Here is a 72089-nt window from a genome sequence, read left to right on the forward strand (position 1 = left end):
ACAGATGTTGAAGAAGATTCTATTAGCAATGAGGAATATACAAATTCCGACATCGAAATAGATGCAACTTCAACGCTTAAGTCCAATGATGAGTTCGATAATACAGACGATTTTCCTCCGTGTGATAAATCGGTTGAAATCTCTCCTCTCGTAAACGGTACGGTTGTAGCGTCAAAACTTATCCGAAACGAGCTAGACCCGTTAGTTGATCGTAGATTAGAGATGTCCGAAATTGAAAACTGGCGCAATTTAGGCGAAGAAAAGACAAAGCGAAAGCGTAAATCGTATCTCGAGCCGAATTCTGAATGGCTTCACGTCGATCTCTCTCAAGTTAAACCCGTTGTTCCAATTGGAATTTTGAAAATTGGCCACGACCGTACTCTGCAGCCAGTTATGCGGGGCGGGAAGAAAACTCTGTTATCAAATACATGTTCATTCGATTCATCCACACAGATCTTTTGTACCGCGTATTGTGACAGTGATCCGTACAAAAAATACGTCGATAGCGCAACGAACTATGCCATTGGAAAACTTGCTGCTGATATCGTACAAAAAGGTATATCTGCTACTACGTACAAGCTTCGAGCGGAAATACTATTCCCGCTTTGTCGTTCCGTTAGGCTACCAAGTGGACTGATGCAAATGAAGTGCGATATGCCAGTGTCAAAATTGTTGTCACATGTAATGAAAGGTCATTCTAGCGCCAAGGAAACAAACCAGTGCTCTGACACAGAATGTCCCAATGCGGTTAGAGTGTACGAAAGACCTATCATCACAGTCTCTGCCAAGGATGGATCCATCGATGAACTTCAGAGATTAATATCGGAACAGATCGCTGATAGATGTACCAGCTGCGGTTTGAGGGGCACCGAAAATAGGTCAGTCTGTGATGGTTTCCGAACAAGTAAAACTGTCATTAACGGCAAACATTTGTTTGTAGAGATTTTAACGTCCGATCCAAAGAAAAAACATCTACTTGTAGAAGGCGTGCTGCAATTGTCTAGCATACCGCATCACATAGAAATTCAAAGCACGTTATTCTTTTTGAGAGGTGTAATACAGTTTCTACCAGGCCATCAAAACGAAGATGAGGCTTCTATGCCTCTCGGGGCTGTCGGGCATTACATCGCCCTTTGCAGACGTCATGACGGTACTTGGGAAAGATACAACGACCTGGAGACTAAAAAATCTTCTTGTAATCAAAATGCAGACGTCCTTTGTCATGCAATCGTCTACACCATATCAGGAGCTAAAATCTACACTGAGCTGTTATATCAAAAGCGAAACGAGACAGTGAAAAAAAAATGGAGATTTAAATTCAACACTGAAGGAATGCCTAAAGTGATTGAACTACAAATCTGATGAATACGAGTGTGAGGACACATCCAAGACACGTAAAATCTTCACACCACACGAGGCCTTGAACAATGTTTATGAGTCAATAAATATGTTATGCACAATACAACGTACCGAAATAAATGCGACAACGTACAAACAATAACATGAAAAATGCACACAGACCCGATGGTGAGCATAAAGTAATAGATGTAAGAGTTCGAGAGAAATCGAACTGCAAGAAACTCAACACCATAAAAGGTAACAGATTCACTGTATTTTAATATAATTATTATTTCAACTATAGCAATATTATCAGTATTCGACCTCGTATTCAACATTATACATACATATACATGTACCGACTGAATTGATCAGGTAAAGTACGTATCATCTTCCACATTATATTACACATAGAATACTAAAAAAATATTTTCTAAAGGACACAAACTGAAAGTACATTTTTGTTGCAAGAAAAAAAAATATCTTAAAAAAATTACGATACCGTAAAAAAAAAATGAATATAATTTTGGGAAAATTCGGAACTTAAAAAAAAAAATTATAATTAAAATAAATAAGAAAAAAGATTGAAAAACAGATTAGAAAAAAAACAATAATAAAAAATGATCAGAGAAAATAATAATAAAAAAATGATGAAAAACAAATTGAAAAAATACATAAAAAAAATAAAGAAAAATTTTAAATTGCAAAAAAAAACAAAAAAAAACAAAAAAAAATTAAGTAAAAACAAAAAAAAAACCTCTACGATAACCATTACCTTGCCGTCGGTGTAGAGGCCCAAACTCAGATTTATTGAGTGAACAAAATATGGTTGGCAACATTCATCATTATACTGTTAACATCAACAGACATTGTCATGATCAATCTGCGGTATTCATTGGTCGGTTTCATTTGATGGTGGATATATTTATGGCAGTTTTGAAGAAACGAGGTCTTTCTGAGTTGTGACAGTTCGATTCTGGGGGTTGACATCTCGCCTCTTTTCGTCTTTTTCCGCCTTTTTTAGCACAAAGCTTGATCTTTGCGACACATACCCGAAGAAAAATGAAACAATTCATACAGGTCTGCGGGCTCCGTTTATGCATTGGCGTGAAGTAATTACATCATATGTCTCGCTAATGACGAGGATACAAAGCGTTATTTGGGTGGCACAAAGTAGAACAAAACGAATGCCTCAAGTTCCGTACCACCCGAACTCGTTGGGCCGTTTGCATACCTCGTCGGAGGCATATATCTCGGTAATGACGAGGGTACAAAACGTTATTTGGGAGGCACAAAGTAGCACAAAACAAATGCCTCAAGTTCCGTACCACCCGAACTCGTTGGGCCGTTTGCATACCTCGTCGGAGGCATATATCTCGTTAATGACGAGGGTACAAAACGTCATTTGGGTGGCACAAAATAGCACAAAACGAATGCTTCAAGTTCCGTACCACCCGAACTCGTTGGGCCGTTTGCATACCTCGTCGGAGGCATATATCTCGGTAATGACGAGGGTACAAAACGTTATTTGGGTGGCACAAAATAGCACGAAACAAGTACATAATGTTGAGTGTCTTCCAACCTTGCGGGTTCTAACTTAACATTAAGTTGGAACCCGCTCCTAATTTCTTGCATATTTTGAGAATACTAATAGTACAAAACTTTTTATTTGCGGTACAAAACAGCACAAAATGAGCACAATATGTTGAGCAAATTTTGATCTCATTTGGTCATCGGCGGGTTCCAAGTTAATAGAGCAGTTGCTAACGCCAATCCTCACTGGCTATCCGTCCTCGTCAAGCCTTTACTAATGATCTCGAGATTCTCTCGCAAGAAGGTTAACAGCGCTTACCGCTCCACATCCAATGCACGAATTCACCCACACCCTCGTGACGGTTCCCAGCCATCGTCCTCGCAACGAAACAATCCTTCACCGGCGCAAAACTAACTCAAACTCGACCTCGAAACAACTCAGCTACCTTGCTCAATCGCCAGAACTAGAGTGATCTCGGATGGTCGCAACGCCGATCTCGTCACGCTAATTGTTCGTGACGTCATCAACCCAAGAATGCGCAACAATCGATCGGTCATCGATTTTGGGGATTGCGCAACTTGCCGCGCACCTTTCGTCTCTACGCGGCGCAGAACTTAAGGCTAGATCGCGATGTCGTCTCCCGCGCAGCTCTACGTAATCCTGGGGTTGGGCGGGGTGGTGCTCCCTCGTCGCGAGCTGGTCTCTCGCGGTTGTCTCGGTTGGTCGTTGGCGGGGTGAGCGGGGAGGCTGCGTCGCGCCGGCCGCCAGCGGGAATCGCGTCCGCCTTGGATTCCCGCGCTGCAGGGATCTGCGTTGCCTCCCCCTCCGCAGCCTCGGTGTCCTTCCCGCGAGATCTCCGTGGTTTCGCCTTGCCTCGAAAGATGTTCAGCGTCGGAGTTAGTCGCTGGAGGGTAGCCGGTGCACTCAAAAAAAAAATAAGAAAAACAAAAGCCTGAAATATCTTGATCGCAATGCGCTATTTCGTCCCTGTCGAAGCTCGGGTGCGTGACTCCAGTTCTGACGCTCTCTAGGATTATTACGCGACTCGATTTTCTAGACCCTGATTTCGGGATCTCGCCCAGGGTTCAGGGAGTCTCTTGTAACGGGCAGGCCTAACCGAACTGCCACGTTACAGCATATAGTAAATATAACGTTATTGTCCCCAATGTTTTATCACCAAGAGTGTAACGCTCATGAAATTCTCACGAACATTCACTTGCGGTTCCATTCGCAAACGAGTTTTCCACATGATTGATGACAACCGTTACACTGTACAATACACAATTTTTGAATGCGTGGATGTTTCACGTCAACTGACAATAAGCAGCTGACAATGCTAGTTGAAATTTGTGATTGAACATGTTTTCGATCTCAAAGGACGTGTTGTTTTTGATCAAATTTATTTCTACCAATTTTTCGATTGCACTCAAAGCAGGATCTGTTGTCACTTCGCTAGAAACACGGTAACAAATCGATTTCACGATCAAAATGGTTTGTTCGTTGTACCAAAAACGGAGTTTCTCTTCAAAACATCAATCATCATCTTCCGAACAGTTTTTTTTTTTTTTTTTTTTTGTCAAATCAGTACAATGATATTTCTAATTGAATCGACTAGAAAATAAGACAAATCATGTCATGCCTCATTGGCGATGAGTTGACGAAGTTCTCTCCGCGTGTGTGAATTCTGAACTTTGGTTTCACCTTGTCTTCTCACCTATTCTTACTTACAATCGTAGCGGCGAATGAAGATTTCAAAATTCATCTTCGAGCTAAGAAGGGCCAATGTGGCAGCCTTCTCAATTTTGAATTCCACAATTCTGACAGTTTGACGCAGTGCGATCTGGATGACGCTAATGCGGCGACCTGATCGGCGGCAGTAGTGGAGATCAGCGTAACGTCGGGCATCGTGGAACCTTCGAATCGAAAGAAATGTGAAACGGAGCTTCGAAAGGCCCGCTTAAGTTTGATCGAATTTAATTTCACCCAAAGAATAATCTCGCAACGTATGGCACATGTTTTCAAACCTACTATCGACATTTTTTTTTTCATCAAAATAGTTAAATTATTCATGTTATTACAGTCAAATTAACACCGCTTCTCGGATGAGAAGAGAGATTATCTATCGAATCGGTCACTCGCGTACAGAGTTTGAGCGGATTATATTTATTCTGATTCCGATTTTTGAACTGCTTAGACGTTTCCGTATTCCGATAAGAAAATCTGTCTGCATTCGTGAGTGTCATGTGTTCTATTTATTAAGCTCATCAATATTCATTTTGTTTTCATTGCCAGCCAATTTCTAACGAATTACAGCATGATTCTTCATTCATAGACAAATTTTTTGCAACATTTTGGGATGCCATATGAATTTTATTTCAAATTGAAATTCACGATTTAAAAATTTTCTTGTGGAATAGCTTGACACTGTTTCAACTAAATTTAACTTGAGGATAGCTTCAGTTAAACGTTTTAAATCTTTTTCCGATTACGTTTTCGTTTGAATGCTTTCCATCCGATATATCAGATATAAATTCTCAAAAACTTGCAGTTTTTTTTTTTTTTTTTTTTTCCCTACATATTCCAGCATCAAGGCAGACTATGATCGTTGAATCGTACCATACGTGTTCTCCATGATTGTGTCGTTTCAGCTTTGAGCTAATTGCTAATTATAAAACGGTAAATACAAAACACATTCGTCTGCACCGAGTTAAAATATTATTAAACAGGTTTAATTTCTTTTATAAGTATCCATTTATAACGCAATAATTCTGGAACCTGATTCAAAATTATGCACACTCACAACTCTTTCCTGCGGGAGGTGAAATAATAAATCGCGCATGCAGCGATCGCCATAGAATATTGTTCGGAATTTTCCTGTAAATAAAATTGGCTTTTTTTTTAGAAAGTTGAGCGATCTGTCAGAGTTAGTGTTGCATACTTTTCCACGTTTTATAATTCTCCTCGATTTTCCACCTCCCTCATTTCACCCACGCAGCAGCATCCGTCAATTCTCATTTACTCGTGATAATTAATCTTGATGAAGATCTCGTATGTATAAATACGGCACTGTGAAAAATTTCATTTCTTACGTGAGCTAATATAAGAGCAAAAGATGCACTCCGCGTCATTACGCCATTCTTCCAAATGGATTGGCTTATCTTACAATTAAATCCAACCGCTCTCCGATTACACGGCATTATCTTCATTCAGCCAGGCGTTACGGATTTTTTTTTTGCCTTATTTTTTTCTTATCTTTGATCTAGTCGAGTTGAGGGAAGACTCTGTCGGTAGTCAAGCGACGTACTTTAGTCAGGCTCTCCTGCTGCCTCTCGTTGCCTGGTAAGACTATTAGGCAAATTTTGTGACGTCACTGAACTAGCCCGAGTTTTAATTTAAATCATCACAGCGGGTCACGTCTGATGGATGAATCAAGATTTTAGTTTGTGCCAGGAAATTAATTCATGCAGCAATAATTACACAGTCGAGCATTGTGTTGAAAAGAGCGAACACTAAATCGACAAGTAGGTTTTTTTTTTTTCACAGAATACAATTTCAAGGCGAATTGCATACTTCATGTACGTCAGTCCCCCAGCATTCTACGAGAACAGGGTGAGGCAATTGAATTCCACTTATTTTCAGTTGGAAGCCTTTCAAGTTTCTATCGTGGTAATACCCTCCGGGTGGAAAGAGGGCAGTGCGATTTATTCGCTATGGATGCTCGTTACTAGATCATGTTTTTCTTCCTCCGTTCAGTTCAAAGAAACCGTAACGCTGATAGGAATTACAAAAATAATTTTAATAGCAAGAATGGGATCCTTCGTTACGTTAACACGTTTGGAATAAGTTGACTTTTGAAGCCTTGAAGCTTTGAATAACAGTAAAATTCATTTCCAAGCCCCATTACAATGGAACGTAAATTCACGTTTATTGAAAATGAAGCCCAAGCTCTCAACAACCGGATTTCCATATCGACTCTGCGGTATTTTTATCGGTACAGAATATTGATACAATTATACAAGGGTGAATTCAATTGAAAAGAGAGATATTTCTCGAATCATTATTCTCCTCGTAATTTTTCGTGCGAAAAAAGTACTCATTTGCATTTGGGTGACGAGAATCAAACTCGCGATTCTTACGCTCACAACCTCATACGCACGGCACTGTTTTGAGAAACTGAGAAAAACGACCAGATTACCCGAAATTGACGTTTTAAGAATCACGCTGTGACTAAAATCTTCAGAGTCTGTATGGTTGAAGTTTGGAAGGTTCTTCGAAAGAATTTTTTTCCATAAATTCTTTCTCCAATTCGAGTGATCGCAGACAAAATGAACGTGTATCAGAATGACAAGAAAACAAATTTGTTTTTTGAAGTCAGTAATCGCTATTAAAAATTGTGAATAACGGTAGAAACGGTTTTGTGATTCCATATTTGGATCGAGAAATTTGATTTCCAGTCACGTTCGACGTTTCTGGAAATATAACGAAATTTTTCAAATAACGGAGGCGAAGAATTGATGAATGATAATCGATGACAACTAATTAAAATTATCAATATCAAAACAACAGATTAATTCATTCACTTTTGAATTTCAGTTCGGTATTTCTATGGCTAATTCACCGTATAGGACAGAAGATAGAATTTTCATGGCAACATTAGCAGTTATCATGCCTGCAGCGTATCAGCTTCAACTAAATTCTATTATCGGGTAAAAATTCCCGTCTTTAAATTTGAAATACCAGCAACTGCTTATCTTGCCCTCTGATTTGTTACGTTGACAATTGCGTTTCGTAATAAGTCTTGATTGACATATGAGTAGAAATCGATGATATCCCAGGGTGATATTACCTTAAAGAATTTTGTGATATAGTCAGTTCTCAGTTTGTCGAAACGTAAAGTAAGGTATTTCCAATCAAAGAGACCCGCGTCAAACGACGATCACTGGTTCAATCAGCCATAATATGCCGGCTAGCAAACCAATTTCAACACACTTTGGGCTTTAGAACCGAATTTCGGAGATTCCTAACTCTTGCTCAATGAGTGGCATCTGTTTAATTAATTTCTTGGTAAATCCATCGCAATGTAATCACGGTAGGCATAATGTGGCGAATTTCGCACTCGAACGGATACACGCGTCGCTTTTTCTCCGTCCCAAACATCGAAAGGGAAGCAAGATTTAGTAATTAATTTTTCGCTACTTTTGTCTCTTCAATTATTCCGAAAATGAAGGCGCTGTTCCATGCTCAATTTATCGGCTTGCAATTCGGTATCAGCTGGCCAACGATACCAGCGTTTTTTCCACATCACGCTAAACTTTTTTACGATCTATCCACGTCGACTGCATCTCACGATCAATCACCATTAGCCTCGCATTAGAAAGAAGGGGGAAAAAAATCTATCGTGGTAATAAAATTGATGCGTCGTAGCGATGGAAAGTTTCAATTTGTCGATTTTGGTCTTTTTTAACAAGCACGGGTTTGTTCGCTACTGAAAATTGATGCGAATAGTTGCGAAATCGACGGTTTCCCCGTGGGCTGATTGGGAATCAGGGGTGGAGAAAGATATAAGCTACTGCTGTAGCTAAAAATGAAAAACTCCGGTAAAACAAGCTTGTTCCCGGACCGAGAATAGTATATAAAATAAGAGATAAGAAAAAATGAATTCTGCGCTTCTCCCAACTACGTTGTGACTGTTTCATTCTACTCGCTCGTTCGCAGTCAGGTTATACCAACGTCTTTCACCTTTGTCTCGTGAAATGTCTGAGAATGAAGTCTTTCGCATCGTCGGTTTCTTCTTTTCACCTCGAGTATAATCATTTATTTTTTGAGAAAGTAGATATCGACACAAAACGGCAGTCTGCGTTTCCAGGTGTAGAAGAATTCGTAAAATTTCGGATCTTGCGAAGTGCGACAAAGGATTCATGGTTTACTACCGTCGGAGCTACAACTGAAGAAATAACGTGTCAATTATACGCAACGGGTCGCCTCAGTAAAGTATAACGAACGTGGAAAACACAAAATGACGTAGTTGTAAATATTTATTGCCTACATGCACTCATTCCTCACATTGTACTGCAATAAAATTGCAAGTGACGCATCGATGGACTTTCGAACTTCGAGGCATTTTTCGAACGTGTGAATCCTCTGCAAGTTTGAACGAGACCTGAAATCAACTTCAATATTCCCGTCGAATCTATTTTTACTGAAAATTGACAGGCTCTTTAGTTTTTTATAACAATTATACAAATATTTCTACGATAATGGATAAACTGAAACGAGTTGGAATTATTCTGAATCTTCATAATCCGTGTACCTAATAAATTCGAAAAACAATATAGAAAAGGGAATCGCAGCAAGACGGAATTTTATATCATAGATACAGAATGGAAAGTCCAAAAATTAATTTGGCAACGTTTTTTCATTTTTATGATTAAACAAGTATTGGAGCTAATACGACGCTGCTTAAAAACTGGAACGACACAGCGTCGCCCATGTTAAAGTATTCCAATACGTGTTACAAAATCAGCAAAGATCAATTCCTCCTTACAACATTCGAAATGATTTTTCTTTTTGGCGACACAGGAAAAAACAACACGACTCGATTATTCCGTGTTTTTGGAACGAAGTTCCTTATCGCTCGTTCACCGTAGGGGCTAGGCGGAAAAAAACGACACCAAAAAACCGACACTTTTTGGCTATAGTGCTCGTTTGCTATAGTGCGCGCGATCTCCCTCTCTCTCTCTCTCTCTATTCCAGCGTGTGCGCGCGCTCTCTCTCTCTGTCTCAGCGCTTGGGGTGGGAGACGGCAGCAGCGGTCTCTCTCACTCACAGCGCACGACTATACTTCGCCCCTCTTTCTCTCTCCTACAGCGTACAACTATACTTTGGGCCGCAGCGCGCTCTCTCACAGCGTACGTCTATACTTTGCCTCTCTTTCTTTTTATATCTTTCAAAAACACATTCGTACGATTTTATTACCATTCCTTCATATATTTGATTTTTCATTTAATTATTCTTCAATTAAACGTTCTTAATTTATTCAATGAGCAGTAATATAGCGTAAGGAACTTCGTTCGTACCGGCTGTCCCATGACAGCTCTCAGCCTGGTTAAATATCACCTCAGGCTTTGAAGGCGAGAGACTAATTTCATTTGACTTTACTCCTAGTAGTAATTAGACTAGTCTCAAAGAACTTGGTAACGCTGCGAGACCTCTCGGACGTTTCGGTTTATGGTATCGGATTTGTGTAATTAGATTTCTGGAACGACCGTTAATTTACCTGGTCTGGTAAGAAAGGGTCTTTTCGCAGTATTCCGTCTGCATTAATCAACCGGTCAACCACATGAAATTATATCCCAGTCTTCGCAGGCCTCGAGTTCCATCGTATTCGATTTGGCCAATTTGTCGCCAGCGATGGCTTACGTGACAAATTCCACGTGCCCTATGGAGGCAGCTGCGGCGAGGCATCGATTCGGGAAAGGTTTAATTTTTAATATCTGATTTATCAAGCCGCCTCGAATGATTAGCACACGTATTATTCTATCTTATGATCTCTTAAAATATTTTTGCAATCAACTTGAAGATTCATTTGAGGCAAATTAATTATTAGGTTCACAGATATTTCCGGTACTTTTAAAACAATTCTCCCCAGTTGTGGAGTAATCAGATATTCAAATTCACGGTGTGCCGAACTGCTCGATCAATGTCGATGTGTGGTTTAATTAAGGATTCATTCACCGGTCGGCTGGTAGAAAAATAATGATAATTGGACGGATTGGATTAAATTTTTTTTTTTAACAACGGTGACCAAACTTCCGATTGAGACTAAACACTCGGCACGTGGCGAATTTTTTAGATAAAAATAAAGCTTGGCACGATTCGGAACCTGTTGATTGGTTTCCAACTACGTGCTTCGAAACTTTAAGAACTCTCACGTTTTTCTCCCCCAATCTATTTCGACGATAAGAAAATCGAGCAGCGTGCATCCTCTCAGGTTTGTCGACGCGTCCTAAAATCGTATAAAAAAGTTGTAACAATTATTTGGTTATTTTTCAGCCAACAATTCTACTTCGATTAAAGCTTAATGAAAAACGTGTAAAACATCTAACAACATTTCCACCGTCAACAACGCGTCGAATATTATTTTTTCTCCGTCATTTATTCCCAGTTCTTTCTCTTCTTGATATAAATTGTAACGGTTTCGGTATAAATCAAAAGGTGTTTCGATCGCCGTACCTACGATTCTCCATAATGGACACCAAGCGTTACAGCTCGTTCCGAAACGAACCTGGCTAGAAAAAGGTAAAGTAGTGGGAAATCCGCCCTTTTCTAAAAGCGAAACGCCCACGTGGAACGGTGAAATTCTATTGGCCGGCGTCCAAGACTTGCCAAATTTTGAGTACCGACCCCCCCCCCCCCCCCCACTCCCCCTGCAAGTCCTGACTATTAAATGCACCTGCAATTGCTAACCTGGATCACTTGCCGAAGTGAACTCCATCGAGTAAGACGTGTTTGAGCGAACCGAATCCGAGCGCTGATTTAAAGTGTTAAATTACTCGCGAAAAGTTCAAAGTAAAATAAAGCTGAAAGCAAAATAAAGTTTGAATTTTTTCGAACCTATTGCAAACCTAGTTTTTACTCTCGAATTACTCCCGCGTTTAAATCAGAAAATGATGTCTTTTCTTCATCACGTGAAAAGTAGGGGCTCCGACAAAGTGAGTAAACTTGTATCTCATTTCGCAAATTCTAAATTCACAATCAAATTAAAAGTATTCTGTGGCAAGGAATTTATAATTATTGCTTCTGGTTTTTTTTTTTACATTTATTAACGCATCGCTAATCACGGTGACGCTGGATCTCAACTCTCCTGTTCCTCGTTTCAAGTTGTTCCTGTCTTAATTCGAAATTTCACTGTTTCGCAGGTTCGGCAGAACACAAATACCAGCGATAATGATGGGAAGCCGACGATACTCGAGACCGGACCTGATGGATCTTCGGATCCCCCGAAGAAAGAAGATCAAGCTGGACGATATTCGTCGAGCACGTCGTTGTTCGCTAAGGCGATGAAGCACCATCGTCATCGTGAGCCGGAAGCGAACGTGGATCTTGCCAAGGCGTCGACGAGTCGGGAGGTCGAGGACGGGGTGAAAGAAGTTGGCCAGAATGGCAAATCGTCAACAAAATCGCCGGTGAAGAAGTCGATGAGCTTTGTGAAGCGGCTCGTTCTTGCATTTGACCGAATTCAGAGCTTGAACTGCGATGAACCCAACGAATCGTCCAGCGTGTACGAGGATGGACCGGTCATGGCCTACGATAGTACCGGAACAATCCGGAAGCGAAAGACCAGCAAAACCCCGGAGGACGATCCCTCCGACGGATCGCTCGCGGAGAAACCGACTCAGTCCGCGGTGGTGTTAAAAACGGAGCCGAAGATCGTAGGGGCTTTCTTAAAAAAACCAATTAAGATCGACGAGACGCCGGTAGACTGGATACCGATAACAGGCAAGACGCTTCCTCGTAAAAAATCGTTCAAGAAACTTTTGGCCATGCTGACCGGAAGAAGCCCCGAGGAACGGACCACCGCAAAAACGGTCGTCTTCGCGTCTCAAGACAACCTCGTCGAGGAGATTCAGACTCCGGAACACGAGGACGAGGAGTCCAGCTCGACGTTATCGGAGGCTTCGACCCTTGTTCACTTTACCGAGACGATGACGAAGCAGGACACCGAGGTTTTTGAATCGGCCCACTTTGACTGCTCGTTCTCGACATTCGCCAAGACTTCCCCGGTGAAAATCGAAAAGCCCGGCGAGTCCTCGCGGCCGAAGCTGCGGTTCGTCGACGCGGAACCGATCGTCTCTGAAAGATTTCGCTTCGACTCGGGCTACGTATCGAGCTATTCGATCAGCGACGAATCCAACCAGGAGAAGGGCCTTGTCGCCAGAAGGGTTCGCCGGATCGGTAAACAATTCGCCAAGATTCCGAAGCACCCTCTCGCTCGATCCGACCCGTGGCTTCACAAGGAATACCGTCACTGCGATCGGTTCAGTGGCGGAACCGTCGAGATGAGGAACCGGCAGGAGGAGCCGATCTACGACGTCCCAATGGCCAGACCGCAGTCTGAGCCCACCGTCTCTGACGAGTCGGTTTCGATCGACGGGAAGCACGCTGCTCCTCCTGTACGAGGGGCATTTTCCGGTTTTTACGGTTCTCTCGTCGAGGAGGTGCCTCATTACGCGACGACCAAGCCGAGGTGTGCCAGCCCTCGTTCCAGCATGGAGAAACTTCCAGGGAATCCATCTGAGATTACGACACAAGAGGAAATCGAGGAGAAATATGTTAGCTGCAGCTCCAACGATGCGGCCGCTCGTTCGTCATTCGTTATCTCGATGTACATCTAGTTGCGAAGCAGGTAGTATTTCATTTATAAACTGTCGTAGAGCCTTGTTAACGTATAAGAATACAAGATGCCGGGGTTATAAGTAAATGATTAAATTACGATGCTTCGTTTAAGATCGATTCAAAATAGAGCTGCTGAAAATTTAATGGATTCGTTTGATTTCACTCAAGTGTACGAGTATGATTTTCACTAGAAGCATAGGCAGCTGAGCTTTTTCTTATAATTACGGTATTCTTTCATTTTCATTTATTTGTTTTTTAACTTCGCGAATATAATAATTTTATAAGTACTATGAAGGATTATTTTACGACAAACTTAGAGTATAGCATTTTTGCATAGTAAAATTTTTGAGACTGAATTACACAAGTCCTAAATCATATAATCGATCTATAATACGGAATTCGAATAAGCAATCAACATAATTGGTTTTATTCGTTAAAAGTCCGATAAGCGCATCCCAGACGATTTAGACAGATTCTTCCTTGCGTAAATTTATCGAAATTACTTTAAGTTGGTCACGAATTGCTTGTATTTGCTGGTGATTTTGCAGATTCTCTTCAATTGAGTGAAAAATCATGTATCAAATAAGTTTAGAAAATACCGATAAATTGCTTTTAATAATTTTTGAATGCAATCCAGTGGTTTTTGGCTTGGGTAAAATATTTATTCGAGGATAATGTGTGTACGAGTACTTACTTAGCGGTCGGATACTATACGTATTTTTCCAAGAAATCGTACGCTTGTTTAAAACAAGTGTTGACATCCGACTCGTTTTTCTTGCTAATCATTACTTCCAATTATATTATGTGTAGAATATTATTTCGAGAGTGAGATTTTCAATCTTATACAATTATGTGTGTTCTATTATGTGTTTTGAATTGTACATCGTTTCACTCGAATAAGCATTTCCACTCACGCTTTGAGCCCTAAAGAACCGATAGCACTGATCCGGCTAATTATTACAAGCAATAGGAAATAAGTGTCAAAGTTTAGTCGAACTGCTCGTTTTCGTCAATTTGTGTGACTTTAATCGAGACAAACGACGGCGAATAATCGAACGGCCGAATATTTATTCAAAAACTTTTGCTCGAAATTAGTTTTTAGTTTGCGAAAACAATTTTCGATGCAAAATTTCCTCGAATAAATTTAATACGCATAATAACTGTACGATAATTTGTTTCATGTATTATTATTTCATCTTACGTATCATTCGTCATATGTGTATCTCCTAACTATAGGATTTGTTTGACAATCAAATTTACCTTCTATTTGATGTATACTTCCATGAATAAATTTATACTGTACTTGCAATTTTTGTACCTTTTTTTGTGTGATATTTCAGGAATTCCACCTTTCCCAACTGAATTAAATTTCAGATCGGTTGGTACGATTAATATCGAATTTATTGCTGTCGAATCGTAAATAGTTCTGCAGCTAATTCGCGTTGCTCAGAGCCTACAAAAGAGGATAAAATGAGAATATTCATAATCCATTATCCTTTTACGAGACGAACGCTCTCGGAAAAGGAGCGTTTTCGCAATCAGATCACCCTTGGCGTTGAGAAAATTTCGACGTCAAGTCGAGATGTTAATAATATGAAATTCAGCATTACATTTATATGCTGCAGCTTGGTCGTATATTTATATGCTTAAAACCGAGTAACAATTCAATAATATTTGCGGGATAAAATAAAATGTTTAATTAATATTGAAGATCGCTGGGAGACGAGAGCTCCCCGTATATGATAATCCATGGATATTGATGCCATCGTTGAGCATTAATCGCTAGCCTGTGGTTACTAATTAGCTTTTTTTTTTTAGGAAAGAAGTTCGTGACCAGGAGGTAGATTGAAGATGAAGTTTGTCGAAATTCCGGTCAGGAAGAAGAAAGTTTAATACTTTGAAAGACGTGAGAATAAAAATCGACGTTTCGGCCGGGCCCTGCCGACCATCCTCAGGAATAATTTCTATAATAATTAACAAACAGGATGCTTCAAAACAACAGTTCTGAATTGAGAGCATGGAAATATGTTCAAACGAATATTTGTTGTTGTACAAAATCCGTGAAAAATTAAACAGTTGCAAGAAACTTGTCTGAGTGACAGTTTTAGGTTAAGTGTCAAATTTTAAAGAATGGTTAAAAAGAGGAAAAATTGGTTGATGAGAAATGAAATATGTCAGAAAAAATGCTTAATAATAATGTGGAAATTGGAATTGGGGAAAAGATCAGTTAAATTTGAAAAGATTACTCACAAAAAATGACGACCAGTACATGCTTAGGTGTTGTTAGTAGTACAGCATTTCGGACGGAAGTGAAGGTTAGCGGGAATCGATCCGTAAATCTATGTTGATCACGTGTGATCTTGATCTATGTTCGAAAGTCATGGAATTCAAAGGCAGGTGACCAATCGGAGTAAGGGGCGCCAAGATTTGAAAACAAGATTATGTAAACTAGAGAATGTTGGAGTATAAGTGGCTAAGACGTTCAATATCTGTACGTTTGTTAACAGAGTTCCTTTTGTTCTTAAAGATATGAATCATTTCTTTGATGATACGTTTATACCAGTTCGGTTCTGTAGCTAGGGTTATAGAGTTGTTGAAATCGAAATTGTGCCCCAGGCTTAAGGAGTGATCTGCTAAAGCGCATCTGTCAGTGACATGGCATTTGATATTAGAACGATGGCCAGAAATTCTATTTTTTAGATGTTGTGACGTTTGTCCAATATAACTCATGCTACAGTCTCGACATGGTATTTTGTATACACAGTTAATTTTCTCTAAATTAGGAGTTACAGATTTTAGATGAGAAAACAGAGACAGTTTGGTAGTATTAGATATTCTAAAAGTAATTTCAATTCCCTCGTCATTCAGAATTTTTTTGATTTGGCTAGATAGATTTTCAATATACGGTATAGAGATAGAGTTTTTAAATTTATCCTTAACATTAGTTGGATTGTTGGAGTCTACATTCCAATCAATCGAGTTGTACATTTTATCTACTCTATACTTTTTGATATCATTAATGAATTTTATAGGGTAGCCATTGGAAATGAGAGTTGTTTCTACAAGTTTTAAATTCTTTTTAAGGAATTGAGGGTTTGAGATTCTAAGGCAGCGATCGAATAAGGATATGGCGACAGATTTTTTATGTTTAATGGGATGATGTGAGTTAAAGTGAATGTATCTCCCAGACCAGGTTGGTTTGTGGTGCCAATCTAAAATTGTAGTGTCATTGTGGTTAATCACCATAGTGTCTAGAAAACTGATTTTACCAACTTTATCCAACTCAAAGGTGAATTGAATACGTGGGTGAAAGTTGTTAAACTTAGTCAGAAGGAGTTGTAGGTTTTCATTCTTGACACACGTTATAATATCGTCTACGTATCGATAGTAAAAAGGTGGGCTGAAAGGAAGATTTGAAATGATTTTTTTTTTCAAAATGTTCGAGTACTAGATTCGCTACTACTGGGCTAATTGGTGAGCCCATTGCTACGCCAAAAATTTGTTGGTAGAATTTATCTTTGTAAGCGAAATAGCATGAATCTAAACGAAGTTTGGTGGCCGCTAGGAATTCTTTTTTATTAATGTTGGTGTGAGATTTCAAATTGGGCCAGTTTTTACTGATAATCGTTTTGCTGAATTGGTTCTTCCTCCTGACCGGAATTTCGACAAACTTCATCTTCAATCTACCTCCTGGTCACGAACTTCTTTCCTAAATACAATGCATCGAAACGGCTTCGTGGACGTCTAGTACCACCGTGATCCTACTTCATACCGCACTTCTAACCTGAGATCACCTTCCTCTACAAATCACTCACAAACCAAGAAGATCTGGAACTACCGGAAAGAACTAGCACGTATCAAAAACCGTAAAGTGTTCCTTCTTAAATGCCGTCAATTTGGTATTATTCCAAACTTTCTAAAATTTAAAATCAAAAACCTACAACATTTAACAAAGGAAAAAACCTTCATCAAAGCATTACGCTTTTTACAACACAAGTGTCTATCGCTCGAAATTAAAACATGTTATCGACAGGAAAGGCTGTTAATCCAAAAACTTAATCATAATATTAACTTTTTCTTTTCGAACCATTTCACTAACTTAGATTATAAAAATTTTAACTTGGATATAGAGAAGGCCAATCGTTTATTCAATGCCATTAAGACAGATAATATTATAAAATTTAACAAACTTAAGTCTATACATACTCCTAAAGAGTTTCACACTAACAATTGGTTAGTTAACTTATCTAAGACAGAGTTACCTTCTGAAATTAAGGATACCTTATCACTCGGTCCTAATCATGGTTTACCATATAATAATATTAAGTTACCTATTGATGATATTGTAAGCAGCGTAGAATTAGCTCTCATTAACAAAAGTGGAATCACCAAAGATAAAGTAAGATCAAATATTAGCCAACTCATTGGCAACAGACTTGGCAAACATCCTTCCACATCTCACGTTCAAATAACTTCCAAAGTTAAACAAACCAAAGAATTTTTAAAACAAAATAAGCACCTAGTAGTCACCGATGCTGACAAAGGTAACATCACAGTCGTCATGGAAAAGATGGAGTTTGAACAAAAATGCCAAGATATTCTTAATGACTCTACTACCTATACTCTTATCTCTCGTGATCCCACCTTAAAAATACAAAAACAAGTCAACGATATGATAAGTCTATGGCAACAGAAAAAATTTATAGATTCCAACTCTGCTTAACACCTCAAAACTTACAACTCTCTTCCTCCCAAAATATATTTTCTACCTAAAATTCATAAAGAAAATGTTCCTCTCAGACCGATTGTTTGTAACATCAATTCTCCCACCTACAAAATTTCGAGATTTTGTTCTTGTGTCCTATCAAACATAACAGGTACATCCGACTATCACATCAAGGACACTTGGTCTTTTGTAAACAAAATCAGGGGAAAAACAATCCCTCCTGATCACCTGTTAGTATCCCTAGATGTCAAATCACTGTTTACCAACATTCCAACCAATTTAGCAATATCGATTATCAGTAAAAACTGGCCCAATTTGAAATCTCACACCAACATTAATAAAAAAGAATTCCTAGCGGCCACCAAACTTCGTTTAGATTCATGCTATCTCGCTTACAAAGATAAATTCTACCAACAAATTTTTGGCGTAGCAATGGGCTCACCAATTAGCCCAGTAGTAGCGAATCTAGTACTCGAACATTTTGAAAAAAAAAATCATTTCAAATCTTCCTTTCAGCCCACCTTTTTACTATCGATACGTAGACGATATTATAACGTGTGTCAAGAATGAAAACCTACAACTCCTTCTGACTAAGTTTAACAACTTTCACCCACGTATTCAATTCACCTTTGAGTTGGATAAAGTTGGTAAAATCAGTTTTCTAGACACTATGGTGATTAACCACAATGACACTACAATTTTAGATTGGCACCACAAACCAACCTGGTCTGGGAGATACATTCACTTTAACTCACATCATCCCATTAAACATAAAAAATCTGTCGCCATATCCTTATTCGATCGCTGCCTTAGAATCTCAAACCCTCAATTCCTTAAAAAGAATTTAAAACTTGTAGAAACAACTCTCATTTCCAATGGCTACCCTATAAAATTCATTAATGATATCAAAAAGTATAGAGTAGATAAAATGTACAACTCGATTGATTGGAATGTAGACTCCAACAATCCAACTAATGTTAAGGATAAATTTAAAAACTCTATCTCTATACCGTATATTGAAAATCTATCTAGCCAAATCAAAAAAATTCTGAATGACGAGGGAATTGAAATTACTTTTAGAATATCTAATACTACCAAACTGTCTCTGTTTTCTCATCTAAAATCTGTAACTCCTAATTTAGAGAAAATTAACTGTGTATACAAAATACCATGTCGAGACTGTAGCATGAGTTATATTGGACAAACGTCACAACATCTAAAAAATAGAATTTCTGGCCATCGTTCTAATATCAAATGCCATGTCACTGACAGATGCGCTTTAGCAGATCACTCCTTAAGCCTGGGGCACAATTTCGATTTCAACAACTCTATAACCCTAGCTACAGAACCGAACTGGTATAAACGTATCATCAAAGAAATGATTCATATCTTTAAGAACAAAAGGAACTCTGTTAACAAACGTACAGATATTGAACGTCTTAGCCACTTATACTCCAACATTCTCTAGTTTACATAATCTTGTTTTCAAATCTTGGCGCCCCTTACTCCGATTGGTCACCTGCCTTTGAATTCCATGACTTTCGAACATAGATCAAGATCACACGTGATCAACATAGATTTACGGATCGATTCCCGCTAACCTTCACTTCCGTCCGAAATGCTGTACTACTAACAACACCTAAGCATGTACTGGTCGTCATTTTTTGTGAGTAATCTTTTCAAATTTAACTGATCTTTTCCCCAATTCCAATTTCCACATTATTATTAAGCATTTTTTCTGACATATTTCATTTCTCATCAACCAATTTTTCCTCTTTTTAACCATTCTTTAAAATTTGACACTTAACCTAAAACTGTCACTCAGACAAGTTTCTTGCAACTGTTTAATTTTTCACGGATTTTGTACAACAACAAATATTCGTTTGAACATATTTCCATGCTCTCAATTCAGAACTGTTGTTTTGAAGCATCCTGTTTGTTAATTATTATAGAAATTATTCCTGAGGATGGTCGGCAGGGCCCGGCCGAAACGTCGATTTTTATTCTCACGTCTTTCAAAGTATTAAACTTTCTTCTTCCTGACCGGAATTTCGACAAACTTCATCTTCAGTTACTAATTAGCATTTAATTAATTAAATCGGGTTCCGTTCGATCAAAATAACGAACAAAGTTTAACGAGCATTTCTTGCGGTGATAAGTCTAAGACCCGGCCGTGTCAGGATTCATTTTTATACGTAAACTTCACCGCTCGATGAATAAATCAATCGTCATTCTCACCGATCAGTGATACAACAATTGCGATTTTACACTTTCCATCTTTTGATTTATAGATGTTAAAAATACAACATGCTGTAATCATAATAATTTCTAGTTTTTCTCTGATTCAGAGTTCTATTCTAATATGCGCGAAGAGAAACTATCCGAGTAAAAATAAAATAAATTGACCCTGAACTTGTTTTGCAATCCGGATTGTTTGAAAAGTAATTACTTCGGTAATAATACGCCGCAAAAGCGTGACGGAAGTAGTAATTAACTCCGGCGTGACGTTTCATCGTAAATTAATGTTGCGGGCTGCATATATTCGTTATATTTGCGCAGCAACACAAAATCAAACTACGGCCAGGAATTTTGCATTTACAGGGACTTTGGCCTGGCGCCGTCAATTTATATTTTACGCATCCACAAAGGTAGCGTTACACGAATTGTGTTTGATACACAAAGTTATACACGCAGTGATGCATTGATTACTGTCATCAAGGGGCGAGAAGCTCCGCTAATTAACCACCAGTGGCAGCGGAGAATTGCTGTGTTGATTCTGAGTTAATTCAAATAACTACAGCCTATGTAATTGAGGAAATTGTACACTTGGGGACCAACAATTTTTTTCTAATTTTTTTACAGGTTGGTTCTATCCGTCGAATGATTATTAAATTAGTAAATTGATAAATACCGCGGTGCTTACCTGACAAATCCAAAGAAAATGGATTAAAATCGTAAACAGGAGCTTTTCACTTTAAACCTGCAACTAAATTTACAGATACTTGAGTCGAATTTATAAACTCGAAGGTGAAGCGAAGCATTGTATTTTTTCTGGCTGGTGAATTATTTTCAAAATTGATTGCCCCTGCGGGTGGATTCGGTGAAAAAAAGTTTCACGTACAACCGAATGATCATAAATATATTATAAATGGACGAACCGCCGAGTAAAGGCCAACGCGCATTGCACCGCGGCGAACGGCGGCGAATTTTCATTCTCCACATGGTTTTTTATGCAAATGCGCGCATTGCACAGCGATAACCGGCAGCGAACCGCGCCGAACCGCTGCGACAATTTGTGCGCGTACTAAGGTAAAAGTCCCCATTATGAGACACTTTTCGAGGTAGGTCGAACATTCTCGGTAATATAAAATATATTTGAATGAAAAACACAATTATTATTGTGTTATCTGTTAATTTTATGATTATTTAGCCAATATTCCTTGTTAATAATAAATTTTAAGTTCAAAATTAATAAAAATAAGCTTTTTTAGGAGGCAACCTCTATGACCCTATTTATGAGACAGTTTAAAGACACATGTCCCCAGTGTCTCATGACACAGGTCCCTATTTTTGAGACACTTAAGAAATAAAAAAGATCGAATATATTTTATGTATTTATTAATTTGAGATCATTATAATTATAAAATAAGAAATTATTTCAGATTTTAAACAACAAATAATAGATTTTTCAGAAATTAAACGACTAATCAACACAAATTATATAAATAAATTTATTTTTCTTCTTTGATTTTTTTTTGTAATTCTTTAACTTGAGCCATTAGTTTTTTTTTTTCTTCTTGCAATTTTTTTTTATGTTTTTGTTTTTCTTCTTTCATTTTTTTCATTTTTTCCTTTTCCAATTGTTGCTGGTACCATTCATCGGAGGTTCCCACAGATGGTAGCTTTGACTTGCCTGATTTTTCAAGTTTAATTCTTTTTTTTTTTGGTAAATAATCCACCGGTAAAGTAAATATTTCCTTAAATGGTCTCTTCGGTGACTTATCTAAAAATAAGAGTTTCTCTTAATTTTGTCAATTATTTTCAAAAATAGTTCATAAGTAATTATTCTATGTTACCTTTATCAATAGCTGTTGATGTAGTCTCATCAATAGAATGATGTACGCCAGTTTTTTGAGAAACACCATTTAAATTTTCCTTCTCGAGTTCTAAGAAAACAATTACATTAATAATATAAATTTATTAAACATAAAAATAATAAGTATGATATTCACGTACCGACTTGATGATTTTCATTAATTACCGGATCTTTGAGATGAGTAATCGTGAGTTCTGTTGTAATCTCTCCATGCTGTACAGGTACAATCGAGTTGTCATAAACAACAGGAATTGCTAATTCAATAAAGTTGTGTTCATTTAAGTTTGAAAGAGTAGATTGTATTACATTGTCGTTATCAGTTGGTTGTTCTTCATTATTAACTTGACCAGATTTTAATATAAACTCTAAAATTTTTCCATCATCAGTAGTACTAGTTTCTTCAAAGTTAATCACACTAGAATCATTGTCGTTAATAATGATAGATTCCAATACTTTGTTATTATTTAACGAATTGATTGTTTCAACATTCAAATTAGGTAGTTCTTGATCAATCGTATAGAGAAAATCAGTAGAAGAATTAGTGTTTGAAACAATATCATTTGATAAATAAGGTTTATTAGTGTTTAAGTCGTTTTTTAAATTGTCTTGATTATGATGATCATTATAAATTTCAATACTCTTGATTACTGGGTTCTGTTTTGTAGTAACACCTATTTTTAAAAATGTGTAAGTATGTATTAAAAAAAAATATACTGAATTAATTAAACGAATTAACTGAAAAAAATGATTAATAGTATAAATTATAATAAATTAATGTAAAAAATTCTATTGTTTTAAAATTACATTTTGTATATAGCGCATTCTAAAAATCATAATGAGAAATAGTATATAAAAATTTATAAAAAAAATTGTATATAAAAAATTTCTAAAAAAATTTGAAGAAAAAATGGTAAATATGAATTGTAATTAGGTCAGTGATTGTAAATTAAAATGACGTAATTGTTATTTTAAATACCCGTGGAATAATTAGAAATTTTGAACCAGTAATCGAATAATGCTTTCTTCTCTAGATCTCCGCTCCATGATCCACACTTTGCAGCTTCTTTAAATTCAGAAAGCATATCTTTCGGTAAATTTTTTTCAAAACTTAACAAAAACTGTTGATTTTCTTCGTTTCTATCTGCACTATTGTTATCCAGCCGATCAACAGTTTTTTTGGATTTTTTATTCTTCTGTAAAATATCGTAGTCTACTGCATTAGAGTCAAATGGATAAAGTCCAGCTCCTTTGAATCCACTAACGACTACACTTTTTTCATTCTTCATACTGTCCAACGTGAACTTGAGTACTTGAGGAAAATCTTCTTTTTTAATTTGTCCAACACCATGTTCGTTTTTCCATTTCGGTACACATTTTTTCCATGTCTCTTTAAATGGATGGAAAAATGAAATATCCAATGGCTGCATAATATGGGTGGAATTGGGAGGTAACATTACCAATTCTATTTGTTTTTCTCTACAAAAAGTTACCAAGGGTAAATTTAGGTGTGAAGAATGATTATCCATGTACAAAATAACTGGAAATTCGGTTTTTTCTTCAAGTAACCAAGGATAAAACACGTTGGTAATATATTCATAGAAGGTCTCCGTTGTCATCCAGCCACTGTCCGATACTCCAAGACCCCATCCTGTTGGAGTATTTTCCACTATTTTCTTAGGTATACTTTTCTTATAAGAGTACATAAGCATTGGAGGAGCACGAGTTCCATCTGCTCTGTACGTGAATAAAACAGTCAATGATTCTTTGCCACCATCAACTATTTTGTAAACTGCACGAGATCCTTTTTCAGCTAACACGCTTTCGGCGTCAGGACACAGAAGTATACTACTTTCATCGCAGTTAAAGATTCTAGAGGCAGGAATATTCAATAAATTTTTACTTTCTAAATATTTCCCAGAATCCTTGAACCACTCTTGCAATTCTTCACGATTAACAGCTGCCCTACTAGTACTCAAATGTTGGGGTTTCCTAATGGATAACTCAGGATGGCGTTTTCGGAAACCTTCATACCAGTGACGACTGGGACGGTTATCCGTAAACGGAGTTTTGATTTCCATAGTTTGTACATATCTTTGTACACAATCCAATAGTTCAGTTTTAGTCACAGGAGCTCCCATTGATGCTCTGTACAGCACCCACTGAACAATATTATCCTCTTCATTCGGTGATAAAACTGTATCTGGACCTGTTTTATTTTTTGCTTTCTCAGGGCCAACATTTTTTTTTCTAGCCAGCGTGGCTACAGGTACTCCATAAGCAGCAGCTGCCCTTCGTATAGATAATCCTGTATCTTTTATTGCTTGTAGAGCTTTTTCAATATTTGATGGATCATATTTATTTCTTCTAAGTTTTGTTTTCATAGGTTTTTTATCCGAATTTGAGCACAACACTTTTGTTTTGTTTGATTTTGAGTGATTTTTTTTTATCCCCTTGGATCTCTGTTTACTTCCCATGACCTCAGATTATTATTTTAATTTGTCTGTTATTTACTGGTGGTATACAATCTGAAACATTTAACGAATTAATAAAATATACAGTTAAATATTATAAATTAAATTAAAATATTTAATTGAAAAAATAAAAAAATTTTCTCGTAAAGTCAATACTTAATTTCACAATTTTAGGTTAGGTTTATAAGTTTATGTTATTTAACTTAAAATACTTACTTATATGAAAATATTTAATAATGTACTAAAAGCCAATTCTCTATACAATACAAATGTTATATTTTAACAATTTGTTGAGAATAGAACGACACTCTATCTTCCAGCCAAATCGATGACGTGCTGACATCTATTGAAACCTATATACATTGCACGCCTCACGTGCTAGATACCTTTGTATTTTTGAATATCTCTTTACACTTGTCGTGACCGCTGACGCGTAAACACATAACATATATACCTTGTACTGTTTCACACTTCAATTACCTATAAATTAAACTATTCAGATTATTTTTTCAACTGTGCTTTTCACTTACGCATAACCCGGAAACCAACACAATTAATATCACTCATTAATAATATAAAACTTTATAAATATACGTTGTCTCATCTAATCGGGACAAACGAACACGCACATGTCCGTATTACTAGATACACTGACTAAAGTGTCTCATACACCGGTACGTTCAAGTTTGTAAGTGTAGGTATTATGAGACACTCAAATATAAAATATTATTATCATAAAAAAGCATAAATGCATATAGAAATGAAATCTAAGACTCATTAGCTTTCAATTAACATATAAATTATGTATATAAATATAACAAACAATTATTTTAACCCGACTGAAAAATTGCTTAGTCATTGCAGTTTAACTCTTTTTAGTCATCGTTTCAGGTGCAGATATCAAACCATGTACTATTATAATTTTTTTTTTATTATTATTGGGAAAGAATCAACAGTAAGACTTGTAAATTGCTTTCAAAATTGATGAAAAAATATACTTATTAAATTTTTTAAAAGTGTAATTCCGTATTATTTTTATAAATTAGTATACTTACGTTATGTATCATAAATAGGGACAATGTCTCATAATAGGGACTTTTACCTTACCTGGCGGCGATACGCGGCGAATTTTGATATTCTCACTATGTTTTCTTATGCAAATGCGCGCACTTTGCCGCAGCGAACAGCATCGAACCGAACGGCGGCGAACGAATGGCGGCCAACCTCTGTAGAAATCCATAATTTTCAAGTTTTTGGATTTCATGGATTTACATTTTTGTTCATCCGATTATTTTGTAAGTTCTATGCAGAAACCTTCCGAATATCTTTGTTATATGTATAACAAAATTGGTCTTAAAAAATATCAAGTGTTGATTTGTGTAAAATGCATCCGTGAAAAAAAAAAATGAGCCGTCACGGGACGCCTGGCAGATGTGAAACATCGACATTATTTTGTAAAATTAAAATTAATTATAATTAATAATCACTTTAAAAAAATTAAAATTAATTAAAATTAATAATCAATTAAAATATAATTAACTTACTGATGACTTGATAGTGTGTCATCGGGTGATTTTGCTTTTTTTGCAGGAGGCTGATCACTTTCACTCTCTAAATTATTACTGTCAGACATTTTATTATCAGAATAATTTGTTTTCAAGTAAAACACAGGTTATGTGTACTGTAGTAAACAAAAACAAAAACAAAACACTGTATACACTCCGGGAGTATACAATGCACAGTCGATTGCGCACGGCGACGCGTCGCCACACCGTACTACCATCATATAGCGTGGCGACGCGTCGCCACGGCTTGCGTCGCCACGCCAGAAATCTGTTTTACGTGCGGCTATAGATGTTTCACATCAAAAAAATTTTCACTGTCTTTTTTCTGACATCAGTTCTCACGTATCCTGAATTTTCCTTCATAACGCAGGTATTTGAATGATGTAGAATACATCAGTAATTTTCGAATAGTGTTTTGAATCGTTCACTTTACGAGGAAAAGGATTCCACTTCATAAGTTGTAAATTTGTCTAGATTGAATCTTAAATGATGTATGATATTTCACTGCAGGGTTGATATTTTCAGAAAAACACACTATTTAAGAGGATGCTGTAGTCAGTCTACCGACCGCGTAAAATTTCACTCATTTTGACTTTTATCGTAGCCTACGCACAGCTGATGCGAAAAAACTGCAGTTATCGTCATTTTACATGCAATGCCAAACACAAATATCTACAAAAAAACTTATTTCGTGTAACAATAACTCCTGGCGTTATTGTCACGTAAAACAAAAGAAAGTTTTTGGATATTTGTGCTTCGCATTGCATGTTGAAAGGTGCGAACTAGCTTTTGTGCGTTAGCGGTACGTGGGCTACAAAAACAGTTGAAATGCGTGAAATTTTACGCGGTCGGTAAAGACTGACTATAGCATCCTCTCGAAAATCTGTCCCTTTCAAAAGAGAAAGATCAAATAAGACGCATTTCATTGACATCGACGACTTGTGGTATAACATTTTTCTAATGAAACTTTCATTTTTTGAATTATTTAAGAAAAGCGCTTCTTATTTAAAAAAAATGATTCAAGAATCGTAAAAATAAAGCCAAAATTCCGAAAATATTCATTCACATTTTGAATAATGTTTCAGTTCAATAAGGCTATGAATTTTACGATGCCTTTATCAATTCGAAATTAAATAAATTATAAATACTGTAAAAATTAGATCATCTTTCCGTGGGTTCTTCCATTAGAATTTATGTGAAAAGTCACATAAAAAAAATATCACTAGTCTCATTTGGTATTTCTGTGACCTTCTTTAAAATAGGTGGACCCTTTCCTTAAAAACAAATCAGAGTCATTCAAAAAACGATAAAAATTTGTACTAATTGATCGATTTCAAGTAGAACTGTCGTTCTATTTTCGTCATTTCGCGTCGATCTGAGTTGAAAAAAACCTAAAACACAACTGGTGGATAGGGTCTTTTGCTTTTACCTTTGATATATACGTATGTATGTATAATTGTATATATTTTTTTGATAATTCAATTTTTTAATGACAAAAAGTCGTATCGATTTACATACGATCTTATGCTTTTCACTTTTTAAGTTGTCGATTTCAATTTATTTATGCGTTACTGTCATTTTTATAACCGATAGTGGAAAAAAGATATACGACGTCTTGCCACTAATCAGAAAAGCTCACCCACTCATTGTCAGATTTTTGGGCAAGTTTCTTATAGGATCAAATCTCTACAAGATTATTCAATTTTTTCATATTTTTGATGTGCTTGGTTTTCGAGCAATCAATTTTTGAAAATCGTCGCGGCGATCACTGGTTTTCCAATCGGGTACTGTTCCTCAACAACATGTCGCACACTGGCACAATACTGAGTCTAGTTCTGAATAGTCTTGAGGCTTGAGGAGAATAATATTTTCAGATTTTTTTGGAAATTTGAATTTTCCTCTTTTTGCGATAACATTCAGAATGTTGCATCACAAGAAACCACGGCTCTACATTTTTATAAACCTTTCACACGGAATTCCATATAAAAATTTAAAGGATTTTAAACCCGTGCGGAAGTTATGCCGGACTTTCATAATTTATGGCCATTTTGATCCCGGTGAAATTCTGATAAAATTTAACGATAAACAAACTTACCTGTTCGCGGTATAATATACTTCGTGTTATGTATCCAACGAATACTAATGTGTCATCAGCCTGCCATTGAATAGTGCTTTTTTTCCATGGTGCAGTGGCCCGAAAATATTTGTAAAAAGGGTACCTCGGGTTAAGATAGGTCAAATGCCCCCCGTCACGAATTTCTGAATTTGTATGATTTTATGGTTGGTTGGGACCAAAAACTAAGGTACGTATGATCTATACCTCGCGAACCCTTTTTCCACCCTCTAAGGGTCGAAAAATGTGGTGGTTTGGATTTTGTTTTTCTCAAACCGTAGAGGTGAAAAAGCTGAAAAAATTCATGGTAGTAGAGAACATTGGTACTTCCGTCTCAGAATTCCTTCAGACTCTTGATCCGCCTATAAGCTTTCTAAAAAAAATATTTCAACTTACAAAGTGGATTTTCATTCGACCAAAAAAGGGCTGCGGAAAATTTTATTCCACCATATCATTTGTATGGTTGAATACTACTTTCATGAATTTTCTTAGATTTTTAAACCCCGTGCGTCATGTCTAGAAATTCAAATTTGTGATTCATATGGACATTTTCATATCGAAACAGACTTTTAATGATTCTACATGGAAGGCTTCGTACAAAGAACATAGTTCATTACGCCACTAGGGACAGAAGTAAGCGATTTTGATGAGGGTGAAGTTTGCTGCCTGAGCGAAGCGAGTAATTAACTCTGTAAAAAATGAGATTTTTTTACATTTTACTCGAAATTCCCTGCATCGAGAGAGATTTATTTTTTGACATGATCAGAAAAAATACTTTTCGTCCCGCAAATTTACTTTTCTCCCGCAAGTTTACAAACAGTATGACGGAATCAAATGCCACTTTGTCCAGCTCCTCAGGTCAATAAAGTGGCCACGGTTCAGTCGAAAATAAAATCCTATATGCAACACGGGAGTAAAACCGATGATTCCCTCGGGCTTACTGCCCTCAGGAATAATCTGCGGCTTTACTCCCTTGTTGCATAATGTACTATTTCGCGATTTGGTTTTGTTGCGGCATTTTGTTACTAATTTTTGTTTCACAAATCTTTGCTTCTTTCAAATCGAATAAAACTTTTGAATTAATCTCCCGAACGAGATGAGACAAAATGCAGTCTTTTCGTCATTCAATGCCATAAAAATTCAACCCCCTGACTTTCTTTGAATCTTCAGGATTGCATTTTTGTCTCATCCCGTTTAGATAATTGCTTCAAAATTTACATTCGATTCGCAAAAAAGAAAAATTTGAAAAACAAACATTAGTAACAAACTGCCGCCACAAAACCAAGTTGCGAGGAAATTTTTTTTTTAAATGCTAAATCTTGTCTTCAAAATGTTTTCTTGCATAGAGAATTTTCATGATTTTTTTTGATAACATTAACATGTCAAAAATGAATTTAACAAGTAAAACGTATTTTCGAGGATTTAGCAAGAACCAAGCGTTTTTGATGTCTTTCCTTGGGCCGCTCTCACGGTTAAGCTATTGAAGATCGAAAAGTGCCACCACAAACTTTCTGACAGTAAATTTTATGCTCTACAAGATTGGACCCACACATTTTTGCTCTATCTCTAGCCGTTCTCCTGGCGTTTGCGGTAAAAGTGCACGTGGCGCGAAAAACTTGCATTTAATTTCCACATTTTCGTTTTATTTTGCAAAAACACGCTGGCGTAAAATCACAATAATTGAAATTCTTATTATGTACGTCGTTCCAAACAGTTTTCATATTTTTTCATGGACTTGCGATATAATGGAATGTGAGGCCATAAAAATCGCTCATTGACTGGGCTCTTGATATCTCGTGTCTAACGGTATAAGGTCGTGTGTGCCATTATACGACCTTTTACCATGCATAAAGGTAAAAGGCCGTATTTTTTTTTTTTTTGTATTCACGCGAAAAACATGAGATTATGTTCAGAAACGTTGAAATTGAAAAATTGATCAAATAACGGTAAAAGGTCGTAAGTACTGTCGGTTACGCCCTTTCATCCCTAACTTTCTGAAAAAGCACTACTCAACTAATGGTATAAGGGCACATGTGCTAACATACGCCTTTATATCATTATCATAAAAGAAAAATTCGAAATCGAAAATCAAATTTTTTTTTCTTCAATTTCGATCTATCTATGCATTTCAGAGGTTTTTGAAGCGTATGCAAATAAAAAAAAAGTGGCGTATACGCCCTTTATACCATTATCTTCAATTATTTTTTTTTCAAAATTAAAAGTTTTGAAAATTCATTCAAATTTCAATTTATTTATGAGCTTCAAGGGTTTTTATAGCGTTTGTAAGGAAAAAAATCAGATACGCCCTTGTAGGTACTATTATCTCTAAATTTTTTTATTATAATAAAATTATTTTTCAATACGTTCGAGTTTTAATTAATCTTTGCGTTTCGGATGTGTTTATAGCATTTGCAAAGAAAAAGTAATAATTGGCGGATACGCCCTTATTCCGTTAACAAATGTAATAAAACCAAAGTAAAGCTAGTGATAAAAGGGCATATCCGCCGACATACGACCTTTTACCTTTATTTATTTTTTCGTCTAATTTTAATGTATCTATGCGTTTTGAGTATTTTTATAGCGAATGGCGCAAAAAAAAAATATATATATACGCCCTTTAACCACCAAAATCGCATTTTTATCACATACGACCTTATACCGTTAGGCACGCGATATAGTAGCGGGGACTTTTTCATCGCCTACTCGAAGTGAGTGATTTAAGAACCGAAACTAAACAAGTGAATCTTCCGAACAATTGAGAATCAGTCAATTATGTTGGTCGGTAACCTTGGTAAGTATCGTAGTGCCGCGGCTTGGGCTCAATAGCGTGCATTGCGTCGCTTGCATACTTTCTGTTCGAAGAACTCTGTGTATAGAAATCTGCGTTGTGTATCATCCAGATACCTGCAATGGATGAAGAGACCTTGATCCTTCTTGTTGAAAAGTACAAACCATTGTACGATATGTGTGACGCGCGCTACTCGAACCACCAAATTAAAGAAAATTGCTGGAACGATATTTCAAGAGCAATGAAAGAATCAGGTAAGTTGTACGAAAATTGAGTTTATCATCTGATTTTTGTAAGTATGGGATTACATTTCACAGTCATTATAAGTATTATTTATTTCTAAGGAAATGCAGAATAGAATTTGATGGTCTATCGTATCTTTTTATCCAGTAAAACTATACATTTCACCTTCAATTCTGCATTGAAAATGTAGTTTCAAGTTATCACACTTGCGATCAGGGTTTTTTTTTTGTCAAAATTGCGAAAAAAGTAGGTTTCATTTTTTCATTTTCATTGCATTTTGACATCAAAATTTACACGACTTTGACGACTCTTGTGTAAAATTGCATTAAAAAAATTAAAATAAAAACTGATTGAAGATACAGCTGCCCGTGTGAAGCGTGTTTTTGATTGCAATAGTATGCGATGTACACGATGCTGGCAAACCGCCCTTCGGAATAAAAATTAAAGAGCACAATAAAAAAAAAGTTAAAGTAGCGATGCATTGATAGTTATAAAACTTAAATTAATAAAAAATTTACAAATTATGATGCTACCTAAAAATGTGCAGTTAAAATTTGAGGTAAATCCATCAGATACCTTTATTACGTCTTCACCGCAGGTTCTCAGATTCGAAAAGACGCTTTGCACCAATAGCAGTATGTCCTATAATTTGGATTTTTTTCCGAATAAAATTCCACATGCAAGTGAAGGCGAACGGTTCAGAAGTATAATTTCGTGGACAATGTTCGTTAGAGTATTATTGAAGGGAAAGAGCGAACAATTTAAAAATATTCAGTGACTGGAATTTTTTTCAAAAAAAGTTATGTACATTCAAGATTACGTTAAACATTTCTGATTCCACGTCGAACCATTTCGATTTGCCAATCGACTGAGCCTGCAGCAGAATTAAAGTAATCTTTGAACTTATCTCTGACCGCTATTGCCTCGGCAGTCGCATTCCCTCCGATGTTTCCCATAGGATTCAAAGTGTAAGCGCCAGAGTCATGTACACTTCGACGAATCGGAGGGTCATCGTTCATCAAAAAGTTGTGTAGGCAACACGTTGCTAATATAACACTATCCACGTGCTCTGGACTTAGTTTTATTCTTCGTTGGTAAATTCGAAATTTTTGAGTTAAAATTCCGAAAACATTCTCGGAAATTCTACGAGCACGTGAAAGTCTGTAATTAAATATTTTTTTTGATTCGTCATTCGCCAATTGTGAACTTGGGTATGGTCGCATGATATTTCTTTTGAGTGGGAAAGCCTCATCTCCAACGATCACGTGTGGCAATGGTACATCGTTTCCAGGCAGGGGTTTGTCTGGCGGCAGGCACAACGTTCCATTTTCCAGGGCTTCTCCAAATGCACTCTTCCCAAAAATTCGTCCATCGCTATTCTTTCCATATGCCCCAACGTCCACAGCAATGAAGCGGTAGTTTGCATCTACGAGTGCCATGAGCACTACACTAAATGTTTTTTTATAGTTGAAATACAACGAGCCGGTATTGCTAGGCGCTTCTATAGTGACGTGTTTCCCGTCCAGAGCCCCGATGCAATTTGGGAAGTTCCATCTGGTAAAGAACATATTCTCTATCGATTTCCACATTTCCGTCGTGGGTACCGGTAAAACTTGCGGAGAAAGCCTTCTCCAAATCACGTCACATGTCTCGTGAATAATTTTTCGGACCGTTGTGTCTCCCAAGCGGTAATCAAACGCTATACTCCTCATGGAATCTCCTGTTGCCAAAAATCTAGAATCAAACAATAACAGTCTACATGTTTATGCATCCTAGTCAGAGAGCAGAGCTCTGTTGAGACAACTGATAGTGAACTGACTGAGCCAAACATGATGATCAAATATGGCCAAACGAGTTTTTTTCCGATTGAACAAATTGCAATTGGTATAGAATAATCAGTTCAGTAACCTGTGCTGTCAAATAAAAAGCGATTCATTCGATCGAACTGAGGATAAAGCAGAAATAATTTTATTATTGAAATATAATTGGTAAAATCAATGAATCCTATGAATCCTTTCTCATTATTTATGTATTGGCAATTCTATGTGAAAGAAATCAATTAGTCAGCCGGATCTTCAATTCTATTTTATGCGTCGGTAGACAAAACGGAATAACATTTCTCGACAGGTAAAAGGTTTTTAAAATTGTTAAGATTTAATGGAGTAATTTGCAGTGCGGATTATTTGCATGTGAAGCAAAAAGAAAAGTCTCTGAAACATTCCTAGCGTCTTAATTTTCATCGCAGTAAATAAATTTTTTTTTCACATACACCTAGTATCGCGCATAGACTACAATATCCAGTACTGATTTTGAGATTCAACACCTTTCACGACAATTTTTTTTTACATTTCTAACCAACTTTTACTAGGGTTCCTCCTTATCATTAGGCTTTCGCTTTTTCGTCCCTTATGTATAAAAATGCTCCTTCTAAATATTTTTATGAACCCCTGCGTCCATACGAAGTTTTTCCGTTCACTATTCGCTAGCCTAAACCTATACGTCATAAATCTAAAGGTACTTAGTTCTCCGAACAGTCTTTCTCTCACTCTACCTGTAATGTTAGTCTCAAACTATCGTCGAAACTACAATCTTTTACAATGTTTTTCAGTGGAAGATTGCAAGGATACGTGGCGTAAGTTGCGTGATGCATATCGAAAGGCAATGAACGTACGAAAAACTAAAAGTGGACAAGCTGCAATTAAGATAAGGCCTTGGAAATATGAAAAACAGATGAGTTTTTTAGCTTCATGTATGGTGGACAGAAGAACACATTCAAATTTTGAAGAGCCGAATGGTTTATCTTCAGAGTCACGAACCACTACCCCAGAGGATAATTCCCCATCTTTGTCTATTGAGGACAATAATGACAATAATGCAGACGATAACGATGTGTTAAATCTTCTTAACGACCAAAGTAAGGATTTTTTTTACAGTAACTAAAAATCGAACCTATAATTTGAATCTCTTCCATTTTTTTGCTTTTTGCACGTGAAAATATCTGATGCAACAATAGTACATTTCTAAACGAGTATGGATAAGGTTTTTTGACGAGACGTAAGGTTTACGGCACGAGCCGAAGGCGAGTGCTGTAACACGCGAGTCAAACAACCTTATCGATACGAGTTTTGAGCATAATTTTTCATCACGAAAGCCAAGAAATCGCGACAAAGTTGCGATTTTGAGGTTAGAGTGCTGAAAAACTATTTTCTACCGTTTCGGATAAATGCGACAACCTGAATAATTCCCACCGTCTGGGTAGATTTCATATCTCATGAGGAACAATGACTTCGTTGAAAATAATGTTCGTCCTAGGCTTTATACATTTTCCGTCACACACACACAAAAAAAAAAAAACATTTGGACAAAAAGTTAACTTTGAAAACCATTTTTGATCATTGACATGTTTCGGAGAGGGAGAAACGTGTGGGCTCCCTGACTCTTCCACTGTCAGTGACACATATATGTGTAAAAAAAAGTAGTGCCGGTTTTGCTTCATGACGTATTGTACTCGTATGTGCATATTGAAAAATACATGTCCATACTATTATAATGTCATCTTGCACGAGCATTTCACGGTTTTGAGGGCACTAAATACAAATCTGAAATCATTTTTTGCAGAAAATGTTCCTTTTTGCTTGACAGCAAAGGGATTAAGAAAGTGTAGACCCCGCGACATGAGGTTGTTCGTGTAATTAAGTCACTTTGATAGAAAATTTTGATCTAATAACACCATAAAGTGCTTCATACCCAAAAGTAAGAATTATTCGGTTAATAAAATCAATCCAATTAATGTGTTTATCATAAATGATCAAGAAATTAATGAAGCTTGTTTGAAAGTTATGAAACTTTTGAAAATACTACATGTATTCAGATGGCGGTAAATCTTGATCAACGTTCAACAACAAAGTTCTGAATTTCACTCATTCGTAGTTGAGTTATTTTGAATTCATAAAACTTGAACAATGCGTTATTACTATTGAAAGGAATCAAAAGAATTTTTTATTTATTCTGGCATCATCTACATCAAATAGGCCAAACCACCTCTGACCACCTTGGTAGATCCGTTTTTTTATTCCAAACGTAACGATTTCACTTTCCAGGCATGGTATCGCATCGTCCAATGTCTACACCAGGTTTGCGGAATAGAAATAAGAAGACCGTTCAACCAGACAAAAATCCAGCAATTGAGGTTGCGAGTGTGCTGTCAGATTACTTAAGCACCAAACAAAAGAGACCTAAAGAAAACAGCTCCAACTTATTAAAATTCTTTACCACGATGGCGGAAACGGTGGAAACATTTCCACCGCGATACCAAGTGGAAATTAAATCTAAAATATTCACGTTAATTAACGAATACGAGATGCGCATGTTAACTGGTTCTCAGAGCGACCGGCTACCCGCTGCACCACAGATTCGTCGTGAATCAAACACGATGAAAGCTGTTCATCACCAACGAATTCCGAACGTAAGGTAAAAGTCCCTATTATGAGACATTGTCCCTATTTATGATACATAACGTAAGTATACTAATTTATAAAAATAATACGGAATTACACTTTTAAAAAATTTAATAAGTATATTTTTTCATCAATTTTGAAAGCAATTTACAAGTCTTACTGTTGATTCTTTCCCAATAAAAATAAAAAAAAAATTATAATAGTACATGGTTTGATATCTGCACCTGAAACGATGACTAAAAAGAGTTAAACTGCAATGACTAAGCAATTTTTCAGTCGGGTTAAAATAATTGTTTGTTATATTTATATACATAATTTATATGTTAATTGAAAGCTAATGAGTCTTAGATTTCATTTCTATATGCATTTATGCTTTTTTATGATAATAATATTTTATATTTGAGTGTCTCATAATACCTACACTTACAAACTTGAACGTACCGGTGTATGAGACACTTTAGTCAGTGTATCTAGTAATACGGACATGTGCGTGTTCGTTTGTCCCGATTAGATGAGACAACGTATATTTATAAAGTTTTATATTATTAATGAGTGATATTAATTGTTAAAATATAACATTTGTATTGTATAGAGAATTGGCTTTTAGTACATTATTAAATATTTTCATATAAGTAAGTATTTTAAGTTAAATAACATAAACTTATAAACCTAACCTAAAATTGTGAAATTAAGTATTGACTTTACGAGAAAATTTTTTTATTTTTTCAATTAAATATTTTAATTTAATTTATAATATTTAACTGTATATTTTATTAATTCGTTAAATGTTTCAGATTGTATACCACCAGTAAATAACAGACAAATTAAAATAATAATCTGAGGTCATGGGAAGTAAACAGAGATCCAAGGGGATAAAAAAAAATCACTCAAAATCAAACAAAACAAAAGTGTTGTGCTCAAATTCGGATAAAAAACCTATGAAAACAAAACTTAGAAGAAATAAATATGATCCATCAAATATTGAAAAAGCTCTACAAGCAATAAAAGATACAGGATTATCTATACGAAGGGCAGCTGCTGCTTATGGAGTACCTGTAGCCACGCTGGCTAGAAAAAAAAATGTTGGCCCTGAGAAAGCAAAAAATAAAACAGGTCCAGATACAGTTTTATCACCGAATGAAGAGGATAATATTGTTCAGTGGGTGCTGTACAGAGCATCAATGGGAGCTCCTGTGACTAAAACTGAACTATTGGATTGTGTACAAAGATATGTACAAACTATGGAAATCAAAACTCCGTTTACGGATAACCGTCCCAGTCGTCACTGGTATGAAGGTTTCCGAAAACGCCATCCTGAGTTATCCATTAGGAAACCCCAACATTTGAGTACTAGTAGGGCAGCTGTTAATCGTGAAGAATTGCAAGAGTGGTTCAAGGATTCTGGGAAATATTTAGAAAGTAAAAATTTATTGAATATTCCTGCCTCTAGAATCTTTAACTGCGATGAAAGTAGTATACTTCTGTGTCCTGACGCCGAAAGCGTGTTAGCTGAAAAAGGATCTCGTGCAGTTTACAAAATAGTTGATGGTGGCAAAGAATCATTGACTGTTTTATTCACGTACAGAGCAGATGGAACTCGTGCTCCTCCAATGCTTATGTACTCTTATAAGAAAAGTATACCTAAGAAAATAGTGGAAAATACTCCAACAGGATGGGGTCTTGGAGTATCGGACAGTGGCTGGATGACAACGGAGACCTTCTATGAATATATTACCAACGTGTTTTATCCTTGGTTACTTGAAGAAAAAACCGAATTTCCAGTTATTTTGTACATGGATAATCATTCTTCACACCTAAATTTACCCTTGGTAACTTTTTGTAGAGAAAAACAAATAGAATTGGTAATGTTACCTCCCAATTCCACCCATATTATGCAGCCATTGGATATTTCATTTTTCCATCCATTTAAAGAGACATGGAAAAAATGTGTACCGAAATGGAAAAACGAACATGGTGTTGGACAAATTAAAAAAGAAGATTTTCCTCAAGTACTCAAGTTCACGTTGGACAGTATGAAGAATGAAAAAAGTGTAGTCGTTAGTGGATTCAAAGGAGCTGGACTTTATCCATTTGACTCTAATGCAGTAGACTACGATATTTTACAGAAGAATAAAAAATCCAAAAAAACTGTTGATCGGCTGGATAACAATAGTGCAGATAGAAACGAAGAAAATCAACAGTTTTTGTTAAGTTTTGAAAAAAATTTACCGAAAGATATGCTTTCTGAATTTAAAGAAGCTGCAAAGTGTGGATCATGGAGCGGAGATCTAGAGAAGAAAGCATTATTCGATTACTGGTTCAAAATTTCTAATTATTCCACGGGTATTTAAAATAACAATTACGTCATTTTAATTTACAATCACTGACCTAATTACAATTCATATTTACCATTTTTTCTTCAAATTTTTTTAGAAATTTTTTATATACAATTTTTTTTATAAATTTTTATATACTATTTCTCATTATGATTTTTAGAATGCGCTATATACAAAATGTAATTTTAAAACAATAGAATTTTTTACATTAATTTATTATAATTTATACTATTAATCATTTTTTTCAGTTAATTCGTTTAATTAATTCAGTATATTTTTTTTTAATACATACTTACACATTTTTAAAAATAGGTGTTACTACAAAACAGAACCCAGTAATCAAGAGTATTGAAATTTATAATGATCATCATAATCAAGACAATTTAAAAAACGACTTAAACACTAATAAACCTTATTTATCAAATGATATTGTTTCAAACACTAATTCTTCTACTGATTTTCTCTATACGATTGATCAAGAACTACCTAATTTGAATGTTGAAACAATCAATTCGTTAAATAATAACAAAGTATTGGAATCTATCATTATTAACGACAATGATTCTAGTGTGATTAACTTTGAAGAAACTAGTACTACTGATGATGGAAAAATTTTAGAGTTTATATTAAAATCTGGTCAAGTTAATAATGAAGAACAACCAACTGATAACGACAATGTAATACAATCTACTCTTTCAAACTTAAATGAACACAACTTTATTGAATTAGCAATTCCTGTTGTTTATGACAACTCGATTGTACCTGTACAGCATGGAGAGATTACAACAGAACTCACGATTACTCATCTCAAAGATCCGGTAATTAATGAAAATCATCAAGTCGGTACGTGAATATCATACTTATTATTTTTATGTTTAATAAATTTATATTATTAATGTAATTGTTTTCTTAGAACTCGAGAACGAAAATTTAAATGGTGTTTCTCAAAAAACTGGCGTACATCATTCTATTGATGAGACTACATCAACAGCTATTGATAAAGGTAACATAGAATAATTACTTATGAACTATTTTTGAAAATAATTGACAAAATTAAGAGAAACTCTTATTTTTAGATAAGTCACCGAAGAGACCATTTAAGGAAATATTTACTTTACCGGTGGATTATTTACCAAAAAAAAAAAGAATTAAACTTGAAAAATCAGGCAAGTCAAAGCTACCATCTGTGGGAACCTCCGATGAATGGTACCAGCAACAATTGGAAAAGGAAAAAATGAAAAAAATGAAAGAAGAAAAACAAAAACATAAAAAAAAATTGCAAGAAGAAAAAAAAAAACTAATGGCTCAAGTTAAAGAATTACAAAAAAAAATCAAAGAAGAAAAATAAATTTATTTATATAATTTGTGTTGATTAGTCGTTTAATTTCTGAAAAATCTATTATTTGTTGTTTAAAATCTGAAATAATTTCTTATTTTATAATTATAATGATCTCAAATTAATAAATACATAAAATATATTCGATCTTTTTTATTTCTTAAGTGTCTCAAAAATAGGGACCTGTGTCATGAGACACTGGGGACATGTGTCTTTAAACTGTCTCATAAATAGGGTCATAGAGGTTGCCTCCAAAAAAAGCTTATTTTTATTAATTTTGAACTTAAAATTTATTATTAACAAGGAATATTGGCTAAATAATCATAAAATTAACAGATAACACAATAATAATTGTGTTTTTCATTCAAATATATTTTATATTACCGAGAATGTTCGACCTACCTCGAAAAGTGTCTCATAATGGGGACTTTTACCTTATCATATTCACACTCCGAATCTGGTCATCATGCACCTCATCGACACACTGACGATACGATCTATAATGAATATGATAGATATTCAGTACCACCATCACAAACCACCGTCAGCGAGGTAATCCATGAACATGCACCATCATATACCTCCCGCGCTGACAACACTTCGGACACAGCAACCCCCGTGTTGTATCAGTTATAAAATACTTTCAATTAACGATATGCGATACTCGACCTGCATTGCGGTGAACTCAACCGTTCGCAATAATGGCATACGTGTACACAACACGTTTGACAATAAACATCGTGATATACATAGTGCTAAATCGCGGTCAAATGAGGTCTACGAAATTTATGGACGTATATTTATAGAATTATTATTCACACTATAGTTATACAAGCCTGTGTAACACAATTACCCATAATCCCGTACAGCGGTGTAATTCCTAGATCATACTTTTTTCATATAATACTCGAAAAAATATTTCAATTATTCAAATAAATACTTTTAGCTTGCCGTAACGAATAATAAAAATGTAAACTTAATCTAGACTATTATTGTCTTATCAAACTGGCTATTACGAAACGTTGGAATCAATATTCTGTTTCTATCTATGACAATTACTTTCAACACGGGTCGATGCACGACTGCAACCTTGACTGTGGCTTTCCAGTATTCAAGCACCTCATCTAACGAGCAAAGTCTTGTATTATAAACCTTTACGTACCCAAATATGTGAAAATATAACTATGATGCTTGTGCAATGTTCTCAACTTTTTTGACTGTACGAATGACCTTTTTTTGCTGTATGAATGAGCTTTCTAGTAAACTTGATGTGCTACTGCTAGAGTGAGACCAACGAGAACTAAGCTTTCAAAAACCATTCAACTGTGTTTCTCACGGGAGTAACGGATTTGCAAAAGCAAGCAGCCAGATTTAGTAGCTGAACGTGCTAACGTTGGTTAAAATGAGGTAACGACGGCTGACAGTCAAAATTTGATCAAATGTCATGTCATGTTGTCAATAGAAGTTAAATTCCAGTCGTGAGTCTTTTTACTGTATTGTCCTAAACTGAAGAGATTTGGTAGGTTCTACTGCAAATTATAGATGCTAGGTTCGGCGTCATTTGTTGTGATTTCTTTTTTTTACAAATTTGTAACTGCTTGTTCGAGATATTGAGAAATGATACAGTAAGAATAGATAAATCGAGGAATCACAAAGGGATTCGACCGGGGCTCGGACTGACATTTCCGTCACGGAAAAACATAATTTCCCCAAAGTTTGAGACCCGTCGGTAGATATTTCAAGCCACAACATCGAAAGATGTGATTTTTCGTTTTATTTATTTTTTTTCTCTGCATATTCTAAACCCACCGACTTAAAAAAACTCTCGAATGACGATCCAACTAAAAAACATGGTAAAAAAATTTTTTCGTTGATTTTGGCGGAAAATTACAATTTTAAAAAATTCCCAAAATTTTCAAATTGTGATTTCTGCTTTACTTCTATAGGTGTTGGTTTCGTTTCTTTTTCACATCACCGCCTTTTATCGTAAAATCACTACGAATGATTACAAATTTTTCGAATCACTGCGCCATCCTCAAAATCATTAAAAATCAAATTGTAATGTAGATTTTTGTGAATATCAAAATGTATAAAAATGTAGCGAATTCTCGAAAGATATGACCAAAAAGACTCATAACTTAATCTAAGCACGAAATTCAATTTACACGACACGCTCACTCGACCAAAAAAACTTGGGATGCAGTAAAATTTTATTTTGGTAAGCTAAACAACTTTTTTGAAAATATTTCGACGTGATATTGATAATTCAAAAAATTTAAACCAAACAATAATTCTCTAGACTTATTTTGTTGAAAATTGCATTTTACATACGATTGTGAGTTTCCAAAAAATTGTTCAGCTTACCAAAATAAAATTTTACTGCATCTCAAGTTTTTTCGTTCGAGTGAGCGTGTCGTGTATTATCAGTCTTTTTGGTCATATCTTCCTGAAATTCGCTGTTTTTTCATACATTTTGATATTCACAAAAATCTAGATTAAAATGTGATTTTTATTGATTTTGATGATGGCGCAGTGATGCCAAAAATTTGTAATAATTCGTACTGATTCTACGATAAAAGGCGGTGATGTGAAAAACAAACGTGACCAACACCTGTAGAAGTGAAACAGAAATCACAATTAGAAAATTTTCTGAATTTTTAAAAATTGTAATTTTGCGCCAAAATCAACGCAAAAAATTTGTTATCATGTTTTTAGTTGGATCGTCATTCGAGAGTTTTTTGTAAGTTGGTGGGTTTAAAATATGCAGAGAAAAAAATAAATAAAAACGAAAAATCACATTTTCCGATACTGTGACTACAAATATTTACCGACGGGTTTTAAACTTTGGGGAAACTTTTTTTCACCATAAAGTACAACTTTCGGCCCCTCGCGTGAACGGGAAGTTGTACTTTCCGATGCAGGGGGTGGTGAAAAATATTATACGTCACACGGGAGTAAAAAAGGCCATCCCAAACTGCGTTCTTGCCACCGTCGCCTGCGGCTTGGTTGTCAATCTCACACGCAGTTTGGAATAGCCTACTTTTCCTCCCTAGGTGCATAATATACTATTTCCCTGGCCAGTCCAAGCTCCGGTCGAATTCCTTTGGGGGCAGTTTTGACATGCTTATCCGGCTAGGCTATTTATTATTACGTTACGTCTTCAAAAAAATCTCAATTGGGTTTTTAATATTGAATTTCGTGTGAATTAAATTCCACGTTAGTGTTTAAAAATTAATCTTCAATTATGGGTTCAGTCATACAAGGGCATTATACACGCTAGTTTGAGAATTTCATATGACATCGTACGGTAAACGTGTTGTAAATTTCATATCATTCAGCAATGTAAACGCCAATTTATTTATATTTACCTTATACATACTGCCAGCCGTTCTTCTGGTCCTATGGGTCTTCGAAATGATGTGTGTTGTTTGGTTAAATCACTCTGTAGAAGGCTGAGCAACTCTTGAAATTTTTCGAGCGTCATGCGGAAATACTGATAAAATTTTGTGCCATCACGGGCGAGTTCTGGGAATAGGGTGTGATATTCACCGTGAACGTTTCTTTTCCGACAAATGTCGTGCACCCATTTCTTTTTTCGTTTTTGGGGTTTGCAGGCTTCTGCACACAGAAGCGCGACGATGAATGCATCTTCTTCCGAGCTGTCCATTGCGAGATCGCTGGTAATACAGAATCAAAAAACAAAGTGGCGATGGGTGTTGTTAATTTTCTACTTCCATAGCAACACATTGACAAATTCTCATGGAAGTCAACGTAGTGAGCGCCGCATGACAGGAGCGTATCGACGTGAAATGAGTCCAATAAAAAGAGTCCAATCGCGGGCTCTTGTACAATTCACCGTACCTGTAGTTTTATCGGATGAAAAATTCTTCAACAAAGGAAATTGTGAAAGGGCTTAGAATGTGAAAACGGCCCCCAAAGGGATTCTAACGGGGTAGGGCCGGCGCCAGGTATTTTTAAATCGAAGTAAATCCAAAGGGGCTGAAAAAATTCAGGGTGGTATGTGGTGGTTTTCTATCTGTAATTCAAATTTTGCTGGAAAAAATCTCGATCAGGTTTGTAAAAAAAAAAATTCAAACAGTCAAACAGTCAAACATGAGCAAAAGTTTCTGCTCGGACAGCTTCCGATCGAGACGCTGCGAAAACGGATGAAGAGCAAAAATGTATAGGACCTAATTTGGAAAGCACAAAATTCACCAAAAAAGTCTGCAAGGGAATATGTCCATCGTCAATGGCGTTGGCAAGGGCGCCCGAACTTGGACGATAAAAACTCTTTTTTTTTACGATTTTGACGCGCTTCAAAATGCGTCTCCGGACGATCTCAAACAGAACATCGATGTCCAAACGTTTCATTAAGTTTCATAGTACTCGTATCGTAATGTACTATTATCAAACGTTTGGACATCGATATTCTGTTTGAGATCGTCCGAAGACGCGTTTTGAAGCGCGTCGAAATCGTAAAAAATACGAGTTTTCATCGCCCAAGTTCGGGCGCCTCCCATGCCAACGCCATTGACGTTGGACATATGCCCTTGTGGACTTTTTTTTTGAATTCTGCGCTTTACAAATTTGGTCTTATACATTTTTGCTTTATCTTCAGCCGATTTCGCAGCGTCTCGATCGGAAGCTGTCCATGCAGAAGCTTTTGCTCATGTTTGACTGTTTTTGAATTTTTTTTTATAAACCTGAACGAGATTTTTTACAGCAAAATTTGAATCACAGACAGAATAGCACCACATACCACCTTGAATTTTTTCAACTCCTTTGGATTTCCTTCGTTTTAAGGCCAAAAAATTGCCTACGCTGACTGGCCTACGGCTCCTACTGACATTTTTATCACGGAAAAAAAATTGATCAACGTTTGAAACTCGTAGGCCGATATTTGTTTTCCACATCATTGGAAAATGTAATTTTTGGTTTTTATTCCGTTTCTCTACATCTTTTAAACCTATCGACTTACAAACAATCATGAATGACGATCCAACTGAGATACGTGAGACCATTTTTTTTCTCGTTGATTTTAATGCGAAACTCAAATTGTAAAAAATCCAAAAAAAAAAATAAAAAATGCAAATTGTCATTCCCGCTCCACTTCTAGAGATGATGGTTTTTTTCACGTTACCGTCTTTCGTCGTGAAATCACTACGAATCATTTCAAATTTTTCTGAATACTGCGCCATTATCAAAATAATCAAGACCCGAATTGTACTTTAAATTTTTGCGAATATCGTAGTATATGAACAAATAGCAAATTTTATAAAAATATAAGCAAAAAAATAAATTAATTAATCAAACTGGCCACCTAATACAGACAAAAAATCCAATTTACATGAGAGGCTTAGGCGAACAAAAAAACTTGAAATGCAGGAAAATTTTATTTTCATAAGTTGAACAACTTTGTAAAACATACTTCAACGTGATACGGATAATTAAGAAAATTTAAACCTGAAATTGATTTTAGTTTATTCTTTGTACATAATATCGTTACATTTTATTCTTCCAAATGTATATTATTCTGATTAAACAAAATTTTAATGTTAGTTTAATATAAGTTTTGATTTTACATGTATACGATAGTAAGTTTTCGTGTACAATGCAATTTTCGACACAATAAGTCAAGAAAATCAGTTTCAAGTCGAAATTTTGTCTATTATCAGTATCACGTTGAAACATTTTTTACAAAGTTGTTCAGCTTATCAAAATAAAATTAAGTGGAGCGGAAATCACAATTTGAAATTTTTTGGAATTTTAAAAAATTAGAATTTCGCGCCAGAATGGAAAAAAACTCACGTATTTCATTTGGATTGTCATTCTTGATTGTTTGTAAGTCGATAGGTTTAAGAGAAAAGAAATGAGAACCAAAAATCACATTTTCTGACATTGTGGCTACAAATATTGGCCTAGGAGTTTGAAACGTTGGGAAATTTTCTTTTCCATGACAACAAAAATTTCAGTGCGAGCCCCGATCAAATCCCTTTCGAGGTCGTTTTCACATCCTTATCCCGCTAGGCCCTTAATTGAAATGGCGGGGTTGAAAGGCCCTAGGGGTATAAGTGTGGTGATTCGGCCCCGGAAAGATATTTGAATTATACTTAGAGGATATGTTGGTACTAATAAAATAATAAGATCCTGAAAGATTCAGATCATCAACTCAATTGGTTTTCGAGAAAAAGCAAAATGTGTAAAAAATGAATTTTTTTTTTTCAGAATTGACTGGACCGATTGATATAAAAATTTATTATATTTTGGGGGCTGATAAAAGCTCTTAAGAAAAAAATAAACAGCTATTTAGCTTCATAAGATCCTTGAAAAAAAATGTTTTTCGTTAAATTTCATTCTTTCACCATGATACAATTTTGGCACAATTATGAAACTATTTTTTTTTCAAGCCTCATATATTACCCTACAACGTTATGAGTTTTTCAGATTTTGAAAAAAAGTATACCATAGTCAGCCCCCTGACACTGGACGATAAATACGGTTCGCAAAATGTCCTCGCCGTACCGTGGCGCTAGTAGTCACCTGACCGGCATGCATATATATGTATGATATGGTCAGCTGATAGAGCCTGGAAAGCTGTCTGCCGGTGCCGCCGGTGCTGCCGGTCTGGTGACAGCCAGCGCTGTGTAGTGGCGGTTTCGAGAACTAAAAAGCGAGGACAAAACGCGTTTCGTTTATCTCATAGGAATAGCAGGCCAGTGTCAGGGGGCTGACCATAGTAGAAAAAAATAAAAACCATTTTTCGGCTCAAATAATAAATTTATTCAAACGTTTTGAGCTTTAATTTTTTTATTCTAATACATATTTAGATAATTTATAACTATGTATTAGAAATAATACTTCATATTCAAATCAACAACAATAATTTTTTCGTCATAGCAAAATATTAAAACAGTTAAAAATAAGTAATCAATTATATATTAATTTTAATAAATATTCTGAGAAACTTTTTTTTTATTACAAAGCTCGATTACTAATATATTTTCATAAACTTATGTCATGAATATAACCAAAGTTTATTTTATTGATGAAAGACAATAACATTTATTTTTATTTTTGCCTTGACATTGAGAATTTAAAAAAAAAAAGAACGTATGGGGCATTGCATGTCAACTCGACCAATGATCTTCCCTCAACATTTTCGATTTGCTTCCCGATTTTTTATATGATTCACCGATCTCAAAAAAGCACTCCTAAATTTTTTCAGATTTTTTCCTCCAATCGTTAATTTTTAATGATTATTCAAACCCATCTAAAAATTGGCATTTTCTAAAATTCTCAAAAAATGCTGAAAAATTTATTTTTCATTTCGATCATTTTTGCACCAGTCCCATGATGGGACTGACTTGCTTTCTATTTTTTTCAGCACTTTAAACATTTTTACTCAACAAAAGACCATATTTTAACGTTTGCAAATTCTTCAAAAATTAGCAAAAATTTTATTCTCCAATCTGATTAATTTTTCTGGTGTTTTGTTGATTCAAAATGTTGCAAGGGCGAAATAAGTGGACGAAAATGGTTCGATCATGGAGTGAGTGTTAAAATAATCGGAATTAAAAACAAAATTTGCGATTATTTTTTGAAATTTTTAAAAAATGCCACTTTTCAGATGGGTTTGAATAATAATTAAAAATTAACGGTTCGAGGAAGAAATCGGAAAAAATTCAGGAGTGCTTTTTCGAGATCGGTGAATCGTATAAAAAATCGGGAAGCAAATCGAAAATGCTGAGGGAAAATCATTAGTTGAGTTGACATGGAATGCCCCATACGTTCTTTTTTTTAAATTCTCAATGTCAAGGCAAAAATAAAAATAAATGTTATTGTCTTTCACGAATATAATAAACTTTGGTTATATTCATGACATAAGTTTATAAAAATATATTAATAATCGAGCTTTGTAATAAAAAAAAAGTTCCTCAGAATATTTATTAAAATTAATATATAATTGATGACTTATTTTTGACTGTTTTAATTTTTTACTTTGACGAAAAAATTATTGTTGTTGTTTTGAATATGAAGTATTATTTCTAATACATAGTTATAAATTGTTTAAATATGCATGAAAATAAGAGAATTGAAGCTCAAAACGTTTAAATAAATGCATTATTTGAGCCGAAAAATGGTTTTTATTTTTTTCTACCGTGATATACTTTTTTCCAAAATCTGAAAAACTCATAACGTTGTAGGGTAATATATGTATAAGAGCTTGGAAAAAAAATAGTTTCAGAATTGTGCACAAAATTGTATCATGGTGAAAGAATGAAATTCAGCCCCCAAAACATAATAAATTTTTAGATCAATCGGTCCAGTCAATCCTGAGAAAAGAAAAATTTTCCTTTTTTTACACAATTTGCTTTTTCTCGAAAACCAATTGAGTTGAAGATCTGAAACTTTCAGGATCTTATTATTTTATTAGTACCAACATATCCTCTAAGTATCATTTGAATATCTTTCCGGGCCGAATCACCATGCTTATTATACTCCTAGGGCCTTTTTTGGCGCGTCTCCCCTATATCTGGCATGGTTTGCTGCCTGTCAGCGCGGAGCGCCGCTGTTCGGCGCGGCAAAGTGCGCGCACAATTTGATAAGCTGGCCACCGTTGGGCGCAGATCGCCGCCGTTCGCCGCCGTTCGCCGCGGTGCAATGCGCGTTGGCCTTTAAACAACCAGAGGAGCCGACAATGACTACCGTTACTCAAAGAACATTGTCTCCACAAATCGTAAATTATGAATTCGACTGAATCTTAGTCTGCTTACTATAAAAAGGTAAATAACTCTCCAAGTCTATCTTTTTTTCAAATAATCAAAATGTAATCACTAACCTATAATATACCGGGACAATCTCTTGAAACTATACATATAACGCGCATGCGCCAAATAATTTAATCTCATTGGTCGGTGAAATCGCGCCGCGGTGATGTTTTCATCTGCTGAGCAAGGCGCCAACGTACACAAAATGAAACAAAAGCTGTAATTCTCTCGCGCGTAAGGCCGTGGATTGAGGTTATGCTGCTGTTTATTTTTACGTAGCGTGAATTGTCTAAGAAGAATAGTATCGTTCAGCAATACCGTGGTTGATTTCGGAAGATATTCAACCGACGCAATAAAGAATTTAACGGAAAAGCAAATATCAAATGATACAGAAATTGGGTGTTATTTATTGAAAGAAGAAATCTGAAATTCAACGTGAAATGTCATTAACAAGTGGGAGTCTGGACAAACAGAAGTAGGTAAGTAAAAACAATGTTTATTGTGAACAGATTCTTTATTTACATAAAATTAAAAATAAATGAATGGTTGAGACCCAGTAGATATTTCCAGAGTAGATTCGTTACGGTGCAGTGCTCCAGGGGTCAGTAACTAGTGCTGATGAACATGAAATAAATAAAAGAAATGAGTAACAAGGAATAAAGAAATTATTCATCTTAAACACGAAGCTTAGGAGGACAAAGAGTAGCAATTAACAGAAAACGTACCCGACGCAATACTCACAAAAACCCTCGCCGACATCATTGATTAGTTGACAAAGTTTTTGCAGCTCCATTGTACAACAATCAATATTCCGTTAACAAAGAGGGTTCACCAGATATCCAAGAATAAAAAGAGAAAAAGAACAACAGTTAATATTACAGTGTAAATCATGCTATTAATAAAAAATTAGGAAACAAAACAATAACTTACCAGACAATCGTCCGATAACACTGGGAAACCAATCTCCACTCTTCTGATCACCCCTCGTCTGGCCATTGGTTGCCTTTCAAAAAGTGCTGCCTTTTTTTTGCCTTCAAAAATACCAAAAGATCCTGTTTGATAATAATAGCTTCTAATATTTTCAGGTACGAAATAATTCATTGTCAAAGCGGGACTAAATTTGTGAGGCATGGAAGCATGTAAGTAAATTTCCAATTACGTGATCTTTGACAATGACAATATTTTAACATGGATTCAATGATAAAATTCGTTTTTTTTTTCAGCAGGCTCGAAGTTTAAACTTTAATCAACACGAGGACAATTATGCCTTACCTGATGGTCAAAACGTTTAGGTGGCAAGGATCCTGGTTTCTCGAGCGGTGGAATCATTAGAACCATCGAACCTGGTTGTTTCGTCAGACATCAGGTGCCAGAGTGAATTTTATCAGGCCATCGCCACCTTCTTAACATCAGTTGAGGCAAAATTGAAGAGCGGGATATACTACAGATCATAATGGCTGAATATCCCATCATTTTACTTTGATCGAGCCAATAGCGATAAGTTTGTTACTTAACCGTTGCTGCCAATTCATTCTACCGAGGAATCATTCTGTGCACCATTGTAATTTAAGCATTATTATTGACCAGCATTGTTTTTCAAACTTTATACCATTTGATTAGATATCTTATTTTGAAGCATACTTTTACTCTCTTTGGCATTGAATTCAGATGAATAGTTTTTCAAGTCCTCAATTAGATTGTAGGGTTGAATTTTGCTAGGCAAACTGAATCAATCTAAATCTAGAACTGTTAAATAAGTTCAGTTAAAAATGTCTTTAAATTTAATCTTAGTTGACGGTGTCATCTGGCTAGCTAGTTGCACGATAACTTGAAACCAAATTCAATTTTACACTCTTTATAGGGTCCTACGCTAAGACTGAAAGCTTGTGAATCTCCATGTACCGCAATTATTTCTGCATTTCATGTTAGCATTATCTGGAGCAAAAAAAATCCCATTTTGGGATTGAAAATGGAACCTGAAACACAGAGTTATTCAATAGCTCGAATTGAAAACCAAGAATTTTATAATGGTTTCTGCAACAAAGGGACTCTTTCCAAATATCCTTGTTAGAAGGTGATGTTCGGAGGACTATGAACAAGATATTGTATCGGATAACATTATTCGGAAAAAAATCTTCGTAAACTTCGTTAAAAACTAGATATTCATTTATTTTGATGGAACAAGAGACACAATCTTTACATTACTTTAAAATTGACATTACTCTAAAACATGATTGTCCTTGAAGCTAATTGTGACATTGAGGCGCATTTTGAGAAACTTGATTTTCAACTTGTGTCACAGGATGTGATTTACATTCCTGAGTTCTACGCTTTCGATTAGATTTTCTTTGTTTCGAACTGCACTAACATGAAATACAGAAATCATTTTAATAAATCTAATATTACTTGAATTTTTAATTTGAGTATTGGGTTCCCTTCATTTATTTAATCGAACATCATTGAAAATTTGCAAAATAAATTCTGATAATCATTCGGAAATTTTAAATAGTAGTAGCAATAATTTGTTAATCGGAAAAAATACATTGACTATCGACTATTCGTAAATTTTGTTGAACTATTTTCAAGAAAAAAAAGATTCACAGTTCCGTTACAGATAGTGAGATATTTAAATTTCTTGAACGCTCGGTTTAATGTCTCATTTTCGAAAGTAATAAAATTCAATATTACTGCCTGAAATCACAAAAGAGTGAGAAAGTTGCTTAGTTGCTTGAAAGTGGCGATGATCTTTGTACGTCTGACAAATTGAATGGGCAGATAACAGTGAATATCAGAGATGTAATTATTTTAGCCGTATCACCTGTTGATAGATAAAAATTCCATTGTTATTTCTAATGTACGAAATAATAAAAATGATTAAATAAAGTGTTCGCACCTACCTGCTGCCTTTCTTCCAAGCACCCAACATTTGAACAGATTTCTCATTTTAGTCGAATAAAGCCAATTTTCAAAGAGCATTAGCATCAACTTTCCGAGTCACTACCTCGACTGTTTAAGATTCTAACCTCAAAAATTCGTATGAACTACAACGCCGCCAGAAACAGAGTTTGACAGCTGAAACTCGGAGTGGTCAACCTGCCCGAGCAGCCGATAAAACTCGCGCATGCGCATTATATGTATAGTTTCAAGAGATTGTCCCGGTATAATAGCCCTAAGAGTATTACATCTACAGTATTTAATGTCTGCTTGTACTTTTCTTATGAGAAATTTATGTTGTTCTTGATAGTTAAATAAATAAATCGTTCTGAGGAGGGCCCATATCCGGGCCAAAACGTTAACAAAAAATACGTTTACATAATTGACCGATCACCAAGATTAAATAATAGATTATATACGGGGTCGACAATTCCTACCCTTCATATTGAAATAACTTTATCGAATAAAAAAATTTTTAAGTATTTTATGGTGCTCTTTCTGAAAAAAAATACGGAAATTGAAAAAATATTTTATCGATGTTTTTTTGGCCATTTTTGATCGAAAAATTGGATTTTCGTTCAATGGGACACTTGATTTTATCCAAAAAAATTTCCCAAATTTTACGTTGAAACACAAAATTTTTGAGCCGTAATAGAAGATGGGCTTCCAATAACTTCTAGCGAAAATAATTTGAAAACAAATTTTTTTTCGGTAATTTTGATTTAAATAGAAGTTGAATTTTTGTCTAAAATTGACTATGAAGCGATGGAAAAAAAATTGTTAGATCTTTTTAGTAGTGCAAAACCAATACCTGACACACAACAAATTTATTCTGATGTACCAAATACCGATAACACAATCAGTGTCACAAGATTTTCTGGATCAACAGAATCAACAACGCACAAAGTAATAAAAATGATCATAACTGAAAGAACAAGACCGTCAATGTAGTAAATGAAATAAAATGTAAGAATAATGTATCTTTAGACTATAAAAATAAGCTGCGTGATCTGAGAAGGAAAACAAATCAAAATTACCGAAAAAAAATTTATTTTTGAATTTATTTTCACTAGAAGTTATGGACAGCCGATTTTCTATTATGGCTCTGAAATTTTGTTTTTTAACGCTGAGTTTGGTTCATTTTTTTGGATAAAACAAACATGTCACATTGAACGAAAATCCAATTTTTTGATTAAAAATGGCCAAAAAAGCATCGACAAATTCTTTTTTTTTAATTTTTATATTTTTTTTTAGAAAGAGCATCAAAAAATACTGGAAAATTTTTGTACACAATTCGGTTATTTCAATTGTTGTCAGAAACATGAATATTTTCCGTTAATTTCTTCAAAATCGCCAACTGCGGAATGGGAAGAGATAAAGAGCTAAAAATTTAGCTCAGAACGTTTTTCTATATGTATAAAAATAAATTAAAAAATCATAAAAATCTAAGAGGGTCACCGTCGGAACGTCGTCGAATTGACATGGAATGACCCAAATACATCTAACCACGAATTAGACATGGCCGTGTGGTACGTTGCAGGCGACTCAACAAGATGAAAAGCCGAAGAGAAAACCAAGTCGGTAAGGCACCGGTGCTTCGTGATTATTTGACGGTAAGATGCAATGTAAGTCCCCAGCAATAATGAGATTTCTATAAGCATACGCAAACTGATGAAATTTAGCAGAAAATTCTTGTAAACGGAAGCCCTTAGGTCGTCTATAGATAGAAGCGGATAAAAGAAAATCTGACCGATCTTGATTAATATCGACGATTAAGAACTCAGGAGAGTTCGTGAACTTACTGGGTGACGAAGTGGGAATAGAGAGAGAGAAAGAAGGGACATAACGCTTTTCATAACGTCGCCGCGTCGCGAAAATTGACGAATAGAAACGATGTAAATACGGGGGTTCCCCGACCGCACATGTTTTTATACCGGGACAATCTCTTGAAACTATACATATAATGCGCATGCGCGAGTTTTATCGGCTGCTCGGGCAGGTTGGCCACTCCGAGTTACAGCTGTCAAACTCTGTTTCTGGCGGCGTTGTAGTTCATACGAATTTTTGAGGTTAGAATCTCAAACAGTCGAGGTAATGACTCGGAAAGTTGATGATAATCCTCTTTGAAAATTGGCTTTATTCGACTAAAATGAGAAATCTGTTTAAGTGTTGGGTGCTTGGAAGAAACGCAGCAGGTAGGTGCGAACACTTTATTTAATCATTTTTATTATTTCGTACATTAGAAATAACAGTGGAATTTTTATCTATCAACAGGTGATACGACTAAAATAATTACATCTCTGATATTCACTGTTATCTGCCAATTCAATTTGTCAGACGTACAAAGATCATCGCCACTTTCAAGCAACTAAGCAACTTTCTCACTCTTTTGTGATTTCAGGCGGTAATATTGAATTTTATCACTTTCGAAAATGAGACATTAAACCGAGCGTTCAAGAAATTTAAATATCTCACTATCTGTAACGGAACTGTGAATCTTTTTTTTCTTGAAAATAGTTCAACAAAATTTACGAATAGTCGATAGTCAATGTATTTTTTCCGTTTAACAAATTATTGCTACTACTATTTAAAATTTCCGAATGATTATCAGAATTTATTTCGCAAATTTTCAATGATGTTCGATTAAATAAATGAAGGGAACCTAATACTCAAATTGAAAATTCAAGTAATATTAGATTTATTAAAATGATTTCTGTATTTCATGTAAGTGCGGTTCGAAACAAAGAAAATCTAATCGAAAGCGTAGAACTCAGGAACGTAAATCACATCCTGTGACACAAGTTGAGAATCAAGTTTCTCAAAATGCGCCTTAATGTCACAATTAGCTTCAAGGACAATCATGTTTTAGAGTAATGTCAATTTTAAAGTAATGTAAAGATTGTGTCCCTTGTTCCATCAAAATAAATGAATATCTAATTTTTAACGAAGTTTATGAAGATTTTTTTCCAAATAATGTAATCCGATACAATATCTTGTTTATAGTCCTCCGAACATCACGTTCTAACAAGGATATTTGGAAAGAGTCCCTTTGTTGCAGAAACCATTATAAAATTCTTGGTTTTCAATTCGTGCTATTGAATAACTCTGTGTTTCAGGTTTCATTTTCAATCTCAAAATGGGATTTTTTTTGCTCCAGATAATGCTAACATGAAATGCAGAAATAATTGCGGTACATGGAGATTCACAAGCTTTCAGTCTTAGCGTAGGACCCTATAAAGAGTGTAAAATTGAATTTGGTTTCAAGTTATCGTGCAACTAGCTAGCCAGATGACACCGTCAACTAAGATTAAATTTAAAGACATTTTTACTGAACTTATTTAACAGTTCTAGATTTAGATTGATTCAGTTTGCCTAGCAAAATTCAACCCTACAATCTAATTGAGGACTTGAAAAACTATTTATCTGAATTCAATGCCAAAGAGAGTAAAAGTAAGCTTCAAAATAAGATACCAAATCAAATGGTATAAAGTTTGAAAAACAATGCTGGTCAATAATAATGCTTAAATTACAATGGTGCACAGAATGATTCCTCTGTAGAATGAATTGGCAGCAACGGTTAAGTAACAAACTTATCGCTATTGGCTCGATCAAAGTAAAATGATGGGATATTCAGCCATTATGATCTGTAGTGTATCCCGCTCTTCAATTTTGCCTCAACTGATGTTAAGAAGGTGGCGATGGCCTGATAAAATTCACTCTGGCACCTGATGTCTGACGAAACAACCAGGTTCGATGGTTCTAATGATTGCACCGCTCGAGAAACCAGGATCCTTGCCACCTAAACGTTTTGACCATCAGGTAAGGCATAATTTTCCTCGTGTTAATTAAAGTTTAAACTTCGAGCCTGCTGAAAAAAATACCAATTTTATCATTGAATCCATGTTAAAATATTGTCATTGTCAAAGATCACGTAATTGGAAATTTACTTACATGCTTCCGTGCCTGACAAATTCAGTCCCGCTTTGACAATGAATTATTTCGTACCTGAAAATATTAGAAGCTATTATTATCAAACAGGATCTTTCGGTATTTTTGAAGGCAAAAGAAACGGCAGCACTTTTTGAAAGGCCACCAATGGCCAGACGAGGGGTGATCAGAAGAGTGGAGATTGGTCTCCCAGTGTTATCGGACGATTGTCTTGTAAGTTATTGTTTGTTTCCTAATTTTTCATTGATAGCATGATTTACACTGTAATATTAACTGTTGTTCTTTTTCTCTTTTTATTCTTGGATATCTGGTGAACCCTCTTTGTTAACGGAACATTGATTGTTGTACAATGGAGCTGCAAAAACTTTGTCAACTAATCAATGATGTCGGCGAGGTTTTTTGTGAGTATTGCGTCGGGTACGTTTTCTGTTAATTGCTACTCTTTGTCCTCCTAAGCTTCGTGTTTAAGATGAATAATTTCTTTATTCCTTGTTACTCATCTCTTTTATTTATTTCATGTTCATCGGCACTAATTACTGACTTCTGGAGCACTGCACCGTAATGAATCTACTCTGGAAATACCTTCTACTGGGTCTCAACCATTCATTCATTTTTAATTTTATGTAAATAAAGAATCTGTTCACAATAAACATTGTTTTTACTTACCTACCTCTGTTTGACCAGATTCCCACTTGTTAATGACATTTCACGTTGAATGTTAGATTTCTTCTTTCAATAAATAACACCGAATTTCTGTATCATTTGATATTTGCTTTTCCGTTAAATTCTTTATTGCGTCGGTTGAATATCTTCCGAAATCAACCACGGTATTGCTGAACGATACTATTCTTCTTAGACAATTCACGCTACGTAAAAATAAACAGCAGCATAACCTCAATCCACGGCTTTACGCGCGAGAGAATTACAGCTTTTGTTTCATTTTGTGTACGTTGGCGCCTTGCTCAGCAGATGAAAACATCACCGCGGCGCGATTTCACCGACCAATGAGATTAAATTATTTGGCGCATGCGCGTTATATGTATAGTTTCAAGAGATTGTCCCGGTATGAATGTATATGTAGGGTGTCCCACAGGTTTTGGAGATTTTTTCACCCCCCCCCCCCCCCCCCGCCCAAATCAATTTCAAATAATTAAAAAATAATTGCCTAATTTTTTCGGATTTTTGTCTCAACTCTAACCAGTCCGGCGTGCCGAGAACAGTGGATTTCCATGTTTAAAATACACGTTATTTGGACACGCTTGCAGTATATACGAGTATTATACTATAAAAGTAATTGTGTTCAAAAAAATTTGTAACTGCGACGTTTCAGTGGTTGCTTCGAGGATTATTGTTACTATCCGAGAAAAAATTCACATCATCATACCATACAATCTCGACGAATTTACACTTCGTTTAAATGCAAAAACAGTCAGATTTCGAGGGTGCGCAAATCGTCGCGATTGCATCGTATGATGATGTGAATTTTTTCTCAGATAGTTGCGCTAATAACCACTCAAACCTTACAGTTACAAAATTTTTTGTACCTCAGTACTTTGATAATAAAACATATACTGAGAACAAGTATGAAATATATGTATTTTAAAGGCGAAATCCACCCAGTTGACAGCACGAGTTAGGGTTGAGACAAGAATCCGAAAAAATTAGGCAATTGTTTTTTAATAAATTGAAATTGATGTAGGGGGGGTACCTAAGAAAAGTCGTCCACACCTCAAATATAAACACAGTATAGCAAGAGACCGTTCCAGATGAACATCAGCCTCGAGCTGTAACCCGAGGATAGAAAGAGAGACACAAAGCTATACATACTTACGTTTCTGGCCTGAGCTATGTTTGATTACATCGGAATTATTGAGAGAATGGTCGAAGCGACTCGGAACTTACTCCGAAACACCGCACGTCTTGGGGTCAGAAATCCGCTGCCGGTATCTTGTCACCGCGCGCCGTACCCCTGGCACCGTCCAAGTACCGCACGCGCCCGCTAGGGGCGCGCGTCTCTCGCAACTCCAGCGACGCCGGCCAGGTGTATATCCCACTGCACCGACCGGCAGACGGTGAGTTGCGGAAGGACATTTCGTACTCTGGATCGCGGGAAATCTAGCACTATGCTGCTCGTGGAGAATTGAATAACGATATCGTGTGATATCGTGACCGTCACTAACCGTCCAAGGGATTCCGACGTTGTATATATGTAAGATGTGAGGATAAACGTACGGTCTGAATCACACCGGCACATAAGAAAAGAAGAGTTCTCTGTACTACTCTGTACAGATTGATCGGAAGTATGTTCCAAACGGACGTACACCTGACGATTTTCTTGAGTTATACCGCGTATTAATTAATTGTGAAGTATGTGATGTACGGGTAAAATTTTCCGACGAATCGGTCAACGCTATATGTTTCGTAGAATTACTTTCGCACTGCGAGAAGGAAGAAAATTTTGAGAAAAGAAACTCAATTTCTGAAACATGTCGAAAACATCTTAAAATGATCCTAAAAGTGTTTCTTTACTCAACTAAAGGCATTTTTGGCTAATATTTTAATTTTAAATCAAACGGGTTAATTAGCTTGATCGACGGTAAACCTTACGAAAAATTGCGTGACCTGCAATCGTACGCTCGCCAAATTCTTAGAAGGATACCCTGATCTATTTGAACGTTGACGTAAATATCTTCAAATATTGAAGTCCAGGTGTCTCAAACGTTGAAAAAGACTCAACAGCCCCATTCTATACGCGATAATAAATGGCAGGACTCTACGAAGCCGCGATAGTAAATTCGTAGATTTCATTCCATGTCTTTATTTCTGCGTCAAATGAAAGTGTATTGGAGTGTTTTTATTCAGAGTTGTGTGTACAATAAGGCTGCTAAGCCCTTTTTCGCGTTTAAAATACATGGACTTGGATATTTGGAGAGATACACGTCAACTTTGAAATCGACCAGAACACCCCCTCAACCTTGCATTGAATTAGGTAGAAAAGCACACTCTTTACCTTTGACAGCAGCCCCTTCCCACCGTAGAAAAGAAGGCCAATTATTAATAACGTCGAATTAAAGCCCACTGAACAACACATCCGAACCTCGGTGCGACCGACTTCCGGGGGTGGTGGACAACCCACGGGGCGATACGGCAATGATGTCACGGAGACACAAATCCGAAGCGTTCAGCCGACAAAGTCACTCGCTTGGTCACTCACTTACTTGCTTGGAGTTCGGTTTATGAATGAAGAAAGACGGGGACGCCCGGCGTCGGCGCCGTTCGGCATCGCCGACCTTCTTCTACTACTGTGTTTACACACGTACCTCACATACTGGATCCGATTACGAGGCGTGTGTAAACAGAACATGTCGGGTAAAACAAGTACAGCTGATGTTTACGTTGTTAAAGGTATATGTATAATATAAATATGTATATATAGTACACATATGAGGGGGGGAGGATCTCGAGCCGTCGATTTTCAAACTCTCCAACTTTCGCTGGCGTCTTACTCTCTACGTATCCCTGATATTATGATAGGTATTGTCATTCGCTTTTTTGGTTTTTTATCGTTCGATCGGTCAATTTAATTGAGCTCGCGGAAGGAATTTCAACGATTTATTCTTATCGCTTCGGATTTGTTGTACTGTTCTCGTTCACAGCAAAGTTCAAATGATTTTATTTCATTAATTTTTTTCTCTTATTCTTGGATCTGTAGGTATCATATATTATATTTCAAAATGTACGAAAGGCGCTTCAAAACTTGTGTAAAATCTATGAATTGAAGTAAACATTTTTGAAGAGGACTGGCTCAGCCAGAAAATCATGCGGGATCGGTTATCGGATGTTGACGCTACGGAACAACTCGACTCGAGAGCCCTGAGGAATGCTCTCGGAGAAAGGCGGTCCTGGAGGCATTCGATCGTTAGCCAGGACACGAGACGGATCAAACTAAAACCTCGATAATCTCTACAATTTTAATTCTGTTGAATAAAGTTCCTGTTAAAATAAAGTACCTTCTACGGAATCTTTTAACGATATTCGAAAAAATCAAAAAACGACGAGACTGTGGACTAAAATTATTTCGCTAGAATTAAACATTTTTTGGCATAATTGAACAGCTTTGTCGGATTGATTTGTAAAAAATTGATACGTAATAAAAAAGGTTGCATAGTAAAAATTTATCGAAGCAAGTTTTGAAAAACTTTTGAAGAAACGCGTCTGAAAAACTGGTTTTCAGTTTGTTCGACAGAAATTTTTAGTTATTATTGCCACGGACTAGTATTGTTTTTCGAGGTGTGTGAGGAAAATAGCCTTAATTAAAAATTAAAAGTGGACTGAAAACTTCGTGCTTCAAAATTCGAGTCATCCGATTTCATACAATTTAACATGCAACTTTGCGCAAGATCCAATGATTCTCTATGGTAGAAGATCTCGGCACGTATCGGTAATCAGCCTGAATATAAATGACGATAAGAAATGATGTATAAAAAATTTTTAATGTTGTTTGTTAATGTTGTTTGTTAATGTTACGATGTTTAAAGCTATCGCGTCTAGGTGAGGCACGCACTGAGAAAAATTTTAGTAAAATAAATATTGTTCAAACGACGGTTGAAATAGTTGTAGACTCACAAGAGAAAGTGGTGCAGGTAGTTATTTAGCATGATCGTAGTAATCGGTATTACATTTTCTGGTTAACGCCACATTAAATTTGTTTGTTTACAAGTTGAGGACTCCGCAGCAGATATAACCTGTACAGCCATAAACTTATCTCGACGCAAGCTTGACTGGAATAAATTTTCCGCAAGGCTTGACAAAAGTTTCCCGGGATTGGCGCGGATCCCCGGGATAATCAGGGATCAAAACTAGATTGCAAGCTTTAACTGGGTTTTGTTTTTACGCTCGAGCTGCAGACCCGGTTGCGCAACGTAGGTCAACCTCTACCTAAGCACCTAGACCGTACATATGTATATACGTAGTTGGTCTTCAGGGGTGGGAGATAAGGTTCGACGCCCTTTAATAAGCCGAAGTTTGAAGTTGTTGATTTTTTTTCTCACTTTGTTGGATGCTGGAAACTGTCAAATTTATTAAAGGAAATATTGAGCCCTTGGGAGTACACGAAAGGAGAGCGAGATGCAAACTTCGTGCAGCCTGAGAGACAAGCGAATAGCATGCGGGGGTTGAGGAAAAAGCAGGAAACCGAAAACAGAGTTTATATGAGCTTGCGGACACCTGATATTGATAGTTTCCACTTGGCAGACATTCGCTGTCGTCCTGCGGCGGTTTCCTTCGCGTATTTTCCACGGATATTAATGACACGAGGTAATCCAACTCATCGCCGAAACGGATGCAAAACTTTCGCGACACTTACTCGGTGGTTCGTCCATTTTATTTTATTTTTTATTTTATTTATTTTAATAGACCCAACAGCCTATTGGCCAATAACAGGGTTACTGATTGCTACATTTACAGTATATAGTAAATGGAGAGATTTTATCTAGGGACGAGAGACAGTCCAGGAAGTCAGAGAGGATTGAGGCATGTAAATCAGGCGGGATGTAGACTGCTATAATATGTAAAACTTCACCAAGGCCAACAGTTATGCCTGCAATATCTATTTGCGGAAATTGAACTGTATGTCTTCAAGATTTGATAACTTTATATCCGGCATATTTCGGCATGATATCAATGCCCCTCCCCCAGTCTTTCTGTACGTCTCTCGCCTATCACATCTATATACAGAAAAAATATTGTTATCAAGTACCTCTGATGAATGTATTTGGTGGTTAAACCATGTTTCAGTAAATGTGAAGATACCATTTATAATATATTTATGATCATTCGGTTGTACGTGAAACTTTTTTTCACCGAATCCACCCGGAGGGGCAATCAATTTTAAAAATAATTTACCAGCCAGAAAAAATACAAAGCTTCGCTTCACCTTCGAGTTTATAAATTCGGCTCAAGTATCTGTAAATTTAGTTGCAGGTTTCAAGTGAAAAGCTCCTGTTTACGATTTTAATCCATTTTCTTTGGATTTTTGAGGTAAGCACCGCGGTATTTATCAATTTACTAATATAATAATCATTCGACGGATAGAACCAACCTGTAAAAAAATTAGAAAAAAATTGTTGGTCCCCAAGTGTACAATTTCCTCAATTACATAGGCTGTAGTTATTTGAATTAACTCAGAATCAACACAGCAATTCTCCGCTGCCACTGGTGGTTAATTAGCGGAGCTTCTCGCCCCTTGATGACAGTAATCAATGCATCACTGCGTGTATAACTTTGTGTATCAAACACAATTCGTGTAACGCTACCTTTGTGGATGCGTAAAATATGAATTGACGGCGCCAGGCCAAAGTCCCTGTAAACGCAAGATTCCTGGCCGTAGTTTGATTTTGTGTTGCTGCGCAAATATAATGAATATATGCAGCCCGCAACATTATTTTACGATGAAACGTCACGCCAGGGTTAATTACTACTTCCGTCACGCTTTTGCGGCGTATTATTACCGAAGTAATTACTTTTTAAACAATCCGGATTGCAATACAATTTCAGGGTCAATTCATTTTATTTTTACTCGGATAATTTCTCTTCGCGCATGTTAGAATAGAACTCTGAATCAAAGAAAAAGCAGAAATTATTATGATTACAGCATGTTGTGTTTTTAACATTTATAAATCTAAAGATGGGAAGTGTAAAATCGCAATTGTTGAATCACTGATCGGTGAGAATGACGATTGATTTATTCATCGAGCGGTGAAGTTTACGTATAAAAATGAATCCTGACACGGCCGGGTCTTCAACTTATTACCGCAAGAAATGCTCGTTAAACTTTGTTCGTTATTTTGATCCAACGGAACCCGATTTAATTAATTAAATGCTAATAAGTAACCACAGGCTGGCGATTATTGCTCAACGATGGCATCGATATCCATGGATTATCATATACGGGGAGCTCTCGTCTCCCAGCGATCTTCAATATTAATTGAACATTTTATCCCGCAAATATTATTGAATTGTTACTCGGTTTTAAGCATATAAATATACGATCAAGCTGCAGCATATAAATGTAATGCTGAATTTCATATTATTAACATCTCGACTTGACGTCGAAATTTTCTCAACGCCAAGGGTGATCTGAATGCGAAAACGCTCGTTTTCCGAGAGCGTTCGTCTCGTAAAAGGATAATGGATTATGAATATTCTCATTTTATCCTCTTTTGTAGGCTCTGAGCAACGCGAATTAGCTGCGGAACTATTTACGATTCGACAGCAATAAATTCGATATCAATCGTACCAAACGATCTGAAATTTAATTCGGTTGGAAAGGGTGGAATTCCTGAAATATCACACAAAAAAAGGTACAAAAATTGCAAGTACAGTATAAATTTATTCATGGAAGTATACATCAAATAGAAGGTAAATTTGATTGTCAACCAAATCCTATAGTTAGGTGATACATATATTACGAATTATACATGAGATGAAACAATAATACATGAAACAAATTATCGTACAGTTATTATGCGTATTAAATTTATTCGAGGAAATTTTGCATCGAAAATTGTTTTCGCAAACTAAAAACTAATTTCGAGCAAAAGTTTTTGAATAAATATTCGGTCGTTCGATTATTCGCCGTCGTTTGTCTCGATTAAAGTCACACAAATTGACCGACCGCTAAGTAAGTACTCGTACACACATTATCCTCGAATAAATATTCTACCCAAGCCAAAAACCACTGGATTGCATTCAAAAATTATTAAAAGCAATTGATCGGCATTTTCTCAACTTATTTGTTACATGATTTTTCACTCGATTGAAGAGAATCTGCAAAATCACCAGCAAATACAAGCAATTCGTGACCAACTCGAAGTAATTTCGATAAATTTACGCAAGGAAGAATCTGTCTAAATCGTCTGGGATGCGCTCATCGGACTTTTAACGAATAAAACCAATTGTGTTGATTGCTTATCCGAATTCCGTATTATAGATCGATTATGTGATTTGGGACTTGTGTAATTCAGTCTCAAAAATTTTGCTATGCAAAAATGCTATATTCTAATTTTGTCGTAAAATAATCCTTCATAATACTTTTAAGATTATTATATCCGCGGAGTTAAAAAACAAATAAATAAAAACGAAAGAATACCGTAATTATAAGAAAAAGCTTAGCTGCCTATGCTTCTAGTGAAAATCATACACTTGAGTGAAATCGAACGAATCCATTAAATTTTCAGCACCTCTATTTTGAATCGATCTTGAACGAAGCATCGTAATTTAATCATTTACTTATATCCCCGGCATCTTGTATTCTTATACGTTAACAAGGCTCTACGACAGTTTATAAATGAAATACTACCTGCTTCGCAACTAGATGTACATTGAGATAACGAATGACGAACGAGCGGCCGCATCGTTGGAGCTGCAGCTAACATATTTCTCCTCGATTTCCTCTTGTGTCGAAATCTCAGATGGATTTCCTGGAAGTTTCTCCATGCTGGAACGAGGGCTGGCACACCTTGGCTTGATCGTCGCGTAATGAGGCACCTCCTCGACGAGAGAACCGTAAAAACCGGAAAATGCCCCTCAAACAGAAGGAGCAGCGTGCTTCCCGTCGATCGAAACCGACTCGTCAGAGACGGTGGGCTCAGACTGCGGTCTGGCCATTGGGACGTCGTAGATCGGCTCCTCCTGCCGGTTCCTCATCTCGACGGTTCCGCCACTGAACCGATCGCAGTGACGGTATTCCTTGTGAAGCCACGGGTCGGATCGAGCGAGAGGGTGCTTCGGAATCTTGGCGAATTGTTTACCGATCCGGCGAACCCTTCTGGCGACAAGGCCCTTCTCCTGGTTGGATTCGTCGCTGATCGAATAGCTCGATACGTAGCCCGAGTCGAAGCGAAATCTTTCAGAGACGATCGGTTCCGCGTCGACGAACCGCAGCTTCGGCCGCGAGGACTCGCCGGGCTTTTCGATTTTCACCGGTAAAGTCTTGGCGAATGTCGAGAACGAGCAGTCAAAGTGGGCCGATTCAAAAACCTCGGTGTCCTGCTTTGTCATCGTCCCGGTAAAGGGAACGAGGGTCGAGGCCTCCGATGACGTCGAGCTGGACTCCTCGTCCTCGTGTTCCGAAGTCTGAATCTCCTCGATGAGGTTGTCTTGAGACGCGAAGACGACCGTTTTTGCGGTGGTCCGTTCCTCGGGGCTTCTTCCGGTCAGCATGGCCAAAAGTTTCTCGAACGATTTTTTACGAGGAAGCGTCTTGCCTGTTATCGGTATCCAGTCTACCGGCGTCTCGTCTATCTTAATTGGTTTTTTTAAGAAAGCCCCTACGATCTTCGGCTCCGTTTTTAACACCACCGCGGACTGAGTCGGTTTCTCCGCGGGCGATTCGTCGGAGGGATCGTCCTCCGGGGTTTTGCTGGTCTTTCGCTTCCGGATTGTTCCGGTACTATCGTAGGCCATTACCGGTCCATCCTTGTACACGCTGGACGATTCGTTGGGTTCATCGCAGTTCAAGCTCTGAATTCGGTCAAATGCAAGAACGAGCCGCTTCACAAAGCTCATCGACTTCTTCACCGGCGATTTTGTTGACGATTTGCCATTCTGGCCAACTTCTTTTACCCCGTCCTCGACCTCCCGACTCGTCGACGCCTTGGCAAGATCCACGTTCGCTTCCGGCTCACGATGACGATGGTGCTTCATCGCCTTAGCGAACAACGACGTGCTCGACGAATATCGTCCAGCTTGATCTTCTTTCTTCGGGAGATCCGAAGATCCATCAGGTCCGGTCTCGAGTATCGTCGGCTTCCCATCATTATCGCTGGTATTTGTGTTCTGCCGAACCTGCGAAACAGTGAAATTTCGAATTAAGACAGGAACAACTTGAAACGAAGAACAGGAGAGTTGAGATCCAACGTCACTGTGATTAGCGATGCGTTAATAAATGTAAAAAAAAAAACCAGAAGCAATAATTACAAATTCCTTGCCACAGAATACTTTTAATTTGATTGTGAATTTAGAATTTGCGAAATGAGATACAAGTTTACTTACTTTGTCGGAGCCCCTACTTTTCACGTGATGAAGAAAAGACATCATTTTCTGATTCAAACGCGGGAGTAATTCGAGAGTAAGAACTAAGTTTGCAATAGGTTCGAAAAAATTCAAACTGTAACTTGCTTTAAGCTTTATTTTACTTTCAACTTTTCGCGAGTAATTGAACACTCAAAATCAGCACTCGGATTCGGTTCTCTCAAACACGTCTTACTCGATGGAGTTCACTTCGGCAAGTGATCCAGGTTAGCAAATGCAGGTGCATTTAATAGTCAGGACTTGCAGGGGGAGTGGGGGGGTCGGTACTCAAAATTTGGCAAGTCTTGGACGCCGGCCAATAGAATTTCACCGTTCCACGTGGGCGTTTCTCTTTTAGAAAAGGGCGGATTTCCCACTAGTTTACCTTTTTCTAGCCAGGTTCGTTTCGGAACGAGCTGTAACGCTTGGTGTTCATTATGGAGAATCGTAGGTACGGCGATCGAAACACCTTTCGATTTATACCGAAACCGTTACAATTTATATCAAGAAGAGAAAGAAGTAGGAATAAATGACGGAGAAAAAATAATATTCGACGCGTTGTTGACGGTGGGAATGTTGTTGGATGTTTCACACGTTTTTCATTAAGCTTTAATCGAAGTAGAATTGTTTGCTGAAAAATAACCAAATAATTGTTACAACTTTTTTATACGATTTGAGGACGCGTCGACAAACCTGAGAGGATGCACGCTGCTCGATTGGCTTATCGTTGAAATAGATTGGGGGAGAAAAACGTGAGAGTTCTCAAAGTTTTAAAGCACGGTGTTGGACACCAATCAACAGGTTCCGAATCGTGCCAAGCTTTATTTCCATCTGGAAAATTCGCCACGTGACGAGTGTTTAGTCTCAATCGGAAGTTTGGTTACCATTGTTGAAAAAAAAAAATGTATTCCAATCCGTCCAATTATTATTATTTTTCTACCAGCCGACCGGTGAATGAATCCTCAATTGAACCACACATCGACATTTATCGAGCAGTTCGGCACACCGTGGATATGAATATCTGATTACTCCACAACTGGGGAGAATTTTTTCAAAAGTACCGGAAATATCTGTGAACCTGATAATTAATTTGCCTCAAATAAATCTTCAAGTTGATTGCAAAAATGTTTTACGAGATCATAAGATAGAATAATACGTGTGCTAATAATTCGAGGCGGCTTGATATATCAGATATCAAAAATTAAACCTTTCCCGAACCGATGCATCGCCGCAGCTGCCTTCATAGGGCACGTGGAATTTGTCACGTAAGACATCGCTGGCGACAAAGTGACCAAATCGAATATGATGGAACTTGAGGCCTGCGAAGACTGGGATATAATTTCATGTGGTTGACCGGTTAATCAATGCAGACGGAATACCGCGAAAAGATCCTTTCTAACCTGACCAGGTAAATGAACGGCCGTTCCAAAAATCTAATTACACAAATCCGATACCATAAACCGAAACGTCCGAGAGGTCCCGCAGCGTTCCCAAGTTCCTTGAGACTTGTCTAATTACTACTTGATCCAAATCCAAATTTTTCATTGAATATATTTGAGGTTATAGAGCGGAGCTCGGCAAAAGCAAGTTGAAAAACTTATTTCTAAAATGAGTCAACAACAACACCAACAGCTAATGACAATGGAAAACACAACACCAGTTACAGAAGAAGGAACGACCTCATCAAGAGGAAGTTCAAGAGGTAGAGGACGAGGCACCTCATCCCGGAATGGGAGAGGTAGAGGTGGAGGCTACAAGCCAAAACCACAGCCTGGACCGATAGCAACTGCGCCTAAGCCAGATGCAGGGTCAAAACCTCAACCGAAGAAATTGTCAACGATTGAAACAGCACCTAAGAACGATCCGATGTGGCTCGATTTCGATGCCGAAGGATTTAAAGGTCTTACACCCTATGCTGCGCCCAATGATTTTGCGGATACCTACGAGGGATTCATGCCCTTAGTAGAACGCGAATACGATTTGATACATACAGTAGATAGAAGTTTCGCAAAATTTATATCCAAATCAATGAAATAAAATTTGTCTCTCGCCTTCAAAGCCTGAGGTGATATTTAACCAGGCGTAAGTTGAGTTTCTGAGTGAAGAAAAATAAATTCAATTTTTATGTCTTTACAGAGGAAAAAAACACGGAATAATCGAGTCGTGTTGTTTTTTCCTGTGTCGCCAAAAGGAAAAATCATTTCGAATGTTGTAAGGCGGAATTGATCTTTGCTGATTTTGTAACACGTATTGAAATACTTCAACATGGGCGACGCTGTGTCGTTCTAGTTTTTAAGCAGCGTCGTATTTGCTCTAATATTTGTTTAATCGTGGAAATGAAAAAACATTGCCAAATTAATTTTTGGACTTTTCATTCTGTATCTATGATATAAAATTCCGTCTTGCTGCGATTCCCTTTTTTATATTGTTTTTCGAATTTATTGGGTACACGGATTATGAAGATTCAGAATAATTCCAACTCGTTTCAGTTTATCCATTATCGTAGAGAAATTTGTATAATTGTTATAAAAAACTAAAGAGCTTGTCAATTTTCAGTAAAAATAGATTCGACGGGAAGATTGAAGTTGATTTCAGGTCTCGTTCAAACTTGCAGAGGATTCACACGTTCGGAAAACGCCTCGAAGTTCGAGAGTCCATCGATGCGTCACTTGCAATTTTATTGCAATACAATGTAAGAAACGAGTGCATGTAGGCAATAAATATTTACAACTACGTCATTTTGTGTTTTCCACGTTCGTTATACTTTACTGAGGCAGACCCGTTGCGTAGAATTGACACGTTATTTCTTCAGTTGTAGCTCCGAAGGTAGTAAACCATGAATCCTCTGTCACACTTCGCAAGATCCGAAATATCACGAATTCTTTTACACCTGGAAACGCAGACTGCCGTTTTGTGTCGATATCTACTTTCTCAAAAAATAAATGATTATACTCGAGGTGAAAAGAAGAAACCGACGATGCGAAAGACTTCATTCTCAGACATTTCACGAGACAAAGGTGAAAGACGTTGGTATAACCTGACTGCGAACGAGCGAGTAGAATGAAACAGTCACAACGTAGTTGGGAGAAGCGCAGAATTCATTTTTTTTCATCTCTTATTCTATATACTATTCTCGGTCCGGGAACAAAGTTGTTTTACCGGAGTTTTTCATTTTTAGCTACAGCAGTAGCTTGTATCTTTCTCCACCCCTGATTCCCAATCAGCCCACGTGGAAACCGTCGATTCCGCAACAATTCGCATCAATTTTCAATAGCAAACAAACCCGTGCTCGTTGAAAAAGACCAAAATCGACAAATTGAAACTTTCCATCGCTACGACGCATCAATTTTATTACCGGGATAGATTTTTTTTTTCCCCTTTTTTCTAATGCGAGGCTAATGGTGATTGATCGTGGGACGCAGTCGACGTCGATAGATCGTAAAAAAGTTTAGCGTGATGTGGAAAAAACGCTGGTATCGTTGGCCAGCTGATACCGAATCGCAAGCCGATAAATTGAGCATGGAACAGCGCCTTCATTTTCGGAATAATCGAAGAGACAAAAGTAGCGAAAAATTAATGACTCAATCTTGCTTCTCTTTCGATTTTTAGAACCGAGAAAAAGCGAAGCGTGTATCCGTTCCAGTGCGAAATTCGCCATATTATGCCTACCGTGATCACATTGCAATGGATTTACCAAGAAATTAGTTAAACAGATGCCACTCATTGGGCAAGAGTTAGGAATCTCCGAAATTCGGTTCTAAAGCCCAAAGTGTGTTGAAATTGGTTTGCTAGCCGGCATATTATAGCTGATTCAACCAGTGATCGTCATTTGACGCGGGTATCTTTAATTGGAAATACCTCAGTTTACGTTTCGACAAACTGAGAACTGACTATAACACAGAATTCTTTAAGGTAATATCACCCTGGGATATGATCGATTCCTACTCATATGTCAATCAAGACTTATTACGAAACGCAATTGTCAACGTAACAAATCAGAGGGCAAGATAAGCAGTTGCTGGTATTTCAAATTTAAAGACGGGAATTTTTACCCGATAATAGAATTTAGTTGAGGCTGATACGCTGCAGGCGTGATAACTGCTAAAGTTGCCATGAAAATTCTATCTTTTGTCCTTTACGGTGAATCAGCCCTAGAAATACCGAACTGAAATTCAAAAGTGAATGAATTAACCCGTTGTCTTGATATTGATGATTTCAATTAGTTGTCATCGTCTATCATTCATCAATTCTTCGCCTCCGTTATTTGAAAAATTTCGTTATCATTCCAGAAACGTCGAACGTGACTGGAAATCAAATTTCTCGATCCAAATATGGAATCACAAAACCGTTTCTACGTTATTAGCAATTTTTAATAACGATGACTGACTTCAAAAAACAAATTTTTTTTCTTGTCATTCTGATACACGTTCATTTTGTCCGCGATCACTCGAATTGGAGAAAGAATTTATGGAAAAAAATTCTTTCGAAGAACCTTCCAAACTTCAACCATACAGACTCTGAAGATTTTAGTCACAGCGTGATTCTTAAACGTCAATTTCGGGTAATCTGGTCGTTTTTCTCAGTTTCTCAAAACAGTGCCGTGCGTATGAGGTTGTGAGCGTAGGAATCGCGAGTTTGATTTTCGTCACCCGAATGCAAATGAGTACTTTTTTCGCACGAAAAATTACGAGGAGAATAATCATCCGAGAAATATCTCTATTTTCAATTGAATTCACCCTTGTATAATTGTATCAATATCCTGTACCGATAAAAATACCGCAGAGTCGATATGGAAATCCAGTTGTTGAAAGCTTGGGCTTTATTTTCAATAAACGTGAATTTACGTTCCATTGTAATCGGGCTTGGAAATGAATTTCACTGTTATTCAAAGCTTCAAGGCTTCAAAAGTCAACTTATTCCAAACGTGTTAACGTAACGAAGGATCCCATTCTTGCCATCAAAATTATTTTTGCAATTCCTATCAGCGTTACGGTTTCTTTGAACTGAACGGAGGAAGAAAAACATGATCTAGTAACGAGCATCTATATCGAATGAATCGCACTGCCCACTTTTCACCCGGGAGGGTATTACCACGATAGAAACTTGAAAGGCCTCCAACTAAAAATAAGTGGAATTCAATTGCCTCACCCTGTTCTCGTAGAATGCTGGGGGACTGATGTACATAAAGTATATAATCCGCCGTGATATTGTATTCTGTAAAAAAAAAAAACCTACTTGTCGATTTAACGTTTGCTCGTTTCAACAAAATGCTCGACTGTGTAATTATTGCTGCATGAATTAATTTCCTGGCACAAACTAAAATCTTGATTCGTTCATCAGACGCGACTCGCTGTGATGATTTCAATTAAAACTCGGGCTAGTTCAGTGACGTCACAAAATTTGCCTAATAGTCTTACCAGGCAACCAGAGGCAGCAGGAGAGCCTGACTAAATTACGTCGCTTGACTACCGACAGAGTCTTCCCTCAACTCGACTAGACCAAAATTAAGAAAAAAATATGGCAAAAAAAATCCGTAACGCCTGGCTGAATGAAGATAATGCCGTGTAATCAGAGAGCGGTTGGATTTAATTGTAAGATAAGCCAATCCATTCGAAAGAATGGCGTAATGACGCGGAGTGCATCTTTTGCTCTTATGTTAGCTCACGTGACAAATGAAATTTTTCTCAGTGCTGTATTTATACATACGAGATCTTCGTCAAGATTAATTATCACGAGTAAACGAGAATTGACGGATGCTGCTGCGTGGGTGAAATGATGGAGGTGGAAAATCGAGGGGAATTATAAAACGTGGAAAAGTATGCAACACTAACTCTGACAGATCGCTCAACTTTCTAAAAAAAAAGCCAATTCTATTTACAGGAAAATTCCCTACAATATTCTGTGGCGATCGCTGCATGCGCGATTTATTATTTCACCTCCCGCAGGAAAGAGTTGTGAGTGTGCATAATTTTGAATCAGGTTCCAGAATTATTGCGTTATAAATGGATACTTATGGAAGAAATTAGACCTGTTCAATAATATTTTAACTCGGTGCAGACGAATATGTTTTGTATTTACCGTTTTATAATTAGCAATTAGCTCAAAGCTGAAACGACACGATCATGGAGAACACGTATAGTACAATTCAACGATCATAGTCTTTGCCTTGATGCTGGAATATGTAGAGACAAAAAAAAAAAAAACTGCAAGTTTTTGAGAATTTATATCTGATATATCGGATGGAAAGCATTCAAACAAAAACGTAATCGGAAAAAGATATAAAACGTTCAACTGAAGCTATCCTCAAGTTAAATTTAGTTGCAAACAGTGTCAAGCTATTCCACAAGAAAATTTTTAAATCGTGAATTTCAATTTGAAATAAAATTCATATGGCATCCCAAAATGTTGCAAAAAATTTGTCTATGAATGAAGAATTATGCTGTAATTCGTTAGAAATTGGCTGGCAATGAAAACAGAATGAATATTGATGAGCTTAATAAATAGAACACATGACACTCACGGATGCAGACAGATTTTCTTATCGAAATACGGAACCGTCTAGGGCAGTTCAAAAATCGGAATCAGAATAAATATAATCCGCTCAAACTCTGTACGCGAGTTACCGATTCGATAGATAATCTCTCTTCTCATCCGAGAAGCGGTGTTAATTTGACTGTAATAACATGAATAATTTAACTATTTTGATGAAAAAAAAAATGTCGATAGTAGGTTTGAAAACATGTGCCATATGTTGCGAGATTATTCTTTGGGTGAAATTAAATTCGATCAAACTTAAGCGGGCCTTTCGAAGCTCCGTTTCACATTTCTTTCGATTCGAACGTTCCACGATGCCCGACGATACGCTGATCTCCACTACTGCCGCCGATCAGGTCGCCGCATTAGCGTCATCCAGATCGCACTGCGTAAAACTGTCAGAATTGTGGAATTCAAAATTGAGAAGGCTGCCAAA

At 36.5% G+C, this 72089-nt stretch overlaps 3 protein-coding genes across 3 annotated transcripts; 1 reads left to right on the forward strand and 2 right to left on the reverse strand.

Moving 5' to 3' along the window:
* Positions 1–21724: 21724 nt before the first annotated feature.
* LOC138190577 (uncharacterized) lies at positions 21725–24563 on the reverse strand. Its single transcript, XM_069134321.1, has 4 exons — positions 23066–24563; positions 22230–22592; positions 22070–22159; positions 21725–21996 (listed from the first exon to the last, which is right to left on the reverse strand). The coding sequence occupies exons 1-4, from the start codon at positions 24561–24563 to the stop codon at positions 21725–21727; spliced, it is 2223 nt and encodes a 740-aa protein (XP_068990422.1).
* A 7527-nt stretch (positions 24564–32090) lies between these two features.
* LOC124214319 (uncharacterized) lies at positions 32091–32981 on the reverse strand. The gene has a single exon (XM_046616572.1). It carries the CDS (start codon positions 32979–32981, stop codon positions 32091–32093), a length of 891 nt encoding a protein of 296 aa, XP_046472528.1.
* Positions 32982–36571: 3590 nt separating this feature from the next.
* Positions 36572–38077, forward strand: LOC138190578 (tigger transposable element-derived protein 1-like). The gene has a single exon (XM_069134322.1). The coding sequence runs from the start codon at positions 36572–36574 to the stop codon at positions 38075–38077; it is 1506 nt and encodes a 501-aa protein (XP_068990423.1).
* The last annotated feature ends 34012 nt before the right edge of the window (positions 38078–72089 follow it).

Source organism: Neodiprion pinetum, chromosome 3 (genome assembly GCF_021155775.2).
Source record: "Neodiprion pinetum isolate iyNeoPine1 chromosome 3, iyNeoPine1.2, whole genome shotgun sequence".
NCBI lineage: Eukaryota > Metazoa > Arthropoda > Insecta > Hymenoptera > Diprionidae > Neodiprion > Neodiprion pinetum.

Bases quoted from the DNA above. Each gene is read 5' to 3' on its own strand.
- LOC138190578 (XM_069134322.1), top strand. From the start codon at position 36,572: ATGGGAAGTAAACAGAGATCCAAGGGGATAAAAAAAAATCACTCAAAA.
- LOC138190577 (XM_069134321.1), bottom strand. From the start codon at position 24,563: ATGGGAAGTAAACAGAGATCCAAGGGGATAAAAAAAAATCACTCAAAA. The intron at 22,593-23,065 runs GTATTTAAAATA...CGATTGATCAAG, and splicing joins AATTTCTAATTATTCCACGG to AACTACCTAATTTGAATGTT. The intron at 21,997-22,069 runs GTAACATAGAAT...TCTTATTTTTAG, and splicing joins ATCAACAGCTATTGATAAAG to ATAAGTCACCGAAGAGACCA.
- LOC124214319 (XM_046616572.1), bottom strand. From the start codon at position 32,981: ATGAGGAGTATAGCGTTTGATTACCGCTTGGGAGACACAACGGTCCGA.